General features: G+C 42.7%; 5 protein-coding genes across 23 annotated transcripts; 2 read left to right on the forward strand and 3 right to left on the reverse strand.

Annotated features, from left to right (window-relative positions):
- Positions 1-7,986: 7,986 nt before the first annotated feature.
- Positions 7,987-20,364, reverse strand: LOC118374500 (lymphocyte expansion molecule-like). Of its 2 annotated transcripts, XM_035760934.2 has the most exons (11): positions 20,227-20,364; positions 19,486-19,573; positions 19,071-19,241; positions 18,576-18,695; positions 18,168-18,311; positions 16,207-16,350; positions 15,586-15,759; positions 15,216-15,347; positions 14,934-15,079; positions 13,149-13,243; positions 7,987-11,013 (listed from the first exon to the last, which is right to left on the reverse strand). In XM_035760934.2, the coding sequence occupies exons 3-11, from the start codon at positions 19,164-19,166 to the stop codon at positions 10,967-10,969; spliced, it is 1,098 nt and encodes a 365-aa protein (XP_035616827.1). In that variant the 5' UTR covers positions 19,167-19,241; positions 19,486-19,573; positions 20,227-20,364; the 3' UTR covers positions 7,987-10,966. The 2 variants fall into 2 exon arrangements, with proteins under 2 accessions (XP_035616827.1, XP_035616828.1); XM_035760935.2 differs by lacking the exon at positions 18,576-18,695.
- Positions 20,365-20,688: 324 nt separating this feature from the next.
- On the forward strand, positions 20,689-22,180 carry LOC118374501 (leucine rich adaptor protein 1-like). Its single transcript, XM_035760936.2, has 2 exons — positions 20,689-20,825; positions 21,131-22,180. The coding sequence occupies exons 1-2, from the start codon at positions 20,712-20,714 to the stop codon at positions 21,653-21,655; spliced, it is 639 nt and encodes a 212-aa protein (XP_035616829.2). The 5' UTR covers positions 20,689-20,711; the 3' UTR covers positions 21,656-22,180.
- A 262-nt stretch (positions 22,181-22,442) lies between these two features.
- Positions 22,443-34,407, reverse strand: LOC118374490 (E3 ubiquitin-protein ligase TRIM41-like). Its single transcript, XM_035760911.2, has 6 exons — positions 33,682-34,407; positions 33,423-33,518; positions 26,014-26,247; positions 25,719-25,738; positions 25,342-25,469; positions 22,443-25,139 (listed from the first exon to the last, which is right to left on the reverse strand). Exons 1-6 carry the CDS (start codon positions 34,285-34,287, stop codon positions 24,556-24,558), a joined length of 1,668 nt encoding a protein of 555 aa, XP_035616804.1. The 5' UTR covers positions 34,288-34,407; the 3' UTR covers positions 22,443-24,555.
- A 164-nt stretch (positions 34,408-34,571) lies between these two features.
- LOC118374491 (outer dense fiber protein 2-like) lies at positions 34,572-47,183 on the forward strand. Of its 5 annotated transcripts, none has more exons than XM_035760916.2 (14): positions 34,572-34,817; positions 35,414-35,549; positions 39,070-39,199; positions 39,334-39,465; positions 39,655-39,729; positions 40,133-40,204; positions 40,342-40,458; positions 40,792-40,987; positions 41,117-41,226; positions 41,833-41,966; positions 44,991-45,101; positions 45,229-45,333; positions 46,741-46,841; positions 47,139-47,183. In XM_035760916.2, the coding sequence occupies exons 2-9, from the start codon at positions 35,416-35,418 to the stop codon at positions 41,131-41,133; spliced, it is 873 nt and encodes a 290-aa protein (XP_035616809.1). In that variant the 5' UTR covers positions 34,572-34,817; positions 35,414-35,415; the 3' UTR covers positions 41,134-41,226; positions 41,833-41,966; positions 44,991-45,101; positions 45,229-45,333; positions 46,741-46,841; positions 47,139-47,183. The 5 variants fall into 5 exon arrangements, with proteins under 5 accessions (XP_035616809.1, XP_035616806.1, XP_035616810.1 ...); XM_035760913.2 differs by having other exon boundaries at positions 40,792-40,977; XM_035760917.2 differs by lacking the exon at positions 41,833-41,966.
- A 4,253-nt stretch (positions 47,184-51,436) lies between these two features.
- LOC118374495 (CCN family member 1-like) lies at positions 51,437-58,313 on the reverse strand. 14 transcript variants are annotated; one of them, XM_052476712.1, is made up of 5 exons: positions 57,969-58,313; positions 57,529-57,742; positions 56,762-57,109; positions 56,345-56,553; positions 51,437-55,625 (listed from the first exon to the last, which is right to left on the reverse strand). In XM_052476712.1, exons 1-5 carry the CDS (start codon positions 58,020-58,022, stop codon positions 55,560-55,562), a joined length of 891 nt encoding a protein of 296 aa, XP_052332672.1. In that variant the 5' UTR covers positions 58,023-58,313; the 3' UTR covers positions 51,437-55,559. The 14 variants fall into 14 exon arrangements, with proteins under 14 accessions (XP_052332672.1, XP_052332671.1, XP_052332668.1 ...); XM_052476711.1 differs by having other exon boundaries at positions 51,437-55,663; XM_052476708.1 differs by having other exon boundaries at positions 51,437-55,701; positions 57,969-58,312.
- Between the last annotated feature and the right edge of the window lie 12,266 nt (positions 58,314-70,579).

Genomic DNA, 70,579 nt, shown 5'->3' on the forward strand with positions numbered 1-70,579 from the left:
AAGTGAAATGTTTGACTTAAAGTTGTTTTCTTTGTTTTGACCAAACGTGTTTTATTGTTTCAGTTACGGTCACTAAAAGGCTTTTTTTTCTTATAAACATTTATGTGTTGCAATTATTGGGAATGAAATGTTTGGCTTGAGGCTGTATACACAGTACTTTTTAAAAATATGGCCACAACAGACATGCCATTTCTGGGAATTCTCCTCATGGTTTTCTTTCATTGAGAGAAAGAACCATTTCTTCATCAACAGTCCTAAGCATACTAATAATGGAATCTCTTAGATGTGGTTTTATAACAAAGAGGCTCATTTGTTGTTCGTGTTTTCCCACAGTCATTTAACGCCTATTATGTGCGCGGTCGCATTTTTGTGTTGAGTGTTGCCCTGACAGCATTCTTCACATGCAGTTAGCTCTGTGGAACTGTTGTGGTCACCTCTGAAGTCGCATTTCAAGATTATATTTTTCTTGTTTGGTTATTCAAAAGGGCCCCCCCCCCTTCTGCTCTTGAAATTTGAAACTTGAAGCAAAGCACAAATGTTATCAATTAAAACGACTGAAGCGGTTTACTTCTATCACACAAACAAATTAGGATATTTGCTGAGGGGGCTCTGCTACATTCTCTGAGCTGCATTTTACAATGTGTGAGCTGTTATTTTGATGTGAGGTCTTATAAATGTGGAAAGTGGAACAACATACACCAACCATTAGAAGTTACATGTGATATGAAACTCCACTGATAACGAGCATAACAAATGAGCTAAAGGGACAAGAGAAGAAGAACAACAGCAGCCAGTGTACATTGTTTGAAGAGTGCAGACCTAAGTGAGGAAGATAATTTTCTCCATTCGAGATCTCTCATATGGTCTGTCAGTTGTTGATGTTGCTGAAATCATCCCTCCCTCCATCCCTCCCTCTGACAGATTGGGGGTTGGCGCCCATTGCCTCGACTGATAACTGGCCTCACCCCCCCCCCACACACACACACACGTATGCACACAGATAGGTGACCTCATTACAACGTGGGTCTCTACTCAACATGTTCTGCACGAATCACAGGCCTTCACCCATGAGACACCAACCAGCACCAGAATACGAGAGGGTAGTCAGTGTACGTCATCGCACACAAACACATCCACGAGCATGCACCCACACACACACACACACACACACACACATACACACTTTATACCTCTTTCCATCTCCCAACATAACCTTCCTTTTTAACTAGAGTATTTGTTGCCCATTAATGTTTTATGTGAAAGGTCTGGAATAAACGCTGGGCACTTGGGTGAGAAAAAAAGAGTTAAGTATCAAAGACTTATGTACAAGGAGAGTTAACATCAATAGCATGCATGTCAATCTATCCTGGCTCAAAGTAGAGGAGAGATTGACTGCACCACTCTTTGTCTTTGAGAGAGGTATTGACATGTTGAAAGCACCGAACTGTCTGTTCAAACAACTAGCACACAGCTCGAACACCCATGTATACCCTACAAGTCATGATGTCTTTTCACAGCCCCCCGACACCAGAAAAGACTATGGGAAACGCACAGTACTACATAGAGCCATGACTACATGAAACTCTATTCCACATGAAGTAACTCAAGCAATCAAACATTAAAAAAATATATAAAACGGCACCTTACTGAACAACACGGACTGTAAAGAGACATAAACAGGCACACACACACACACACGCTCACGCACAAGCACACACACACACTATACAGTAGTGGCGTAATAATGTGTTGTATGATGTACTGTTTCATTTAAAAAATGGTGATGTAATTGTCTTAATCTTGTTTGGACCCCAGGAGGAGTAGCTGCTCCCTTGGCAGGAAGTAATGGGGATCTAAAAACGAATACAAATACATGGGCAATGAAGTGAAATATTCTGAATGTGCAGATAGAGATGTAATAAATAGAGTTGACACAATTCCCTATTCTACTTGACAGACAATCACATCTGTTCTACACCATACACAACCGCTCAAAAAGTTGGGGTCAATAAGAAATGTCCTTGTTTTTGAAAGAAAAGCTTATTTTTTTGTCCAATAAAATAACATTAAATTGAGCAGAAATACAGTGTAGACATTGTTAATGTTGTAAATGGAAACGGCTGATTTTGAATGGAATATCTACATAGGCGTACAGAGGCACATTATCAGCAACCGTCATTCCTGTGTTCCAATGTTGTGTTAGCTAATCCAAGTTTATCATTTTAAAAGGCTATTTGATCATTAGAAAACCCTTTTGCAATTATGTTAGCACAGCTGAAAACTGATTAAAGAAGCAATAAATCTGGCCTTCAGACTAGTTGAGTATCTGGAGCATCAGCATTTGTGGGTTAAATTACAGGCTCAAAATGTCCAGAAACAAAGGACTTTCTTCTAAAACTCGTCAGTCTATTCTTGTTCTGAGAAATGAAGGCTATTCCATGCGAGAAATTGCCAAGAAACTGAAGATTTCGTACAACGCTATGTACTACTCCCTTCACAGAACAGAGCAAACTGGCTCTAACCAGAATAGAAGGAGGAGTGGGAGGCTGCGGTGCACAACTGAGTAAGAGGACAAATACATTAGTCTCTAGTTTGAGAAACAGAGGCCTCACAAGTCCTCAAATGGCAGCTTCATTAAATAGTACCCGCAAAACACCAGTCTCAACGTCAACAGTGAAGAGGCGACTTCAGGATGCTGGCATTCTAGGCAGAGCAGAACCTGGACACAGAACCTGGAAAGAATAACTCTGCCTCAAAGGCCAGCATCCTGGAGTCACCACTTCACTGTTGAGACTGGTGTTTTGCGGGTACTATTTAATGAATGTCTTCATGACTGTATACATGTCAGTATAGAAACATTACTATATGTGCTGTACTTTTCCCTTCATTGGATGACACAGTCTAGTCATATACAGTACCAGTCAAAAGTTTGGACAGACCTACTCATTCAAGTGTTTTTTTTTTTTTTTTTACTGTTTTCTACATTGTAGAATAATAGTGAAGACATCAAAACTATGAAATAACACAGATGGAATCATGTGGTAAGCAAAAAAAGGTTTAACAAATAGTTTAAAAATGTTGCCACCCTTTGCCTTGATGACAGTTTTGCACACTCTTGGCATTCTCTCAACCAGCTTCACCTGGAATGCTTTTACAACAGTCTTGAAGGGGTTCCCACATATGCTGAGCACTTGTTGAATACGTTTCCTTCACGCCACGTTCCAACTCATCCCAAACCATCTCAATTGGGTTTAGGTCAAGTGATTGCGGAGGCCAGGTCATCTAATGCAGCACTCCATCACTCTCCTTCTTGGTCAAATAGCCCTTACACAGTCTGGAGATGTGTTGGGTCATTTCCCTTTTGAAAAACAAATGATAGTCCCCCTAAGCCCAAACCAGATGGGATGGTTTATCGCTGCAGAATGCTGTGGTAGCCATACTGCTTAAGTGTGCCTTGAATTCTAAATAAACACGACAGTGTCACTAGCAATGCACCCCCACACCATCACACCTCCTCCTCCATGCTTCACTGTGGGAACCACACATGCGAAGTTCACCTAGTCCGCGTCTCACAAAGACACAGCGGTTGGAACCAAAAATCTCACATTTGGACTCATCAGACCAATGGACAGATTTCCACCGGTCTAATGTCCATTGTTCGTGTTTCTTGGCCCAAGAAAGTCTCTTCTTATTGGTGTCCTTTCATAGTAGTTTCTTTGCAGCAATTCGACCATGAAAGCCTAACGCAGGAGAGGATGGCTGACGTTTTATTGGCTATTAACCAACCGTGCTATTTTGTTTGTTTTTCGCATTGTTTGTAATTTATTTTGTACATAATGTTGCTGCTACCATCTCTTATGACCAAAAATAACTTCTGGACATCATAACAGCGATTACTCACCTTGAATTGGACAAATAATTTTTCTTTAATGAGTCTGATGAGTGGGATTTACTCCAGACACCCAAACAGGCCCTCATCCCCGTCATTAGCTGGAGAAAGAGACAGAGGTTTTGCGAAAGGAGATCGGGGTGCCTTGTGAGGATCAGGCGATGAGTGGCTAATCTGCCTTTGCCATCCGTACTATTGGCAAACGTACAATTGCTGGAAAATAAAATTGAGTAACTAAAAGCATGTGTATCATACCAACAGGACATTAAAATCTGAAATATCTTATGTTTCACAGAGATGTGGCTGAACGACGACATGAATAACATACAGCTGGCGGGTTATACATTGTATCGGCAGGATAGAACAGCAGCCTCTGTAAGCAAAGGTATGGCGGTCTATGTAAATTTGTAAACAAGAGCTGGTGAGCGATATTTAATGAAGTCTCAAGGTTTTGCTCGCCTGAGGTAGAGTATCTCACGATAAGCTGTAGACCACACTATCTACCTAAAGAGTTTTCATCTGTATTTTGTCGTAGCTGTCTACATACCATCACAGACCAATGCTGGCACTAAGACCGCACTCAATGAGCTGTATACAGCCAAAAGCAAACAGGAAAACGCTCATCCAGCTCCTAGTGGCCGTGGACTTTAATGCAAGGAAACTTAAATCAGTTTTACCTCATTTATATCAGCATGTTAAATGTGCAAACAGAGGGGGAAAACAACTCTTGACCACCTTACTCCACACACAGAGACGCGTACAAATTGCATCGATTACTTCGTCCCCACAGTGACTGTACATACCCAAACCAAAAGCCATGGATTACAGGCAACATCTGCTTTCAAGGAACGGGACTCTAACCCAGAAGTGTATAAAAAAATCCCACTATGCCCTCCGACAAACCATCAAACAGGCAAAGCGTCAATACAGGACTAAGATTGAATCATATTACACCGTTTCTTACGCTGGTCGGATGTGGCAGGGCTTGCAAACTATTACAGACTACAAAGGGAAGCACAGCTGAGAGCTGCCCAGTGACACGAGCTTAACAGACAAGCTATATTACTTCTATGCTCGTTTCGAGGCAAGTAACACTGAAACATACATTAGAGCACCAGCTGTTCCAGACGACTGTGTGATCACGCTCTCCGCAGCCGATGTGAGTAAGACCTTTAAACAGGTCAACATTCACAAGGCCATAGGGCCAGACAGATTACAAGGACCTGTACTCAGAGCATGCGCTGACCAACTGGCAAGTGTCTTCACTGACATTTTCAACCTCTCCCTGTCGGAGTCTGTAATACCAACATGTTTCAAGTAGACCACCATAGTCCCTGTTCCCAAGAATACCAAGGTAACTTGTTTAAATGACTACCAACCCGTAGCACGCACACCTGTAGCCATGTAGTGCTTTGAAAGGCTGGTCATGTCTCACATCAGCACCATTCTCCCAGAAACCCTAGACCCACTCCAATTTGCATACCGCCCCAACAGATCCACAGACGATGCAATCTCTATTGCACTCCACACTAACCTTTCACACCTGGACAAAAGGAACACATATGTGAGAATGCTATTCATTGTCTACAGCTCAGCATTCTACACCATAGTGCCCTCAAAGCTCATCGCTAAGCTAAGGACCCTGGGACTAAACACCTCCCTCTGCAACTGGATCCTGGACTTCCTGATGGGCCAACCCCAGATGGTAAGGGTAGGTAACAACACATCCGCCACACTGATCCTCAACATGGGGTGCGTGCTCAGTCCCCTCCTGTACTCCCTGTTCACTCATGTTTGCACACCCAGGCACGACTCCAACACCATCATTAGGTTTATCGATGACACAACTGTGGTAGGCCTGATCACTGACAACGACGATACAGCCTACAAGGAGTAGGTCAGAGACCTGACAGTGTGGTGCAAGGACAACAACCTCTTCCTCAACATGATCAAGACAAAGGAGATGATTGTGGACCACAGTAAAAGGAGGGCTGAGCACGCCCCCATTCTCATTGACGGGGCTGTAGTGAAGAAGGTTGAAAGCTTCAAGTTCCTTGGTGTTCACATCACCAACAAACTAACATTGTCCAAGCACACAAAGACAGTCGTGAATAGGGCACGACAAGACCTATTCCCCCTCAGGAGACTGAAAAGACCTGGCATGGGTCCTCAGATCCTCAAAAGGTTCTACAGCTGCACTATTGAGAGCATCCTGACAGGTTGCATTGCTGCCTGGTATGGCAACTGGTCAGCCTCCGACCGCAAAGGCACTACAGAGGGTAGTGTGTACAGCCCAGTATATCACTGGGGCCAAGCTTCCTGCCATCCAGGACCTCTCTACCAGGCGGTGTCAGAGGAAGCCCCTAAAAATTGTCAAAGACTCCAGCCACCCTAGTCATAGACTGTTCTCTCTGGTACCGCACGGCAAGCAGGTCCACCCAGGTCTTACCTAGTGTGTATAGACAGTAAATACTATGGTTATGTATGCCCACGGGCCTCTTGCCTAAGCACTCCCTAGGTGCCCCCCCCCACACGGGAACAAATTAAACATAATATTACAAACAACTTTACAAAAAAACTACTGAGAAACACAGAACATAAAATAGGCTCTGACTGAACAACAAACAAACATAACCATTAACACTCTCAGCCACAACTAACATAGTACATCCCAATTCTCTCTTAACAACCAACACAGGACACACTAATCATATCTCTCTCAGCAACAACCAACATAGGACATACCAATTCCCCCTTAACAACCAACACAGGACACACTAATCATATCTCTCTCAGCAACAACCAACATAGGACATACCAATTCTCTCTTAACAACCAACACATGATATAACCCTCAGCTCTCTTCTGAGCAACAGAACACTGGCTTATATAGCTAGAAGAAGGAGTCTAATGGGATACAGCTGTATCCTGACGAGGGGGCGGGGTCAGCTCTCCAATCATCGATGTGGCCGACCAATCAGCTGCTTGGGGGGAATTTCAGGAAGCCACCCTGAAACACACACACACAAAACCACAACACAGAAACTGGGAAACGTAACAGTGGGTACTTTGAAGAATCTCAAATATAAAATATATTTTTATTTGTTTAACACTTTTTTGGTTAGTAAATTTTTTGGTTAGTACATGATTCCATATGTGTTATTTCATAGTTTTGATGTCTTCACTATTATTCTACAATGTAGAAAATATTAAAAACAAAGAAAAACCCTTGAATTAGTAGGTGTGTCCAAACTTTTTACTGGTTCTGTACAGTAACAGCTAATTACATTGTGACATTTCGATCTTTGACACTGTTTCACACAGTACCCCCTGTCCCAACCTACTTACCCCACCCCCTCCCTCTTCCAGAGACAGAAATCCTCTCCCAGCCCCTTTAGTCGACTTCCAACCCCGAATCCCAAGGCCCCCCCCCCTTTATTTTTCTTGCCAAAGAATTTGAACAAATTACCTCCATGTGTGTGTGAAGGAGCCCCATGGGAAGGAGCCAAGAAGAATATATTGCTGACTGAACACAAACATTGACTTCATCAAAAAGCAAACTCTGATGTTCTCCATATGGTCACCTGGTACTGGCCCGCCATTCACTGCCACTAACAGCAGGGACTGCTACATACGTATGTCGCTTCACTGGTGGGTTTAACTAACCATCCCAGTCACCCATCCCACATATGTAGCCTACATACAGCATCTGACATAGAAAGACTGGTGTGTGTTGTCAGTGACCCCGGTTACACAACTCACGATATGTCTGTGTGGGTTTCTTTGGAACGTTACGGGGGAGCTTCTTTAACGAAGGAGAAAACTACAGGAGAGTAAAACAATAACAGGTGTATCATTTCATACACAACAATGTTTGAATGTTAGAAAAGTCTGAGCCGTAGGTTGAGAAAATTCTAAACAACATCCTCGACTGAATAATGATGACTGGTAGACGATAAATATTTGGAGACCATGAGCCTTGGTTTGTCCCCTCGTGTTTTGAACCCAAAACCAGAGCAGAGGGAGGGGTGAAGCAAGAGACAAGAGACAAGAGACAGACAAATTGGAAAAGGAAAAAATAGCAAAGAGAAAAAATCCCCAGTGTTTGGTTTACTTTTATTTTCAGGTACCACTCTCATTCTCAACTGAAATATTGGTTTTTCTTGGCGAACGGCCAGAGGTATTTGACCTCATTCACTTTTCACTGCAGGATCATTCAGTGAGCGGTAACCCCGCTCCCTAGGCGATGAACCCTGGGAGTATTATATTATAAATGATTGAAAAACTCCAACACACCAACCAAGGCGTAAGGGGAAAAAACAATCATTTACAGCCATATTTCATCTGATCATCATTCAGCTCTTCTATGAAACACGAGTGGTCCCATGACACTGACCTGCACCACCAGGAATGTGTGATTCACAGGAAGTTGGGTGGATTTGGCTGCTGAAAGAAGAGAGATGTCGCCCTATCTAGATTGGACCAAGCTGGAGAACCAAGCTGGAAAACCAATCTGTACTAGCAGATCTAGAAGAATTCTGCCAACACTCTCCTATGCATGTCAAATGGAACATGGCAGAGTTTTGAGAACTTTTGGCAATAACAACATATCTCCATCAGAAAATGTAGAAACAAAGATCTCGAATTGCAGGGGTTTGCTAATGATATTATCTAACAGTCCAGAGAAAATAGGGATCTTCTTACCCTCTGTGTCCTGCTATATCACGGTGATTAGCTAACAATGTTCATCCAGGGACACAGAGTACAAAATGCAAGAGAGAAAGAACCATCTGGCTGGTCCTGGCTGTGGCATGCAGCGCTGAGAGACCTGGGGCCTGTTCAGGAGAGTGCAATGTTACAGAACATTCAGATGTGTTATGTAGAACGTAGAGTGCATTCAGAAAGTATTCAGACCCTTCAGAAACGTCAGAAGTTTCCTCATCAATCTACACATAATACCCCATAATGACAAAGCAAAAACAGGTTTTTAGAAATGTTTACAAATGTATAAAAAAAAAGAAATATCACATTTACACAAGAATTCAAACCCTTTACTAAATACTTTGTTGAAGGACCTTTGGGAGCGATGACAGCCTCGAGTCTTCTTGGGTATGACGCTACAAGCTTGGAACACCTGTATTTGGGAAGTTTCTCCCATTCTTCTCTGCAGATCCACTCAAGCTCCGTCAGGTTGGATGGGGATTATTGCTGCACAGCTATTTTCAGATCTCTCCAGAGATGTTTGATCGGGTTCAAGTCCGGGCTCTGGCTAGACCATTCAAGGACATTCAGAGACTTATCTCGAAGCCACTCCTGTGGTGTCTTGGATGTGTGCTGGGTTGTTGTCCTGTTGGAAGGTGAACCTTCTGCCCAGTCTGAGGTCCCAAGGCCACTGGAGCAGGTTTTCATCAAGGATCTCTCTGTACTTTGCTCAGTTCAACTTTCCCTCGATCCTGACTAGTGTCCCAGTCCCCACCGCTGAAAAATATCCACAAAACATGATGCTGCCACCACCATGCTTCATCGTAAGGATGGTGCCAGGTTTCCTCCAGATGTGACGCTTGGCATTCAGGTCAAAGAGTTCAATCTTGGTTTCATCAGACCAGAGTATCTTGTTTAAGTACCTTTTGGCAAACTCCAAGTGGGTTGTCGTGTGCCTTTTACTTAGGATTAGCTTCCATATTGGCCTTTCTAGGGAGTTTTTCCTCGCCACCGTGCTTCTACACCTGCATTGCTTGCTGTTTGGGGTTTTAGGCTGGGTTTCCGCCTGATTGGTGGAGTGCTGCAGCAATGGTTGTCCTTCTGGAAGGTTCTCCCATCTCCACAGACGAAGTCTGGACCTCTGTCAGAGTGACCATTGGGTTCTTGGTCACCTCCCTGACCTTGGCCCTTCTCCCCCAGTTTGGCAGGGTGGGCCAGCTATAGGAAGAGTCTTGGGGGTTCCAAACTTCTTCCATTTATGATTGATGGAGGCCACTGTTGTCTTGGGGACCTTCAATGCTGTCTTGGAGCTCTACGTACATTTCCTTCGATCTCAAGGCTTGGTATTTGCTCTGACATGCACCTGTCAACTGTGAGACCTTATATAGACAGGTGTGTACCTTTCCAAATCATGTCCACAATTGAATTTACCACAGATGGACTCCAGTCAAGTTGTAAAAACATCTCAAGGATGATCAATGGAAGCATGATTCAACTGTGCTCAATTTCGAGTCTCATAGCAAAGGGTCTGAATACTTATGTAAATCAGGTATTTCTGTTTTCCCTTGTCATTATGGGTTATTGTGTGTAGATTGATGAGAAAAAAATATATTTTAGACATTTTAGAATAAGGCTGTAATGTAACAAAATGTGGATACTTTCCGAATGCACTGTATATGGTTGTCTGTGAAGAACAATAGGATATCATGAGTTGACTCTATTTGTTACATTTCTATCTGCAGTGTTGCGAACATTTTGCCTCATGGAATTCACCCCTGGTCCTAGCTCCTAATCTGGGGCTATGGACTGGACTGGAGGTATCCCATCCTACTCATTATTCTCTTCTGGGCATTAAAAGGAAAATCCTGCTGAATGTCTCCAGAGTAACATTCCCTGGGGTTATTTATTCAGGAATGTTAATGTGCTTAGAATCTGCATGTATGGCCCTTAATGTGGCCCCTATCAGGCAGCCGATCAGACGTACCGTCTCTCTGGTTGCGGTCCTTCTAGTTAACCAACAACACTGATGTAAAAGGAATCCGTTGACGATGTCATCTATCTGAATGATGGGTGCTTTAGAGGAGCATGGCCATTATAGATGTCTTTATGTCCATCAGATCCTATCAGAAGCTCTAGTGTAGATGGAAGGCAAACATTATAGTTGTAGGAAATAGCTGACCATTTTGGGGTAATTCTTGGCTTAATGTTTTCCCTGTTGCACTTGCTCTCATGTCTTGTTAGAGATTCAGGAGGACTTGAGTACATCCTGGGTATGATCCACTGTAAATATTTACATGTGCATGTCTTCTTCTTATTCCGTCTCCAGTGAAGAGGTCGTAGGGTCCTCATTAGCTGATGTGGCGACTGAGGAGCACCTCAGTGAAGGTCGGTAAATTGTAGGTACCAGGACACAGACCAGAGTCCTGAACACAGAGAAGGAAACGTCAAACACCCATAAGCATCTGTCTGTGTTGTCTCTGTTTGTGTTGCTGCTGGTGAAAAACTAAATGTCCCCCTTATTCCCCAAATAAACTTTGTTCATTCATTCATATATTCCGTTTCCCCTATACAGTTGAAGTCTGAAATGTTTGGTTGGATTCATTAAAACTCGTTTTTCAACCACTCCACAGTTTCTTGTTAACAAACTATAGTTTTGGCAAGTCGGTTAGGACATCTACTTTGTGCACGACACAAGTCATTTTTCCAACAATTGTTTACAGACAGATTATTTCACTTATAATTCACTGTATCACAATGTCTTCTTCTTCAATCTCCATTCTCCTCTCAATGATCTTGTTAGTCTATCAACTGGCTCCACTGCTCTTCATGGCATTATAAAGCATAAATAGCCAAAATGCAACACAATTACAAATCTGAGAGAGGTTCTCTCTACACGTACGATCCATGACGTTTTACAATCACTTCATCTCTCTGTAGGCTCCTAACTGAAACCAGCTGTATGGTCCTGGCCTGGGCCATGTAAATAAATATGCATGAGGCAGAGCTATCTATTAACAATGCTTTTCCTTTTGCTGATTTCCCCCTCTTTTCCCATTCTCCGTCAGTTAAAGCTGTGTACCAAACTTCCCCTGAGGAGAATTGGAGCAATTGTCAAATTCCTTGTGGATAGTGTATTTTCTGACATGGATATGTTGAGACCTCAACACTTGAGTGTTTATATTTTCTTCAAGAAAAGTAAACTGCCTGTTGAGTTCATTGAGTGTTTTCTTGCGTAATTGCGCAATAAAAGTCCATAAAGCTCCCCACCCAACCCAACTGGTTTTTGTTTGCTAGTCGAGGCCCTTCCAAAAATCATGTGACCTAGGAGGATTTCCTTCCTGGCCCAGTGGCCTCGTTTGTAACACCGTGTTTTTCTGACCCCCGACCCGCCGCATGCAAACCCATACGCCACGCTTTGATATCATCATCATCATGGACTCAACAGGACAAGGACTGAAATATATGCTCCTCTATCTATTTAAACAAACATAGATGTGTGTGTGTGTCCTGGTCTGGTCCAGTCAGGTCTAGGACAAACAGATCCTCTCCCTACTGGTGTGAGTCTCTCTGGTTGTGGTTTTATATCCACTTCTCAGCGCCCTTTAATACTTCAAGCCTCAACTGGTTTGGCAGAAAACCAGGGTTACTCCACAAATAACCCACAAACCCATTTTATGATTCATAAATAATAAATCACAGCTAATTTCACTGACAGCTGTAGTAAAACCTAATCTGCTTATAATGGTGGCCTTCAATGACATCCACATCTAGACCCCATTTCTGCTGTTTGTTTCATTTAACGATTTCCCTGAAACTGGAAGACAGAAGCCGGAGTTGTAAAAAATCAACATAACACTTTGAAAGCCAAATTTGAATGGACAGCCTACCTCATGTAACGCTGAACCCTTCGGTCATCAGACTGAAAACATTCACCTGGAGACTAATATTTGAATGGACAGCCTACCTCATGTAACGCTGAAACCCTTCGGTCATCAGACTGAAAACATTCACCTGGAGACTAATATTTGAATGGACAGCCTACCTCATGTAACGCTGAAACCCTTCGGTCATCAGACTGAAAACATTCACCTGGAGACTAATATTTCACTATCCCCTGTGGCATTAGTAATCTAATTTTTATATTCACTAACTTTACTATTGACTAACCTCTCAATCTTTGAGGAAATGTTGTGCCAACAAGTTGCTGTGCAACTGCAAATAGTGATCTAACTTAATTATGTTTTCCTCATATCAAATCAGAGAGACTGCTATAAGCCAACTTTGACAGTGAAGGGCAAAACATGTTTCATATTTCAGGCTTGACATGGAATACAAACATACAAACACTTCTATCTCTGATTGAACTGTGATTTCCTTGGTTTCCCTAGCAGTGAAGGTCATGAAATTATAGTGCCCTCTATAGACCTTCTTCACACATAACAAGTAACTGTGAATCAGGTTACAGAATCTTTCATTTTATTTTCTCAAAAGTGTGTGTGTGTGTGTGTGTGTTGGTGTTGTGTTCAAGATTGAGCTGGTGCTTAAGTCTTTTCTCAACCTGAGGAGTGTAGAGCTGCAACGGCCGAAACCTCATCTGGCGGCCGATAATAGGGCATCCTATGTGGGGGAATGTTGATGGGTTTCAGCCTCTCCCTGGAAAATCAAACTGGGATTTAACATGTTTCAGCATGGGTCTGCTGGTCACAGATGATGTCGAGTGTGGTATGATCCGTGAGCCAAAGGTCAACAAATAAGTATAAAAAGTTATAATACTTTGACGAGAGAGAGCCATAACTATGTTACATAACATTGCCTATTTTGGTGTGTATAACTCTAATAACAGAAGACTGTAGACAGAAAGTAGTCATACCCCCTTATTACACATTTTGTTGTGTTACAGTCTGAATTCAAAGTGTATTACATTTTTAAAAATCTCACCAATCTACACACAATACCCCATCATGACAAAGTGAAAACATGTTTTTAGATTTTTTTAGCAAAGTATTGAAAATGAAATACAGAAATATATAATTTATGTAAGTATTCACACCGCTGAGTCACATTTGGCAGTGATTACAGCTGTGAGTCGTTCTGCGTAAGTCTCTAAGAGCTTTTGCACACCTGGATTGTACAATATTTGCACATTATTTAGTCAATCGAGTTGTTGGTCATTGCTAGACAGCCATTTTCAGGTCTTGCCATAGAATCTCAAGTCAAACTGTAACTAGGCCATTCAGGAACATTGTCGTCTTGGTAAACAACTCCAATGTATATTTGGCCTTGTTTTTTAGGTTATTGTCCTGTTGAAAGGTGCATTTGTCTCCCACTGTATGTTTGAAAGCAGACTCTAGGATTTTGCATACCCATAACATGATGCAGCCACCACCATGCTTGAAAATATGAAGAGTGGTACTCTGTGTTGTGTTGGATTTTCCCCAAACATAACGCATTATATTTAGTACATACAATTCATTTATTTGCCACATTTGCAAAAAGGATGCATGTTTTGGAATAGTTTTATTCTGTCGTGTAGGTTAGTATTGTGGAGTAACTACAATGTTGTTGATCCATCCTCAGTTTTCTCCTATCACAGTCATTAAACTCTAACTGTTTTAAAGTCACCATTGGCCTCATGGTGAAATCCCTGAGCGGTTTCCTTCCTCTCCGACTCCTGAGTTAGGAAGGACGTCTGTATCTTTGTAGTGACTGGTTGTATTTATACACCATCCAAAGTGTAATTAATAACTTCACCATACTCAAAGGGATATATATATTTTTTTACCCATCTACCAATAGGTGCCCTTCTTTGCAAGGCTTTGGAAAACCTACCTGGTCTTTGTGGTTCAACCTGTGTTTGAAATTCACTGATCGACTGAGGAACCGTACAGATAATTGTATGTGTGGGGTACAGAGATGAGGTAGTCATCAAAAATCATATTAAACACTATTATTGCACACAGAGTGAGTCAATACAACGCATGTGACTTGTTAAAGCAATGTTTTACTCTTGAATTTCAGCTTGCCGTAAAAAAGGGCTTAAATATTTATTGACTGTAGACATTTCAGCTTTTCATTGCACTTTGACATTATGGGGTATTGTGTGTGCCAGTGACACATGAATCTTAATTTAAAATGTGGAAAAAGTCAAGGGGTGTGAATACTTTCTGAAGTCACTGTATTACTGTAGCTTTCCCATCACATTGTTACTCAGCAGATGTGAACTTATAAATATAAATGATCCTGTGAATGTATCTGAGTTTCATAAATAATACACATCAGTATTAACTAACCTCTTGCCAGCCACAACGTAAAACTAAGCCCTCAGAAGAAAGGTTGACCTTACTGGTTGAAGTTGTCCTTGTGCAGGTCATGTAGATATCTGGGCATGCGGGACTTGAAGACGTAGCGATAGCCAGCGTTAACGCTTTTCTTTAGAGTTTTCCTCGTTTGCTTCTTAGCCAGGTTGTAACGGCCCACTCCCACTGTGGTCTGGTTGAGGTGAAGAGAAGTGGGTGTCAAGATAAGATTGAAGGTCTTTCCTCAACTTAAAACAGGTCTATTTGGTCAGTATAAGAAAAAGAAAAGTAAAAACAAGATGAAGATTGATGATGTCAACATCACTCACATAGTTCCCCTGCATCAGCCTCTCGGCCCTCAGGGTGATACGAGGAGAGGAGGATAGGAAGGGAGGAGGGTTGCGGTTCTCCACTTTGGGCAGACAAACATCTTCATAGAATCCATGACCAGAGTGTCTCTGCTGTTATTGTTTGATGTGAGTTTGAGGTATAAGACTGGAGGTGAGCCAGCTAACGACATCTGATTACTACATCTATGCTGCTAAAAGAGCAGGAACATATTCTGAATATCACTCTAATTGCATGGATATGATCACTTGTAAACGACTTGATATTTCAACTATGTTAGTCTACAATACAATGTGTTTACATTGTAGAATACTCATTTACATGAGTGGACTATGACAGGGCTGTACTGACCGCTGGCCGTGGGTACTGGGGCAGGGAACCCAGGTAGATGCGTTCTGTAGGGAGGGAAGGGTACTGCTCTAGGGTGCCAAACTTGCCGTGGTGTCTTTTCTCTGGTTGCAGAACGTCCTCACATAAGACCTTTGCTGGCTTGGCGACCGTAGCCAGATTCAGATTGGCTTTTTTCTAGGGCAGGAAGGAGGCAAAATAACCCAATTATTCAGAAATAGCATGTGAAGGTATGTCCTCAAGACAAGCAACATTCAAGCAGGGTTTTAGGTTGAAATACACATCAGACATGAGGTTTCCTTTTCAACTGCTTATCACAATGGAAAGAAAATGATGAAACATAATGTAGTACGAAAAATGATAATTGAATCAGTTCACGATGGAATGGATCAATTATCAATCTTCACAGAGGATCATGATGACATACCATGAGATATCAATTCTCCATTTTGTCTGTCAATTCCTCTACATGCACTTTAACAGCTCTCTTAACACTCAATGGCGCTCCCTTCACCGTTTTGAATATGTAATTCTTATAATTGTTCTTAAATATATATATTTTTATTTAACCTTTTATACAGGTTATTCTAATTGAGATCAAATCTAATTGAAGGGCCTAGTTACCGGGGCAGCAAAATATCCACAGGTGATTGGCTGGTCTCGTCGGCCAGTGAAGAGGTCATAGGGACCTCGTTTGCTGATGTGGCGACTAAGGAGCACCTCAGTGAAGGTCGGTAAGTTGTAGGTACCAGGACACAGACCAGAGTCCTGAACACAGAGAGAAGGAAACATCAAACATCCATAAGCATCTGTCTGTGTTGTCTGTGTTGCTGCTGGTGAAAAACTACATCTCCCCCTTATTCTCCCAATAAACCTTGTTCATTCATTAATATATTCTGTTTCCCCTATACAGTTGAAGTCGGAAGTTTACATACACTTAGGTTGGAGTCATTAAAACTCGTTTTTCAACCACTCCACAAATTTCTTGTTAATAACAAACTAGTTTTATCAAGTCGTTTAGGACATCTACTTTGTGCATGACACAAGTAATTTTTCCAACAATTGTTTACAGACAGATTATTTCACTGTATCACAATTCCAGTGGGTCAGAAGTTTACATACACTAAGTTGACTGTGCCTTCAAACAGTTTGGAAAATTCCAGGAAATGATGTCATGGCTTTAGAAGCTTCTCATAGGCTAACTGACATAATTTGAGTCAATTGAAGGTGTACCTGTGGATGTATCTCAAGGCCTACCTTCAAACTCAGTGCCTCTTTGCTTGACATCATGGGAAAATCTAAATGAATCAGCCAAGACCTCAGAAAAAAAATTGTAGACCACCACAAGTCTGGTTCATCCTTGGGAGCAATTTCCAAACACCAGAATGTACCACGTTCATCTGTACAAACAATAGTTTGCAAGTATAAACACCATGGGACCACGCAGCCGTCATACCGCTCAGGAAGGAGACGTGTTCTGTCTCCTAGAGATGAACGTACTTTGGTGGGAAAAGTGCAAATCAATCCAAGAAAAACAGCAAAGGACATTGTGAAGATGCTGGAGGAAACAGGTACAAAAGTATCTATATCCACAGTAAAACGAGTCATATATCGACAGAACCTGAAAGGCCACTCAGCAAGGAAGAAGGCACTGCTCCAAAACTGCCATAAAAAAGCCAGACTGCGGTTTACAACTGCACAAGGGGACAAAGATTGTACTTTTTGGAGAAATGTCCTCTGGTCTGATGAAACAAAAATAGAACTGTTTGGCCATAATGACCATCATTATATTGGAGGAAAAAGGGGGAGGCTTGCAAGCCGAAGAACACCATCCCAGCCGTGAAGCACGGGGGTGGCAGCATCATGTTGTGGGATAGATGGCATCATGAGGTAGGAAAATGATGTGGATATATTGAAGCAACATCTCAGGACATCAGTCAGGAAGTTAAAGCTTGGTTGCTAATTGGTCTTCCAAATGGACAATGACCCCAAGCATACTTCCAAAGTTGTGGCGAAATGGCTTAGGGACAACAAAGTCAAGGTATTGGAGAGGCCATCACAAAGCCCTGACCACAACCCTATAGAAAATTTGTGGACAGGACTGGAAAAGCGTGTGCGAGCAAGGAGGCCTACAAACCTGACTTAGTTACACCAGCTCTGTCAGGAGGAATGGGACAAAATTCACCCAACTTATTGTGGGAAGCTTGTATAAGGCTACCCGAAATGTTTGACCCAAGTTAAATAATTTAAAGGCAATGCTACCAAATAGTAATTGAGTGTATGTAAACTTCTGACCCACTGGGAATGTGATGAAAGAAATCAAATCTGAAATAAATCATTCTCTCTACTATTATTCTAACATTTCACATTCTTAAAATAAAGTGGTGATCCTAACTGACCTAAGACAGGGACTTTTTTACTAGGATTAAATGTCAAGAATTGTGAAAACTGAGTTTAAATGTATTTGGCTTAGGTATACGTAAACTTCCGACTTCAACTGTTTTGGCATATCTGATACATCTGATCTTTTCTCCAATATATACACAGCAAAAAATCACATTCACATTTAAGGATTACTAACTCACCACTATGAGGTCTGGGAAGCGTTCCACTCCAGCACTGAAGTCCATCATGGGACAGGAGCCAATCGGCTTCCTCCTCCTCTCATCCAGCAGCCCAGATGGGATGCCCCCCTTCCCATAAGTCCCTGGGCCTGGAGTAGTTTGATTCTGTCACATGACAAGGAGAAATTACAATAATACCATTAATCAATTATCTTCTACCCAGTGGAGAAAAAGGAAACCGGTTCCTCTAAAGATTTCTTCCTTCTAGGGATTTTTTCCATGCCACTGTTCTGCTGCTCGTTCCTGAGTGGTCTAGGCTGAGTTACTGTAAAGCACTTGACCAATGTTCTAGTACCACAGTGACATACTTGTATGTGAGTATCGGTATATGAGTATTTGTCTCCCTCTAGTGACGCGTTACTGTATTACCTTCATTAAGTCTTTAAACCTCTCCTCCCTGCTGTCACACACTCCTCTCACACTGTACGGCTTCTTACAGAGCTCTGTGAAGTCCTGGATGTCATACCTCCCTGGGCCTACCCTGCTTCTCTAGGTTGTGGAACAGCTTAGCATTAGTTACACTGGAACCTTCCACCAATATAATTATTATGTTTCATCAGTTTAGATCACATTTTTGATTGTTTGGTGGTAATATTAATTTCACACAGCTACATTTGTGTACAGAATCAAAATATAATTAGCCTTCATACTGGCTTCGACTGGAGCTGAAAAGTCCCTAAACTGTTGCCCTCATTACAGAAGCATCAATGCATCTATATAGGACATGACAGACCAAACAAAAATAACAGGGTCTATTTCAGTGTCGGTTCTGTGATGTTGTGAAGTGATAGATGCTGTATGAAACAGAAATAATTCCCCAACAGATACAATTCATCATCATTATGATGGATGCTGCTCCCTCACCAGGAAGCGGTTGGTCAACCATGTGTCTCTATACAGCAGGTGGGGCATCTGAGCCTGCTGGGCCATCTCCTGCCCCCTCTTCCATCCTGGTCCCATGGCCCTGCTCTGGACTACCTGGGGGCTGAAGTCCCCTGTGTCCACCTCATACCGACCTGGACCCAGATTACGCTTCTGACACAGACAGAGAGATACACAAACAGGAGTGGAATAAAATAGAATTGAATAGAAAATAAAATATCACTTTATTATTTCAGCTGTAGTTTATTAGTTCAGCTCAACACATGCATTGCACACACACACACACACATTTAGGAGGAGAGTAATGCAAAGCCTTGACACATACTGTATCTTCCAAGTAAATTGTTTTGAAAATCACATCAAATCGAATGAGATACTGTAATGTGCTTTTATTTACCAAGGCACTTATCAGTCTCTTGCAGTGGTTGATCTCTGTGAACGTGCCAATCTTCTTTTTGGACGGGTAGACTCCTGAAACATCAAACCTTATTGAGAAAAAGAAGATTGAAAGAGTTTATGATTGTTATTTATTTGGTGCTATAGACCTACAATGCTATAATAGATATTTACAAGAGGTGTTTACAATCATTATTGTCATGTTTCATAGAGGTCATTTCATGGAAATATTAGAAGCAAAGAACCTTGCAGACTGTGTTCCAAATGGAGCCCCTGTGAACTTTTTGTTGCTCATCTTTGATCATAACCTATTCCCAGGCATTTCCAATCAATTACAGCAAATGTCAGATGGCTATTGTTTACCTGTCCCAGAAGTGACGTCAGTGCCAACTCTGACGTCATGTGACATGTAATTAAGTCGTTATCGGGATCCATAATGTAAGCCAGCATAAGCTTGTCAATTGTTTTATTATAGTTGGCTATACTAGACATGTGTTCATAAGTAAATTAAATAAATAAATCTAACAATCGAAAAAAAAAATATTCGTATGAAATTGATTTTTAAGTATCAAAACGTATTTTACACATGCTCGCATATTCTGCAGGTGCCCACTATCTCTCAGTTGAACACGGGTCAACTACTTGCCGACTGCAGTTCATATTCAGGTTCATATTCTCCTAAATTACATTCCTGGTGTTTTTGTGTCGACGAGTGGTTTTGCCTCGGCACATATTAGGTTACCTGTTGTTGGCTGTCCACACATGTCCGTCTCTGACAGTGATTGCGTAACAATATCGACGGCCTTTGAGAATAATTAATTAAGCTATCGACGCATCGAGTTATTTCTCACGGTTTTGCAATGGCAAACGCTGCATTTGAAACCCGTCAGTGGAAAAGTTTGCTCCAATCTCTGAATGGAATCCTAGTTCATTATGGAGCGTTCAGGAACACAATGTGCACGTGAGGTCTTTTTTTCAAGTTGACTATGCCTGCGGGCAAGCTAACATGTTTTGTGTCACAGGTAACTTGTCGGGGCTGATTTCCAATATACTGTTTGCTTGGATCGTTACGCGTCAGCTACCCCTAAAGTTCTCTAACAATTGTATATACAAGTAGGATTTCATAATACTTTATTATGGAAGAAGAGAGTGTGTACGACTCATTTCCAGATTTGAAGGAGCTGGAAAATAAAATTGTGATAAACTCCGGAGAGCCTGTTGAGGTGGATGCAGGGGGATGCTTTGCTCGGTGCTGAGTGGAGTTCTAATCGTCCGGAGGCGAGAGACAACCGCACCAGCGACAGTCTGACCGACAAGATCAGAAACTTGAAACTGGAGATGGTAAGGATTCCTTTGCAGAATGCAATATTGAATAGTTCTGTACGATTTGATTATACAAACTGTGTGTGTGCATTCATTTATTCTGTTCAGTTCTATGATTGAGTTTATTTTTCAAAGCTATACAAATGCTGAAAAGAACTCTCCCACCAGACCATGTTTGGCTGGCATTAGTGACAACCACTTCACTTTTATTAATGACAGGTCTGTCACCACCTCACCCAGCTGAGGCCCTCATTCCATTCAAAACATTTTAAGTCTAAATTCCTCTGCTCACTACTGTCATCTCACATTGCCTCCTTCCACAGGGCTGTCTGCGTGCTACAGACGTGCGGATCCTGCACCAGCTGGTGACGGTGCATGAGGCTATGGAGGCTGTGCGCTGGCTGCTTGAGGAGCGTGGCACTCTGGTCAGCAGCCTGACAAGCAGCCAGTGTAGCCTGGCTGAGGGGCCTGGGTCTGGCTTGTCCCCTTGCAGGGAGGGCCTGAGTCTGGCCCTAACTAGCTGGCAGAGTCCTCTAAATGATGCCAATGAAGAACCAGAAGAGCTGAAAGTACCAGATAGCATCTCTGGGGACAGCTACTTCCATATGCTCACAAATGCCGTTTCTTGTAATGACACAGAGTTGACACTAGAGGGCGTTGTTAGCCCTCCTGAGAGAACAGGAGAAACTGGGACACCGCACTGTGGTCTCCCAGAGGAGAGACAAGGGGCCTCGGAGGGTGAAATTGTGGGGGTGGAGGAACAGACCATTCCCAGTTGTGAGGTTCTGTTGGGGTATGACACTCAGTGGTGCTGGGTGGAGTCTCAAGACGATGTGACGTTTCTCTGACGTTATAAGCACAATTCAAAAGATGCTTTATGACATGAAACCTTCCCTCTTCGCCTACCAAAATTAGATGCAATGGTGCCAGTTGGACATGAGGTGCCGTCCTGGACTAGGAGCGACATTTAAATTGACATTAAAGTGTCCATGGTGGACTGGATGAATGCTAGTAGCATTGTTCTCTAGAGGAGCAAAATCAAGGCGTACTCATATTTTGATTTAGCTACTTTGGTTTGTCAGTTGTTGCCCTTTTGCTTTTCAATGAGTCACCGTTGCCACTTTCAACTAGATGTAAATCATGTTCTCACTATCACATGTTTTGCTAGAGAAAGCTTATGTAGAGGGCTCAGCAGAAAATGCATTGACGTTATGACATATCATAAATGGACGCAGACATTTGACATCTAAAAGGCCATTAAGCCGATCACAACTCCAGTGTGATACTATAATTAATCCTTATTTTCTGGATGCAAATGTGTTACTCAGAATATTATTCTGTTGAATGAAATAAAAAGACAATTTTTTGCCCAACCATAGTCTCCAGCTGCACATTTTCATTTAATAGGCCTAAGAATGCATATCAAGACAGCGTAGACCTTTGTGTGCCCTGTTCCTGTCCGTTGGAAGTTGGTGAACCCGACATTGTCCAGCAGCTTGGTGGGCTGATGACGTGTGAGAATGCCAGCTATGTCAGGAGATAACAGTAACCTACTGCTGTTTAACAATTATAGGACTGTGACCAGAACCAGGACTTAAGTCCCAGATACACACATTTTTAAAACTATCACAACAATACAATCGTAATAGGACAAATTTATTTTAATGCAGTGTTAAGATGAACAATCCAACAGAGGACCACAAGAAATAGAAACTAAACACCTGTCAATAAGCATTTGTAGATTTGGTAGTCTAGTCTGGCAGGAAACATGTAGAAAAAGAGAATACATTGCTGATGCTCAGATGCTATGCACTAGAGGTCGACCGATTATGATTTCTCAACGCCGATACCGATTATTGGCGGACCAAAAAAGCCGCTACCGATTTTTATTTATAATAATGACAACAACAATACTGAATGAACACTTATTTTAACTTAATATAATACATCAATAAAATCTATTTAGCCTCAAATAAATAATGAAACATGTTCAATTTGGTTTAAATAATGGAAAAACAAAGTGTTGAAGTAAAAGTGCAATGTGCCATGTAAGAAAGCTAACGTTTAAGTTCCTTGCTCAGAACATATGAAAGCTGGTGGTTCCTTTTAACACTTCAATAATCCCAGGTAAGAAGTTTTAGGTTGTAGTTATTATAGTACTATTTCCCTCTATACCATTTGTATTTCATTAACCTTTGACTATTAGATGTTCTTATAGGCACTTTAGTATTGCCAGTGTAACAGTACAGCTTCAGTCCCTCTCCTCGCTTCTACCTGGGCTCGAACCAGGAACACAACGACAACAGCTACCCTCGAAGCAGCTATACCCATGCAGAGCAAGGGGGACAACTACTCCATGTCTCAGAGCGAGTGCCGTTTGAAATGCAATTAGTGCGCACCCCGCTAACTAGCTAGCCATTTCACATCACATCGTTACACCAGCCTCATCTCGGGAGTTGATAGGCTTGAAATCAAACAGCACAATGCTTGAAGCATTACGAAGAGCTGCTGGCAAAACTCACGAAAGTGCTGCCTACCATCGCTGAGTCACTCTGCTCTATCAAATCAGACTTAAATATAACATAACACACAGAATAACAGAGCCGTAGGTCATTAATATGGTCGAATCCGGAAACTATCATCTCGAAAACGAGACATTTATACATTCAGTGAAATACGGAACCATTCAGTATTTTATCTAACGGGTGGCATCCAGTCTAAATATTCCTGTTACATTGCACAAAAGTCAATGTTGTCATAATTACGTAAAATTCTGGCAAATTAGTTCGCAATGAGCCAGGCGGCCTAAACTGTTGCATATACCCTGACTCTGCGTGCAATGAACGCAAGAGAAGTGACAATTTCACCTGCTTAATATTGCCTGCTAACCTGGATTTCTTTTAGTTAATATGCAGGTTTAAAAATATAGATTTGTGTATTGATTTTAAGAAAGGCATTGATGTTTATGGTTGGGTACACGGAGCAGTCCTTTTTCGCAAATGCGCACTGCAGCTATTATATGCAACGCAGGACACGCTAGATAAACTAGTAATATCAACCACGTGTGGTTATAACTAGTGATTATGATTGATTAAGTTTAATGCTAGCTAGCAACTTACCTTGGCTTACTGCATTCGCATAACAGGCAGTCTCCTCGTGGAGTGCAATGAGAGGCAGGTGGTTAGAGCGTTGGACTAGTTAACCGTAAGGTTGCAAGATTGAATCCCTGAGCTGACAAGGTAAAAATCTGTCGTTCTGCCCCTGAAAAAGGCAGTTAACCCACCGTTCCTAGGCTGTCATTGAAAATAGGAATGTGTTCTTAACTGACTTGCCTAGTTAAATAAAGATGTAAATATATATATATTTTTTTTTTAAATCGGCAAAATCGGTGTCCAAAATTACAGATTGTTATGAAAACTTGAAAAATCGGCCCTAATTAAATCAGCCATTCCGATTAAATCGGTCAACCTCTACAATGCACACTGCATATATTTATCTAATTAGTTCACTTACAAGACATTCAAAGGCTCCGACAATTTACTAGATCTTGGGATTTTGCCAAACTGTAGGGTCATTTTAAGCTGTGTAACAGTTTGAGTGGATTTACAAAAACAGGTTCTCCATATTTTCTTACATTTCAAACAATTCAATGGTCAGTGTTTCAAACTAAGCATTTGGAACAAAAAGAAAAGCATGCTAGCTGCTAGTGAATGTATTAGTGTGAAGGATACCATGTTGGTTGTAGTGCCTAAAAGTTTGAGACTGGGCGCAGCACCCTCATTGGCTTAGTCGACAGTGGCTGGTCATCCTCCTTCAGCCTAGGGCAGAAGGCTGGTCTGAGGTAAGTTTGGCTGGCTGAATCCTGATCCAGGGTACAGTAGAAAGTGTAGAGACACGCCATCCTCACTGCATCATAGAAGCTCAGGATTCCACTGTCCACATCCAGAAAGACCCCAATCCGTCTGGGTGGGTTGGAGTCCGGTGCATGGAACGCAAATGCCAGCCAGTCATGCTGGGCAGAGAACTGCTGCTTGCTCTTGCTGTAACTCAGACTCCATGATTGGTCATCAGTGCCGAGCTTGCAGGTCACCGCTATCTGGGATGGGCCAAGGAAAGCTACACCGATGGCCCAAGAAGAGAGCCCCTCTACTTCCACCTCCCAATTGTGCACACCCTTGGAGGAGATAATGACTCCCATCACACAGTAAGGCCGATCAAGGTAACATGGTTCCTCATGTCGCTGGTCCTCCTCAGTCACCCACACAGAGCCAGAGTCAGGGTCCAACTTCAGTTTAGGGTGGGCACTTAATTCAGAAAAGAAAATGACATCTCCTACAGAGACATAATATTAGAGATACGAGCAAAAACGTTACTTTAAAATGGCTGACAGGAACAATTGGCTGGCCAAAAACACAATAGGCTTCTAATGTACTATAGTTGTGTGAACGCTTAGATAGACGAATATTGAACTAATCAGTCTAATAATTATATATTTTTTAACTTGTATTAACTGCGCTTCATGGAGACGGAATACCTTGAAATGTTTTCTGGAGAGTCTGGAATAGGGGGGTGATTCTAGATGAAGCCACAAGCTTGGTTCCACTCCAATTACTAAGCTTCTGCATCTGACGGGAACAAATGTCCCTTTGAAGCAGGTCTGCCCTGCAACAGGGAAATTTAAGATCACTAATGTTCAGAATTTAGCGAGATGAACATAATGTGTAGTCTGTTGCACCAATTATTTACATACTTGTAAAGACATTTGTCAATGAAATACTGTGGTGCTGGTCATTAAAAAAGTTTTTTTTAAAGGAATGACATTTAATTATTCTACTTTGAGGGAATTGTTTGTGGGTGGTGTCTTCAGCTATAATTCAGTCAAAAATAAAAAAATTAATCATTTCAACTTACCACTCCTCATTCTTCAAGAGCTGTTTAATGAAATTGAACAGTTAAAATAAATCCTTAGGAAAAGTAGCCATACTCTTAATGAATTGATAATTAGCATAAGTGGCATTGGGTGCGCTGCCTACTGTTTTTTTTGTTTTTGTGGTGCCAAATTTCAACTCTCATTTAGACTTACGTCCCAGTACACTCCTAGCCTGGACAAACTAGACAATGCTGTGCTCACCATTGTTTCAAATCAGCGTTCAGTCTTTCTTTTAAAAAAAACATGCATTATGCCCAAATCATGCTTTTGCTCTACCTGGAGCAGCACCAGGGGGTCACTGATGGTCTGAGTCTTCAGCAGGGTGTCCTGTGCCTGTGTCAGCCTGTCCTGCAGCCTCCTCAGGCCCTCTGTCCGCTGCTTCCCATTCCTGCTCTCCTGCACCATGTCCACAGAGAACCTCTTCTGCCACGCCTGCTCCTCAAACTCCAGGAACAGCTTGATTCTGCGCAGGAAGGCTGTGCACTCACTTTGCTGCCTCTCCAGACTGGCCTGTTAAATAAATGGGTGACCGTCAGGAGTGTAACCTGATTAAACCAGACAGACACTGCATTCACGCTGGGGCCAGACAAACACTGCATTCACGCTGGGGCGGAGTTATTGACTTGGAGGCCCCAGGCAGAAGCCAGTCTTAGTTAAATAGACATGGGCGGGGGCCTATCAAGGCTACTGAACAAAGAGCTGTTCGGAGCCAGCTCTTCTAGGTGAAATAATTAAAATGCCCCTTACTACTAAAAAGGTATTTGCGTTGCCACAGAACAAGGGTGGGCAATAATTTTGACTCGAGGGCTACGTCAGGATTTCAAAGTTCAACGGAGTACCGCACAGATTTAAACATTTTGACTGATTTGTTCACCAAAAGCTATTATTTGCAGGCAAGAAAAGAAAAAAAAGGCAGTATTAAAAAAAATAGCCGCGCCCATGTTTCATGAGGAAATAAAAGATCCCAGAAACGTTCCATATACACAAAAAGCTTATTTCTCAAAGATGGTAAACAAATGGTTCCCTGTTCGTAAGTATTTCTCCTTTGCCAAGGTAATCCATACACCTGACAGGTGTGGAATATGAATCTGATTCAACAGCCTGATCGTTACAGGTGCACCGAGGACAATCAAATGTGCAGGTCTGTCATAACACAATGCCACAGATGTTTCAAGTTGAGGGAGCATGCAATTGTCTTGCTGACTGCAGGAATGTCCACCAGATCCATTGGCAGAGAACTTAATGTTTGTTTCTCTACCAACAACCACATCCAACATGTTTTAGAGAAAGTCAGTACATACAAATGGCCTCAACCACGTGTAACCACACCAGCCACCCACATCCAGCTTCTTAATCTGCGGGATCATCCGAGACCAGCCACCCCGGACAGTTGATGAAACTGAACTGAAGCATTTCTGCACAAACTGTCAGAAACCGTCTCAGGGAAGCGCATCTGCATGCTTGTTGTACTCACCAGGGTCTTGACCTAACTGCAGTTCGGCGTCGTACCCGAATTCAGTGGGGTACACGCTCACCGTCGATGGCCACTGGCATGCTGGAGAAGTGTGCTCTTCACAGATTAATCCAGGTTTCAACTGTACCACGCAGATGGCAGACAGCGTGTATGGCGTTGTGCTGATGTCAGCGTTGTGAACAAAGTGTCCCATGGCGGTAGGGTTATTATGGGCAAGCATAAGCTATGGCCAACGAACACAATTGCATTTTATCGATGACAATTTGAATGCAGAGATTGCGTGAGGAGATCCTGAGGCCCATTGTCGTGCCAGTCATTTGCCGCCATCATTTCACGTTTCAGCATGATAATGCACAGCCCCATGTCGCAAGGATCTGTACAGAATTCCTGGATGCTGAAAGTGTCCATGTTCTTCCATGGCCGACATACTCCCCTGTCATGTAACCCATGGAAAATGAGTGGGACAACATGCCACAATCAACAGCCTGGTCAACTCTATGCAAAAGAGATGTCGCGCTGCACGAGGTAAATGGTGGTCACACCAGATACGGACTGGTTTTCTGATCTACGGCATGACCTTTTATTTAAGGTATCTGTGACCAACAGATGCATATCTATTCCTTCACGTGACATCCATAGATTAGGGCCTAAAACAGGTGAATTGACAGATTCTCATATGAACTGTAACTCAGAAAACTCTTACATTTTTGCATTTATAATTTTGTTCAGTGTACATATTGTCTGTTTTACACTTTCAAGTTAGGGATTCATAAATTGTGGGCCAATACCTATATCTGTTATTTTCCTATTCAATATTGACAATACTGATATATTTTATGGACTTCAACAATTCTAGCACAGATACAAACTGCAACCAAGTTATGTTCATGAGGCTAAAAAGGAAAATATGGCAAATGACTTGAAGATGGGAAAGGAGAAAAACAAATATTTAACCACAACTTGAGTGAAATGCATCAGGGAAGAGCATAGTTAGTAATTGTATGCAAAGGAGATGCGTGTAGAAAAAAAGTTGTCAAAACCACAATTGAAAATAATGCACAGTAACATGCTGACCAGACCGCACGTGTTGATTTTGTACACACACACGATCAAGACACGCAGGTTGAAAAATCAGAACCAACTAAATTAATTTGGGGACAGGTCAAAAAGCAAACAATTATGGCAATTTAGCGAGCTTGCTGTTGCTAGCTAATTTGTCCTGGAATATAAACATTGGGTTGTTATTTTACCTGAACTGCACAAGGTCTACATCGACAATTAATCCACAGATAAAAGGGTAAACCGAGGTGGTTTCTAGTCATTTCTACAGCTTCTTCTTTTTGGACTTTATATGGCAGTTGGCAAAGAACTTTAAGGTGCATTACCACCACCAACTAACTGGACTGGAGTGTGGACTTCAGTTCATCTTTCAAATCACCCACATGGGTATATGCTCCTAAAAACCAATGAGATAGGAGAGGCGGGACTTGCAGTGCATCAAGCATCACAAATAGAACCAAGTTCTATTTTAGAGCCTGGCTATGCAAACGCTCTTGAGCAGTGTAGTGCAATGATTGACGCTCACATGCCGCGCAGAGGGAAGCGGAAGACACATAGGCCTGTGTCTCAAAAACAGTCAGGTTTCAGGCATGGGGTCGTAATAGTGAAGTCGTTCAAAACTGTTCAATATCTAGAGACAAATTTAAAGGAGGAAAACAGATACCAATCCATTTGTCACAAGCACTATAATTTTTTATATCACCTTTATTTAACCAGGTAGGCTAGTTGAGAACAAGTTCTCATTTGCAACTGCGACCTGGCCAAGATAAAGCATAGCAGTGTGAACAGACAACAGAGTTACACATGGAGTAAACAATTAACAACTCAATATCAGTAGGAAGGGGAAAAAAAAGAAAAAAAAGGGGGAGTCTATATACATTGTGTGCAAAAGGCATGAGGTGGTAGGTGAATAATTACAATTTTGCAGATTAACACTGGAGTAATAAATGATCAGATGGTCATGTACAGGTAGAGATATTGGTGTGTTGGTGTGCAAAAGAGCAGAAAAGTAAATAAATAAAAACTGTGGGGATGAGGTAGGTGAAAATGGGTGGGCTATTTACCGATAGACTATGTACAGCTGCAGCGATCGGTTAGCTGCTCAGATAGCAGATGTTTGAAGTTGGTGAGGGAGATTAGTCTCCAACTTCAGCGATTTTTGCAATTCGTTTCAGTCACAGGCAGCAGAGAACTGGAACGAAAGGCGGCCAAATGATGTGTTGGCTTTAGGGATGATCAGTGAGATACACCTGCTGGAGCGCATGCTACGGATGGGTGTTGCCATCGTGACCAGTGAACTGAGATAAGGCGGAGCTTTTACCAAGCATGGACTTGTAGATGACCTGGAGCCAGTGGGTCTGGCGACGAATATGTAGCGAGGGCCAGCCGACTAGAGCATACAAGTCGCAGTGGTGGGTGGTATAAGGTGCTTTAGTGACAAAACGGATAGCACTGTGATAGACTGCATCCAGTTTGCTGAGTAGAGTGTTGGAAGCAATTTTGTAGATGACGTCGCCGAAGTCGAGGATCGGTTGGATAGTCAGTTTTACTAGGGTAAGTTTGGCGGCGTGAGTAAAGGAGGCTTTGTTTGCGGAATAGAAAGCAGACTCTTGATTTGATTTTCGATTGGCGATGTTTGATATGAGTCTGGAAGGAGAGTTTACAGTCTAGCCAGACACCTAGGTACTTATAGATGTCCACATATTCAAGGTTGGAACCATCCAGGGTGGTGATGCTGGTCAGGTGTGCGGGTGCAGGCAGCGAACGGTTGAAAAGCATGCATTTGGTTTTACTAGCGTTTAAGAGCAGTTGGAGGCCACGGAAGGAGTGTTGTATGGCATTGAAGCTCGTTTGGAGGTTAGATAGCAGTGTCCAAGGACGGGCCGGAAGTATATAGAATGGTGTCGTCTGCGTAAAGGTGGATCAGGGAACCGCCCGCAGCAAGAGCAACATCATTGATATATACAGAAAAAAAAAAGAGACGGCCCGAGGATTGAACCCTGTGGCACCCCCATAGAGACGGCCAGAGGACCGGACGCCCTCCGATTTGACACACTGAACTCAGTCTGCAAAGTAATTGGTGAACCAGGCAAGGCAGTCATCCGAAAAACCGAGGCTACTGAGTCTGCCGATAAGAATATGGTGATTGACCGAGTCGAAAGCCTTGGCAAGGTCGATGAAGACGGCTGCACAGTACTGTCTTTTATAGATGGCGGTTATGTTATCGTTTAGTACCTTGAGCGTGGCTGAGGTGCACCTGTGACCGGCTCTGAAACCAGATTGCACAGATGAGAAGGTACGGTGGGATTAGAGTTGGTCAGTGACCCGTTTGTTGACTTGGCTTTCGAAGACCTTAAATAGGCAGGGCAGGATGGATATAGGTCTGTAACAGTTTGGGTCCAGGGTGTCTCCCCCTTTGAAGAGGGGGATGACTGCGGCAGCTTTCCAATCCTTGGGGATCTCAGACGATATGAAAAAAAGGTTGAACAGGCTGGTAATAGGGGTTGCGACAATGGCGGCGGATAGTTTCAGAAATAGAGGGTCCAGATTGTCAAGCCCCGCTGATTTGTACGGGTCCAGGTTTTGCAGCTCTTTCAGAACATCTGCTATCTGGATTTGGGTAAAGGAGAACCTGGAGAGGCTTGGGCGAGTAGCTGCGGGGGGCGGAGCTGTTGGCCAAGGTTGGAGTAGCCAGGCGGAAGGCATGGCCAGCCGTTGAGAAATGCTTGTTGAAGTTTTCGATAGTCATGGATTTATCGGTGGTGACCGTGTTACCTAGCCTCAGTGCAGTGGGCAGCTGGGAAAGGTGCTCTTGTTCTCCATGGACTTCAGTGTCCCAGAACCTTTTGGAGTTGGAGCTACAGGATGCAAACTTCTGCCTGAAGAAGCTAGCCTTAGCTTTCCTGACTGACTGTGTGTATTGGTTCCTGACTTCCCTGAACAGTTGCATATCGCGGGGACTATTCGATGCTATTGCAGTCCGCCACAGGATGTTTTTGTGCTGGTCGAGGGCAGTCAGGTCTGGAATGAACCAAGGGCTATATCTGTTCTTAGTTCTGCATTTTTTGAACGGAGCATGCTTATCTAAAATGGTGAGGAAGTTCCTTTTAAAGAATGACCAGGCATCCTCAACTGACAGGATGAGGTCAATGTCCTTCCAGGATACCCGGGCCAGGTCGATTAGAAAGGCCTGCTCACAGAAGTGTTTTAGGGAGCGTTTGACAGTGATGAGGGGTGGTCGTTTGACTGCAGCGCCGTAGCGGATACAGGCAATGAGGCAGTGATCGCTGAGATCCTGGCTGAAGACAGCGGAGGTGTATTTGGAGGGCCAGTTGGTCAGGATAACGTCTATGAGGGTGCCCTTGTTTACAGATTTAGGGTTGTACCTGGTGGGTTCCTTGATGATTTGTGTGAGATTGAGGGCATCTAGCTTAGATTGTAGGACTGCCGGGGTGTTAAGCATATCCCAGGTTACATCACCTAACAGAACAAACTCTGAAGCTAGATGGGGGAGCGATCAATTCACAAATGGTGTCCAGGGCACAGCTGGGAGCTGAGGGGGGTCGGTAGCAGGTGGCAACAGTGAGAGATTTATTTCTGGAGAGAGTAATTTTCAAAATTAGTAGTTCGAACTGTTTGGGTATGGACCTGGAAAGTATGACATTACTTTGCAGGCTAACTCCTCCCCCTTTGGCAGTTTTATCTTGACAGAAAATGTTATAGTTGGGTATGGAAATCTCAGAATCTTTGGTGGCCTTCCTGAGCCAGGATTCAGACACGGCAAGGACATCAGGGTTAGCAGAGTGTGCTAAAGCAGTGAGTAAAACAAACTTAGGGAGGAGGCTTCTGATGTTGACATGCATGAAACCAAGGCTTTTTCGATCACAGAAGTCAACAAATGAGGGTGCCTGGGGACATGCAGGGCCTGGGTTTACCTCCACATCACCCGCAGAACAGAGAAGGAGTAGTATGAGGGTGCGGCTAAAGGCTATCAAAACTGGTCACCTAGAGCGTTGGGGACAGAGAATAAAAGGAGCAGATTTCTGGGCATGGTAGAATATATTCAGGGCATAATGCGCAGACAGGGGTATGGTGGGGTGCGGGTACAGCGGAGGTAAGCCCAGGCACTGGGTGATGATGAGAGAGGTTGTATCTCTGGACATGCTGGTTGTAATGGGTGAGGTCACTGCATGTGTGGGAGGTGAGACAAAGGAGGTATCAGGGGTATGAAGAGTGGAACTAGGGGCTCTATAATAGCGTACATGGGAGATTATTCACGAGCGAAGTAGGACCTCAAGTGGAGTAGGATGGCAAGATAATTTAGTTTAATACATTAGTTATGCCAAGTTCACGAGGCTGCCTGATCATGTCAGGCCCCAGGCATGAGCCATCGTTCATAAATGCATTTTGTCCCCCTACACCAAACGCAGGTTAAAATATCAAAACAAACTCTGAACCAATTACATTAATTTGGGGACAAGTCAAAAAGCATTAAACATGCATAGCAATTTAGCTAGTTAGCTAATTTGTCCTATTTAGCTAGCTTGCTGTTGCTGGCTAATTTGTCCCATTTAGCTAGCTTGCTGTTGCTAGCTAATTTGTCCTGGGATATAAACATTGAGTTGTTATTTTACCTGAAATGCACAAGGTCTTCTACTCCGACAATTAATCCACACATAAAACGGCCAACCGAATCATTTCTAGTCATCTCTCCTCCTTCCAGGCTTTTTCATCTTTGAACTTATATGGTGATTGGCATCTACACCTTGACCACGACATCCGGTAAAAATGTTGTCTTTCAATCAACGACGTGGATATAACCAATGAGGAGATGGCGTGGGTACCTGCTTCTATAAACCAATGAGGAAATGGGAGAGGCAGGAGCTTGCAGCGCAATCTGCTTCAGAAATAGAAAGAGTTCTATTTTAGCCCTTTGTCAACGCAGGCGAGGAATGTGGGTGCAATAATTGAATAACATGGATTCCTAAATTTATTTTGCGACGCTCGCGCACGCGACGTGTCCGGTCTGCCACTACATGCACTCACTATTCAGACTAGTTTAACAGAAGTGGTGAGAGGAGCCTCAACATTTCATGTGGGGTTTGGGTTAATTTTCTTGCTGACATAGTCAACATGATAGGCTCGGTGTTACCTTGGAACGCGAAGCAGCTTCATCAATTTTTGCCAGGCCATTCTTTACTTCAGTCAGACTCTCTTTAATACCCTGAAGTTTGAGGTGACAGTTCCCCTATCAAAACAATTAAAGACATAACATTGATTAATTGTACAATTAGTGATTTACCAATTAACAAGACACATTCTAATAGATTATGAAAATAGCGCAAACTCAAAGTATCTTCCATGCATGCTTATGCACAAGTGGCCAAAATGAGAATGAGACACCACCTCACCCTTAAAGTATCCAGCGCATCTGCCAGTTTCACGACATTGTGCCCATCCAGGTGCTTGGCCTCGGCAGGTAGCATGCAGTAGGCACACAGGGGGGTCTGGTCTGTCTCGCAGTAAAGTTCCTGTTCCTTCCCGTGCTCTTTGCAGAGTCTGCCAGTGTCGCCCATCGGGCTCACCAGAACGTGTTGGCGCAGTACAGCGTTCTCAAAGTGTGGTATGATGTGGACGGTGCAATATGACTCTTTGCAGCTGACACAACTCTTTTCTGCGAACATCCTCTGATCACCTTTGCAAACAGTGCAGTCGACACCGCTTGCACGTTTACTGTGGTACTTTTCAATTATGTTGTTAAGTACCACGTTGTTTTTCAAGTTTAACGTTGAATCGCACGGTGCAAGGCAAAGAGGACAGGTGTAACACAGTCTCTCGAATCCACCCTCGGCATTGATGTTTTCGGCATTGATGTTTTCGACTTTCACCGCAGATCTTTTCAACTGCTTCACACAGCCTTCACAATAATTATGACCGCAGGGCAAAGTCACAGGCTCGACAAATATGTCACGGCAGACGGCGCAAATAAGCTCCTCGTCAAGAGATATGAACTCCATGCCAAACAAATGTACGGTTCAGAATATAACCAAAACGAGTGCGCTCTCTTCAATAACTAGGTAAATTGGTTGTGATGAAAACGAAAATTGAGAAGAGAAATGTATAAGTGCTTCGTCCAATCAAAACGGTCCGTTTCAAATTTGAATGTCACGTGACTTTACTGTACAGCTTTTGAATCTGGTGCAGTTTCATTTACACATGTTCATTACTTTGTTGTTCCAGTTGAATTACTTTGCTGTTGATTTTTTTCACTTCGGTTTTACTCAAAATATTTTGTTTATGACATAATACTTATTTCATATAGAAAATGTAAGTGGATGGGTTAAACCCCGAACAACCATTGTTTGGTTAATTTAGCTAATAACCACGCTCTAGTAGGGTTTGTTTACCTTAAGTCTTTACGCCCAATGCCTCAGCCTCAACTTATTGCGAGTAAAAAGGCGGGACTCAAATCAACCAATGGATGCAACGAACGTCAAGCATCTTACAGTACAGTAGCACAAGACAAGAGGCACGAAAGTGAATGAAGGTAAAAAATATATTTAATATGAAGTCTAACCTTGCCAATTTAGCTAGATACGTCTTGGTTATAGATGTTTCTTACCTAATGCAAACTCGGTTTGATTTTGCGTTTCATCTTAGTAATTCTAACTAACTGGCCTTTGCTAGCTAACTCAGCTAGCATACTGTATCCAGATACCAAAGATTGTGTAGCGAGCTAACTACTGTTCCTTGGCTCTGAAGGGCAAAATGGATCATCTCAGCTAATAGCTAATGGTGGAAAGAACAAGCACTGGTTGTAGCCTAATAATCAGTGACAGTACAGGGTCGTTTGTAGAGGAGATAGTAATTGATTGAGAAGTAGAACAGGTAAATGTTGCCTTGGACAATTTCCATGTATGACACCTGTAAGTTAGCTACAATTCTAGCTATACTTGCAATACATTGTACACATGTCTGGTATTGTCTGTGTATATCTTCTCATATCATATTTTGTCAGTGCATCCATCATTTTCATAATCTCCTTGTCATTACAGTTGTCTAGTGTCTTTTATTAGAAAATGGAAATGTGATTATGTGAAAACTGTAAGACTAACACCTATAGTCCTCTTTCACCCCCTGCAGAAATGAGAGCCATGTCTCCTGAGGAACCCTTCCAGGACTCTTTAGACGAGGATGTAGATGGCTTCTCAGAGCCTGGGAGAGGGAGCAGGATACGCAGCAGCGTCTACACTAAAACCCCTGAGATGGAGAGCAACTCGTGAGATCTATGGGCCACAGTTTTGTTTAGGGGATAGTTCGCTCTCGAAATCTCTAGGCGGCATTCTGCCTTCTCCCTACAGTTCTCAGCCATTGTTTTCGCCTACCGCTGCCTTATCTGAACTTCAAATCAAACTTTATTTGTCACATGCTTAATCCTGTATTGACGCTTTGCTCGTTTGATGGTTCATCTGAGGGCCTAGTGGGATTTCTTTTAAGCGCCCGGATTCGTGTCCCGCTCCTTGAAAGCAGTAGTTCTAGCCTTTAGCTCGATGCGGATGTTGCCTGTAATCCATGGCTTCTTGTTGGGATATGTACGTATGGTCACTGTCGGGACGGCGTCGTTGATATACTTATTGATGAAGCCGGTGACTGAGGTGGTATACTCCTCAATGCCATTGGATGAATCCCGGAACATATTTCAGTCTGTGCTAGCAAAACAGTCCTGTAGCGTAGCATCCGCGTCATCTGAACACTTTTTTTATTGACCGAGACACTGGTGCTTCCTGCTTTAGTTTTTGCTTGTAAGCAGCAATCAGGAAGATATAATTATGGTCAGGTTTGCCAAATGGAGAGCTTTGTATGCGTCTCTGTGTGTGGAGTAAAGATGGTCTAGAGTTATTTTTCCTCTGGTTGCACACGTGACATGCTGGTGGAAATTAGGTAAAACGGATTTAAGTTTGCCTGCATTAAGGTTCCCGGCCGCTAGGAGCGCCACTTGGTAGATAGTTTGGTCTACAGCTTATCATGAGGTACTCTACCACAGGCGAGCAATACCTCGAGACTTCTTTAATATTAGACATCACGCACCAGCTGTTATTGACAAATACTCACACCCCCACCTAGCGTTGCCAACTTTCTCACTCCCAAATAAGGGACAAAAGGTTGCATGCCAGTGCACGGTGGTATGGGTATGGTGTTGTGTGAACAGCATATATTCTTATTCAATTGGAAAGGCAAAACATTTGTATGGTAATGAAACAGCAGGGAGCAGGTCTCGAACCCTCAACCTTCTAGCCCGAAGTCCAGTGCGCTATCGACTGTGCTGCAAATGCATGCTTGAGTAGCAGAGTTGATAATCACGCTTATAAACCCAGGGTCGTTACACTACTCCCTCCTTTCAAAGAGCGCGTCCTTGCTCTATCTTGCGACTCTACGTCTTATAGGCACGCGCTCACCGGCCAAGCACACACACTGTCGTGGATGCAAGGTCCGATCACTTCTGACACCAGTGTAACGAAACAGCAGGGAGCAGGTCTCGAACCCTCGACCTTCTAGCCCAAAGTCCAGCGCGCTATCGACTGTGCCGCAAATGCATGCTCGAGCAGCAGTCGATATCCATGCTTATAAACCCAGGGTCGTTACACTATATTCAATTTAGTCTATAGCTTTACTAAAACTGTATCATTATGTAAAGTTGTGTGAATAAACCTCAAAATAAATGATCCAAGAAATCACAATTTGGACCTTTACAGCCAAAAAACAACTTTTCAAATGCAAAAGAGGAAAAGAGAGGCCTGAGTCACTCACCAAGTCTACATATTTTTTGCTGCTTTTGACTGATTCAAGCAGTCCTTTCTCCTAGCCAGAGAGAAGTCATTACATGACAAGTCACAGTTCACAGATATTTGAAGTTCATTTTTGATCAGCTCTGTCACAGAGCCTCTGTGCTCCATCTGTTTCTTGAGTCTGACCATTTAATGGTCATCAGACAGAATCCTCTCTACAAAGACATTTGAGTCTGGCACACTTAGGACAAATGAGCCAATCCTGAACATGTTGATTAAGTTGGCTTTCCCGAGGTTTTGGAAAACTGCCACCGACTTCTCACTGGCGGATTTTGTGGTATCCTTGTCTGGCTTTCTGTATTTCCTCCCGGCTAGCACAACACTCTTCATAGAGTTGGTCCATACTGACTGTCTCTGTCATTTTGAGGGCCACCACCACCTGCTCCAGGTCAGTGAAAGAGAGCTCCTCATAGAGTTGGTCCATACTGACTGTCTCTGTCATTTTGAGGGCCACCACCACCTGCTCCAGGTCAGTGAAGGAGAGCTCCTCATAGAGGCTGATCAGTTTCACCATTACAATGTTCTGGTGAGGAATCAAACCACTTGTCAATGTATGTAGTGACAGTGTCATAGAACTTCACAGTCATGTTGCTGCTTGGACCTTTGTGCTTACAATTGTTTGTCCATCAGGTGCTTGGTCTGGTATCCAAAAAAACTGTCCTGTTTTAGCTGAAGCATCTTCATTTTGAACTTTTGGACTTCCTCGTAAACATCTGTGATGCAGAGCGATGTTTCCTCCAGCTTTTTTACGAGTTGGTCAAAAAGACACCCACGTTGTGGAAAAAGCACAGATACATCTCAGCATCTTCTGTTTTTTCTTCAGACTCAAAAATACTCTTCAGTGCCACAGGACAGGTCTCGCCAAGGGACTTGAAGTTTGATGTAAGAGCTGGCCAGCTTCGCAGGAGACTATCGACAGCTGGATGAAGAGAGAGCCATCGTGTGCAAACATGTCGCAGAATTTCACGCCACTGACGGGCTTAACCCACGTCTTTTTTGCTTCACATTGTTTGTTGTAGCTGCACAGTCTTTTCTTTTTTGCAGGATTATCCATATATTTTTGATATGCCAAACTGACCGAACAATAACAGAAATTACTTGCAGGAATTGTCGAGTTTACGCTTTACTGTGATTGGATGAATTTACGGGACAAGGGAGGTCCCGTATGGGACAAACCAAATTAGCCAAATATAAGAGACATCCTGACTAATACGGGACAGTTGGCAACCCTACCCCCACAGCTTGTCTTACCAGATGTAGCTTCTCTGTTCTGCCGGTGCATGGAAAATCCCGCCAGCTCTATATTATCAGTGTCGTCTTTTAGCCATGACTCTGTGAAACATAAGATATTACAGTTTTTAATGTTCCGTTGGTAGGATAATCTCGATCAACTAACAAAAAACTAACAAAATAACACAGTTGGTTAGGAGCCTGTAAAACGGCAGCCATCCTCTCGGGTGCCATTCCTTCCATCCTGATGCTGTGTTTTAACATTTAGAAACGTCAATAATCATTGCTTGTGATACTGCTTTCAAAACATATCAAAACATATTCATCATCAAGAAAGAATCTTTCAAATAAAAGAGATACACTTACTCTAGCAGTTTTGCACAGATCCATACAGCTAGATAACTAATTAGCACAGGTGGTCGCCTCCTGTCTTCCGTCTGTTGTCCCTAAACAAGCGCTGTAACATGGAGATATGGCCAAGTTGTGTATTAATTTAACATTGTTATTTGAAAATTATTTCTAGCTGATATGAAAGATAAGGTCCTTATGCTTCCAAATACCGCAAGTGATGCATGTTAATGTTCAGACCGAGCGTCGGGGATCACAAAAATACACTATACATCTACATTATAAAACGATTTGTGAGAAGCACAGCACAGGCACAGCTCTAAGTGTGGATCCAACTGATTTCTAACCCTCTCTCTGCCTTTTCTTTATATGTAGTTATGGAGACTATGGTGCAACCGTGGACAAAAGTCCCCTGTTGAAGACATTGATGAATGCCGAAGCAGCGGCCAATTCTGCAGCCATACAGCTCATGTCATTCAAGGAGACACTGGAGGACGATTTTGCAGTACGTGAAGTCCTTTGCAGTTGATGTGCAGACAGTGCACCTGTCTTTATTTTGAGAGGCATAACATATCATTAATTTGGTTACTATGTTTAAGGTGTCAAAAGCAGAATTGAATTAATCCTTCTGTTACAAAGGACTCAAGACACTCTGCTTCTGAATACCGGTGGATGTCAAGGCAGAGAGGCCTTCTGCTGGAGAAGTTGGAGGTTTTTAAACGGATAAACAAGTCTGTTCGACAGCAACTCCAAGACCTGAAGGATGCAGAGGTTGGCAGTTCTAATCTGATGGCTAATGATTACTACTTTGAAGGACTGTCAGCTAGCAGCTTATAAGGGGGTCATGCTTATGACAAGTTTTTAGAATGCATTAAACCTGTGCACTAAAGTAAAGTGTTATTGCAACGTTGTCTTCTTAAATTAACATGATTTTACTACCCTTTTTGTCTCCTGTATTAGGCGTCTCGAATGGAGACAGACAAACACATCGATCTCTTAATAAAGAAGTTTACACAGGCTGAGTGTAATAATCTGGTAAATTGCTTCTCCCTTGGTGAAAAAAATAAAACGTCATACAATACTCCAGACCTGTATTGAAACGTTTTGAAATGTTGACATAGCGGTGCCAAGGCTTAAGATTTTATAAGGTCTGCCAGTTTGTTAAGCTCCCCTTGGCAGATAATAGGGTCATTCAATGCAGTATGGCTCAATGGGTTGAAACATGATGCCAGCTATATTAAAGTTGGGGATTTGATTCAATCCCACATGGGCCACATATACTAAACTTGTGTGCTAAATTTGTAAGACACTTTGGATAGAAAAGCATTTGCTACTGTTTACTATACACATTTGTCATTTGAAATTAAAATTGTACTGTGAGAAAGATCAAATATTTGTATTTTTATTATATGTTTTATTGTTATTTTGTTTCCACCAGCATTTGAAAGGAGATTTGAATGATAAAGAAAAAATGTCTGAAGAACTGATGGGTTTGCGGAAGAAAGAAATGGTTAGCATTGGCCTTTAATTTCACATGAAATACACAAGCGATGACCACAATTTGTACATGTTAAAACATTGACAAAGGTACAAATGAAATGAAGGCATTGTCCTCACACCATCTCTTTCTGCTTTGATGCTCCACAGGAGAACACAGAGAATGCGGTCCATGCCACCAAGTCTGTGGAGACCACACGTGCTCACCTGCAGGGCCAGCTACGCATCAGGGAGGCCGACAACAACCGTCTCACCGTGCAGCTCCGGGTAACACACATTTTCAGGCATCAGTCTATGAATATATCAATCACTTTATTGTCCCATTAGAATGGCTTGTCCTTACTATCTGTAGAATAAGACACAGAGCAACATACACCATTTCCAGCCTGTGTCTGGGAGGGTTGGGAAGAAAGTCAGCAAAAAATAGATGCTTTTCTGTTTCACAAAGAATGGTGGACAATATTAATGTACGACCCATCCAAGATGGACGTCGTCTGTAAGTGAAATCTTTTTTTTAATTTTTTTTTTTTAAGGCAAGGAATTAGTGTGTAGATATGTTTATAGCCTAAACACTGTGCGTGTTCCCTCACTTTTTTCCAGGGTTTGGAGACGCAGTTGACGGCACAGAAGCTGGAGATAGATGGTCTGAGGGGGGAGATCTCTGGTGTTTCGGAGAAGGCAGCGCAGGAGAAAGGAGTCCTGAAGAAGGCCACCCGCGCCCAGAAACAGAGGGCCCAGAGGTTCGAAGCTGCTGTGGATAAATGCTACACGAAGCTGAGGGAAAAAGTACGCATGGGTAATGTTGGGAACCAATAAGAACACAGTTTTTACTTTAGCTACGGTGTCCCCTACTTTACACGACTTGGGTATCCAGTTCATTGCCACTGCCAGTAAGGTGCGTTATGTTATGTTCTATGACATGTAGGATGTTCAGCTGGCTGAGGTTCATTCAGAGAGGGACACATGGAGGAGACAACAGGAGCAGAAGACAGATGAGAGAATACAGCTTGATGCACAGATAGGACTGCTAAAAGGGTATGTCATTTCAAGCCTTAGTATTCATTTTTTGTCATGGACACAAAGTCTGGCATATTGTCAATCCAGGTCCTTGAGGCAATAAATAATGTTCTTGAATTTTTTTAACTTTTCAGATCTTCTCCTCACAGAAAGTATTTGGGCAAGCGACAATTGTTTATTTCTTAATTTCTTTATTTTTATTTTGGGGATTTGTGTGTATTGTGGGGCAGCAGGTAGCCTAGTGGTTAGAGTGTTGGACTTGTAACCGAAAGGTTGCAAGATCGAATCCCTGATCTGACAAGGTAAAAATCTGTCGTTCAGTCTCTGAACAAGGCCGTCATTGAAAATAAGAATTTGTTCATTTTTAATTTATTTTTATTTCACCTTTATTCAACCAAGTAGGCTAGTTGAGAACAATTTCTCATTTACAACTGTGACCTTGTCAAGATAAAGCTTCTTAACTGACTTGCCAAGTTAAATAAATAAAACATTGTTAGGTATTACTGCACTGTTGGAGCTAGAAACATCAGCATTTCACTACCCCTGCGATAACATCTGCAAAATATGTGTACATGACCAATAAAATTGGATTTTATTTAGATTTTTATTGTTGTTTCATTACAGCCAAATAGCAGACATTACTGTCAAGCTGCAGAAAGAGGGCAGAATTTGCTGCTGCAAATGAGGTCTTATTGCTAAAAGTGGAAAAACTCAACGCTGAAAACAGAAACATTGGCCTTGAGAACGCAACCCTCAAGGTAGGAAAATAAAACGCCAATATATACCTTGAAGTTGTGTGTGCACCACCTGACAATTATTTATTTTTTTATTTAGTTTGACCAAAATGTTACCTTGAGCCATAGAGTAGCCCCTATATAATCTAAAGTAAACTAACTATCTAAGATAACAAACTTACTGTAGCTCTACTGCTTTCTAATTCGAATACCTTCTCTGTATATTCTAGCATGTCATTTATTCCCACCATAATTCAGGATGATATAATTATATATATACAGTACCAGTCAAAAGTCTGGACACACCTCATTCCAGATAATTTTTTACTATTTTCTACATTGCAGAATAATAGTGAAGGCATCAAAACGATGAAATAACATATATGGAATCATGTATTAACCAAAAAAGTGTTAAACAAATAAATGTTTATATTTGAGATTCTTCAAAGTAGCCACCCTTTGCCTTGATGACAGCTTTGCACACGCTTGGCATTCTCTCAACAAGGTAGTCACCTGGAATGCATTTAAATTAACAGGTGTGCCTTTTTAAAAGTTTATTTCTGTCATTTCTTTCCTTCTTAATGCGTTGAGCCAACCAGTTGTGTTGTGACAAGGTAGGGATGGTATACAGACAATCCCTATTTGGTAAAAGACCAAGTGCATATTATGGCAAGAAAATCTCAAATAAACAAAGATAAACAACAGTCCATCATTACTTGAAGACGTGAAGGTCAGTCAATTTGGAAATTTCAAGAACTTTGAAAGTTTCTTCAAGTGCAGCCGCAAAAACCATCAAGTGCTATGATGAAAATGGCTCTCATGAGGACAGAAATAACTGCACCTCAGATTGCTGCCTGAATAAATGCTTCACAGAGTTCAAGTAACAGACACATCTCAACATCGCATGTTCAGAGGAGACTGCGTGAATCAGGCCTTCATGGTCAAATTTCTGCAAGGAAACCACTACTAAAGGACACCAATAAAAAGAAGAGATTTGCTTGGGCAAGGAAAACAGGAGCAATAGACATTAGACCGGTGGAAATCTGTCCTTTGGTCTGATGAGTCCAAATTTGAGATTTTTGGTTCCAACCGCCTAGTCTTTGTGAGACGCGGAATAGGTGAACGGATGATCTCCGCATTTGTGGTTCCCACCGTGAAGCACAGAGGAGGAGGTGTGATGGTGTGGAGGTGCTTTACTGGTGACACTGTCTGTAATTTATTTAGAATTCAAGGCAAACTTATCCAGCATCGATACCACAGCATTCTGCAGCGATATGCCTTCCCATTTTGGTTTGCGCTTGGCACTATAATTTGTTTTTCAACAGGATAATGACCCATAACATACTTCTAGGCTGTGTAAGGGATATTTGACCAAGGAGATTGATGGAGTGCTGCATCAGATAACTTGGCCTCTACAATCACCCGACCTCAACCCAGTTGAAATGGTTTGGGATGAGTTGGACTGCAGGAAAGGAAAAGCAGCCAACAAGTGCTCAGCATATGTGGGAACTCCTTCAAGACGGTCGGAAATGCATTCCTCATTAAGCTGGTTGAGAGAATGCCAAGAGTGTGCAAAGCTGTCATCAAGGCAATTTAAAAAATGTTGTTAAATACAACCTTTATTTCACTAAGTTAAAAACAAATTCTTATTTACAATGACGGCCTACTGGGGAACAGTGGGTTAACTGCCTTGTTCAGAGGTGGAACGACAGATTTGTACCTTGTCAGCTCTGGGATTTGATCCAGCCACATTTCAGTTACTGGCCCAACGCTCTAACCACTAGGCTACCTGCCGCCCCAAAGGGTGACTACTTTGAAGAATTTGATTGGTTTAAAACCTATTTGGGATAGGGGGCAGTATACTGCCTGCTACTCAGGTCCAGAAGCTAGGATATTCATATTTGATTTGGATAGAAAACACTCTAAAGTTTCTAAAACTGTTAAAATAATGTCTGTGAGTTTAACAAAACTTATTTGGCAGGGGAAACCCAGAGGACAAGCCATCCAGGAAAAAACATTTTTGAGTTCACTGTATTTTCTATTGATTTTCTATGGGGAACTAGATTTATAAGGCACCTGGTTGCAGTTCCTATGGCTTCCACTAGATGTCAACAGTCTTTAGAAATTGGTTGATGTTTTTCCTTTGAGAAATTAAGAAGTACGGCTATTCAGAATGAGTGTCAAGCCAAGTGGACTCTTTTGTTTGGGGCGCGCAACCTGTAGCTCGCTCCATTTTGATTTTATCCGCTATTGAACACAGTATATTCCGTCTTAAATTTTATCGATTATTTACGTTTTAGGATACCTAAGGATGGATTAGGAAAGTTGTTTGAAATGTTTGGACCAAGTTTACAGATAATGTATTAGATCATTTATAGTCATGTTGGGCGAGTTGGAACCGGTGTTTTTCTGAATCAAACGCGCCAAATAAATGAACATTTTGGGGATATAAAGGAGTTTATAGAGCAAAAGGACCATTTGTGATGTTTCTGGGACATTTTGGAATGCCAACAGAAGAAGATCTTCAAAGGTAAGGCATGAATTATATCGTTATTTCTGACTTTCGTGTCGCACCTCCCTGGTTGAAATGTTTGTCATGCATTTTTATGCAGGGTGCTGTCCTCAGATAATCGCATGGTTTGCTTTCGCCGTAAAGCCTTTTTGAAATCTGACATGGTGGCTGGATTAACAAGAAGTTAAGCTTTATTTTTATGAATTACACTTGTGATTTCATGAAAGTTAAATATTTATAGTAGATTAATTTAAATGTGGCTCTCTGCCATTTCACCGGATGTTGTCAAATCCATACCGCTAAAGGGATTTGATTCCTAAGAAGATTTGAACACTTTTTTTGGTTACTACATGATTCCATATGTGTTATTTCATAGTTTTTATGTCTTCACTATTATTCTACAATTTAGAAAATAGTAAAAAATAAAGACCATTGAATGAGTAGGTGTGTCTTAACTTTTAACTGGTACTGTATATTATTATTACGTGATTTGTTCCTGTCGTGTTCAAGATTATATTGGTTTATGTATGTTCCAGGCATCCATCGCTGGGCTGGAACTGCAGCTGGTCCAATCTGAAGCAGCACTGAAAGAGGAGAGCACTATCTTACAGGAGAGGAAAGACCAAGCAGAACAGGATCAGCGTCAGGTAGGGATCCCACATCCCCCCATATCCAAGTTTCAATACTTACTAATCCTATAAAAATGCATTGAGAGATTCATAGGTAAGGTAGAAGTTGTTTGTTTTTATTGACCTGTTATTGCACACCTCTCAGGTAGCAGAGCTTCAAATGGAGGTGGATGATCTGAGAATAAAGTTGGAGAGTGTTCTGAGGGAAACAGAGAACATTAGAGAAGGAAGAGAGGCAGAAGTGGAGAAGGTATACTCTTCTGTTGGCTACATTCAATGTAAAGAGCTTTGTCTTAAATTGGTTTTCATCCTTCAATATTGAAGCAAAAAGATAGCCTACTCAACATGTGTAAGAATAAAATCAAATTGCTTGAAATAGTTTGACACAAACCATATTTGATTAAATTAAATCAAAATGAGTGTGACATCCTGTGTTTTTGATATTTGTTTGCTGAAAGCCTTTAAAAGATTATCTCTGTGTAAATACATATCAGTGGTGAATGGGAGTGTCCAGCTTCCTATGCGTGTATTGTCAGTTGTGGTCCAGTCAGTGAGAGCTACTTAGAGAGGTGTGGCCAATCAGCAATTAACATTTCTCTGTGCCCCTGCCCTGCTGGCCGGCGCGCCCCTCCCTCTATGGACCCCAGGTGAGACTGGAACTGGAGGGGTGTGTAAGGGTGCTGGAAGAGTACCCAGAGTTACTGAGTGCCACAGAGCAGAGTCTTGCGGAGTGCCAGGACAACCTGAAGTGCTCCGAGAAGACATGTGCAGACAAGGCAGAGGCCATTAGACAACTGCAGGTCAAGGTGTGCATTTTAGCAGTAAGACTATGGTAACCTGTAGATGGGCTAGTAAGTGCTGTTGGAGTACAGTACAGTATGTAGAATGTGGCCGTTTACCACTGCCAACCACCAGATGGCAGTCAAACCTTATATGTGGTTTCCTTTTATAGTGTTATAATCATAATGGTGTATCCCAACCCGGTCCTGCTTTGACTTGGTGTTAAGGTCTGTGACTGAATGTGCTCGGATTGCAGTGGGAAGACAAGTAAGGTTGCAACCCTGTGTGCCCCTGTTAGTTGTATATAGAGCCTTGATGGTCACCTTAAACTGATTTAAGATATGTGTCTACTACGGTTTCAGCACTGTTCAATCAATCCTTGCCTTTGAATGTTGCTCATGTTACCTTTGTGCAGTGTTGAGGGTGCTGTGTTGATAAACCAATGTAATTCCAGTCATTGCATGGTACAGATCTACTATCTTAATTTGTTCACTCGGTTGTCGCAGAGAATATTCCTGAGCAGCAGGACATTTACATTTGAGTGTATTCAAAGTTTTAAAAGGCTTCTAAAGTTTGTAATTTCCACTTTAAATTTCTGACTTGATTTCTGCAATCAAAAAATGGATCAACCCCTACAAAAATGTCCATTCATTATAATTTTCATAATAATTCACATGTATTATCCTGCTGTGAGAAGCATTCAAATTAAGTGCATCTGTACAACTCTTTGTGTTGTTGTACTGTATGTGCTTGAACCCCAATTCATGTCCACATGTTCAATACTAATTGAAAATGCATGCAGAATGTAAGATATTCAGTCAAAGAGTACATTTTTTGACCAACCCCAATTCTGAAAATATGATTATTCTCCATCCAGGGGGAGAGCCAAGGGGAGAAGATGAGATCGTCATTGGAAACAAAAGAGTCTATCCACGAGGCTAACTCACAGCTACAGCAGAAAGTGGATGCTCTTCAAAAGTAAGTTTATCTTTCTCTCATTAGACATAATTCATACATACTCCCATTTTATTACAAGTGGTATTTTCAAATGAGATTCTTCTATATTTCTCATGTCAAAGTACATTAGTGACATTGAAGAAATATTGTATTGTTTTTAATTTTAAAAAGTTTCAAGCCTGTCCAGGGTGAATTCTGAAATGTTCTGAAATGTGTATACAATGCTGATGACTGTTTTATGTGTAGGTTATGAATGTGTTATGAAGTCCTTATGTAGTTAAATAGGTGCCCTTCAAGTATCGTTGTGTATTCCTCAAGGCAGATGGAAGAGCTGCAAGGGGAGAATCAGGGGCTGGTCCGTAGGCTGGCAGGTCAGGAGGACGCTTTACACTATAGCAGCAGGCACCTAGAACAGCGCTCAGCAGACTGCCATGCTCTCAACAGAGAACTGGAGGCCGCTCTGGCCGACGTCAGGCAACAGGTACTGTATGTTAGCAGCTGCTGGATTATATAGAGTGTGGACAGTATTTCATGATCATATGCTCAGCATATGGTTTTACTCAAACCTATCATGTGTATAGTAGCAAATGTAAATGCTCAGAATAAATAAATATGTATATAGTACCAGTCAATAGTTTGGACACAACTACTCATTCAAGGGTTTTTCTTTATTTTTACTAACTTCACCTGTAATGCTTTTCCAACAGTCTTGAAGGAGTTCCCAATATCAATCGTCATCTTAATTCAGTCTCATCTGAAAGTTGTAAATTATTGGTTATCTGCACGAACCCTGGCTAAGAATTTGAATCAGCAATGCAAAATTGGGTTTAATTATTTATTTACTAAATACCTAACTAATCACACAGAATTACACATACACATAATTAAATAATAACTTGATTACAAATGACGTTATAAAGGAAAACGTCCCTGGCGGGCGGAACAGATATGACAGCTTGTTGCACAAAGGAAAAGGGGCTGGGTTTGAGTGAAGGAGCAGGAATACTGAGGAACAAAGGGGAAAAGCTGTGCTATCGTAAATACAGTATCTTATGCATTCTAAATTACCGCCCATTTGGGAAAGGAAAATTTCTGAGGCTGGTAACGAATGAACTTATCCTCTGCAGCAGAGGTAACTCTGGGTCTTCCTTTTCTGTGGCTGTCCTCATGAGTGGCAATTTAATCATAGCATTTGATGGTTTTTGCGACTGCCCTTGAATAAACTTTCATAGTTCTTGAAATGTTCCGGATTGACTGACCTTCATGTCTTAAAGTAATGATGGACTGTCATTTCTTTTTGCTTATTTGAGCTTTTCTTGCCATAATGTGGACTTAGTCCTTTGCCAAATAGGGCTATCTTTTGTATACCATCCCTACCTTTTCACAACCCAACTGATTGGCTCAAACGCATTAAAGAAGGAAAGAAATTCCACAAATGAACAAAGCACACCTGTTAATTGAAATGCATTCCAGGTGACTACCTCATGAAGCTGGTTGAGAGAATGCCAACGGTGTCGTCAAGGCAAATGGTGGCTACTTTGAATAATCTTAAATATATATTTTTTAAAAATTGGTTACTACATGATTCCATATGTGTTATTTCATAGTTTTGATGTCTTCACTATTATTCTATAAAAACAAAGAAAAACCCTTGAATGAGTAGGTGTGTCCAAACTTTTGACTGGTTCCCAGAAGGAAATGTAAAGGCACAGAAACCATTTGAAGATAGTGTTTTTTAGGAGTTGAGTTTGTATCAAGAGATCAAGGTTGACTTTTTGATACATCTCATCATCTCTATTTCTTTAATGCCAAGGTGTCCAAAGTGAAAGACAAAGCTGTTTCCAGAGAAAGTTCCTTTCAGACTAAAATCCTGGAACTGGAGGGTGAGAAGAGCAGGAGAGAGAATGAGCTGAAACAGATTAAACAAAGCAATCAGTTGCTGAGTATCAGACACGATCACCTATGATCACCAACTGCATACCATAGGATGTTTCTCATATCCCTTAAAGCTAATGATAATACAGTACAGTACTTTTTGATGCCATAGCCAATCAGACCATTTTTTATTTTAAGGAATAAAAATACATACATTTTTCCGTTCAATGGATTGATTCCTTTATGTAGGCTGAGAAGAAGTTTGAGGTGCGTCTGAAGGACCTGCAGCTCAGCCTGAACCAATCAGAGAGCCACAAGCAGAGCATTCAGAACTGCGTAGACTTCCTCAAGAACTCTTACTCCACCATGTTTGATGAAGGACTACCACCGGCAACATCTAGCTTTGGATCATCCTACTTTTTAAAATGATAATTACTCAGATATGTGTGTTTGTGGTGTGTTATGTGTAACTTGTGTTGTTGTGGAAGTCAAATGAGCCTTACTTACAATGTATGAACCTTACTTACGAATGTTTTTAATGATGTACGTGTTTTGGAAAACAAATGAATTTGCACGTTGATTCATGTTCGATGAAGAAGTCCATGTTTGTTTTTATATCGATCAGTAACTACTTTTTCCCATTATAACTAGAATTTCAATAAAGTTGATAATGGATATTGTACACAGACAGAGTTTTTACTCAGCGTACTGATCCAAATTGTTTTTCTTAAGTCTTAAAGGGATAGGTCGAGGTTTTGGCATAGACTTCCGCTAGTTAGCAATCGCATCACAAACAACCTTTAACTTCCTTCAAACTGCATGCGGAGACAAAAATGGTATCCTTGAGTTCATCTGACTCTTGGTAAGTAGAAGAAAATTGCTTAATTGACAAAATCTCGAACTATCCCTTTATTTAAGGAAGGTAAGTCTTAAGCCTGTATATCACTCAGCGGTGCTGTGCAGGATATGCGAACCTCGGAGAGCCAGTTTCATGACCTGTTTGGGATCTCACTGTCTCCAGGGTGTTCTTCAGGAGTAGTCAGTCAACACTTTGCATAACATTTGGAGGGAAACAATCTGATTGAATGCCAAAATCTGAAAACAAGGTACAGTTGCTTTAGCTGTCAGGCCTGGTTTCATCACAGGATCTCCAGATATCCAATGCAGAGCTAACACAGTCTCAGTTATGTAAAAGACAAAAACAATTCAACTGATAGGTTGTGAACAAACAGGATGAACTCAGAAGGACAACTAGAAAAAACTAACCAAGTTTATTCAACCCACTGGATGCTTTAGCTGCAAACACACTTGTACAGTGATCAAACAGGCATATATACTGTATGTCAAGATGAGATGTGTGTGACTTCTCAGAACTGTCCATCTGTTTTCCAAACTGCCCAGATGTTGCGGGGTTAAGCGGTCTGGTAGCGGTTCCCCTTCATCAGGTCACTTCTCCGTGATGTTTACAAGGGACCTTCTGTTCAACTTACTCAACATACTTTGCTGTTCCCCTTTTCTGTCACAGTAACTTTCCATATAAAAAGTTAATCTTCTCCATTCATTGACATACCATATACATTTATTAATCAGGTAACATAAGGTCAAATATAGTGACAGGAGTAAGTATATTTCAAGTTGGAACACAACAAAGAGCAGCAACGTGAACCACATGTCCACTGATACTTCCTTACTTCCCCTCTTGGCCTCTTTGTGTTTCGCTGTTGATGTGTTTATGTAAACTGGGATATTGAGTTTTAGAGGTTGTTTGGGTATACAGGCCTCCAGTCGAACTAAGGTACACTCCATAGCCTGGCCTACCAACAGGAACCGTGGCATCTCTCACAATGCTTTCTTACATAAGTTTGTCTTGACACATCTGATGACATCCAGGAACAGTTGTTACTCCCTGTGACAGCCAGAGATGGACAGTGTTGTTTCCATTGGACCTAATCAACACAAATTACTGTTGTACTGTGTTTCCCCTTCACTGACCATAAGACAACCATACATTCTATGTGAGGGTATATTAGCTGGCTGCCACGAGTTGGACCAAAGAGTGTGACAATGTGATGATGACTTCATTCTGATTTCATTCTGTTTTCTTTGCCTCTAAATTACAGCCAAAGACTGAAGAGGCTGTAATTTAGACGTTTCAAACCTCTGTTACAGCGTTCACAGAAGGGAAGGTTTGACCTCAAATTATTAGTTGTCCAGAATACCCAGTGTACTGGACCACCATTGATTATGGTATGATTATGGGGCTATTGGTTGAGTCAAAATCCTGCCTGCATTTGTCTGGTGGTGAGCTGCTATTATGTAAACTCATCAAACCCTAGGGTCCTCAAACTCAACTCTGGACCTCGAAGTGAGTTCCACTGCGTTTTTTTAAATTGTTCCCCTCTCATCAGGGACTGACTTAGACCTGAGACACCAGCTGTGTGCAATGAATGATTAGGTAGGACAGAAAACCAGCAGGCTCCGGCCTCGTAGAGTAAGGGTTGAATACCCCTGCCCTGGGGTATAGGCCATAGCCTAATAATGTCAGTCAAGTTCTCTGCCTCCCATGGTTAGCGACAGGGTCAGTTCCATTTAAATTCAGGAAGTAAACTGAAGGAGGAATCTAGGATTTTTAAAGCTCATATATGGACTTGTTCAACTCCTCTCAAGTGTTCAAAGACAAAACTCCTTGGTTGTCGGATGTGTGTGTACTGGTAGCGAAGTCAGGTGCAGGAGAGCAGAGATTTGTGAACAGGCGCACACTTTATTTAGGCAAAAGTGCAAAACAGTCACAAGAATTATGTTTAACAATAAACATCTTCGTGAAAAATAACATGGGAAAAACAAGCCGGTCTGGTGCATCAACAATACACACGTAACACAAACAATCTTACACAAAGACAGAGGAATAAATACATGTAGATTGATGGGGGAATGAAAACCAGGTGTGCAGGGAACAAGACAAAACAAATCGATACATGAAAAATGGAGCGGCGATGGCTAGAAAGCCGGTGATGTCGACCGCCGAACGCCGCCCGAACAGGGAGAGGAGCCGACTTCGGCGGAAGTCGTGACATTGGTACTCCTCAGAAACACGATGGACACATTTTACTTCTGTGTGCGTCAATGCCCTCATTTCCCCCCCTGTCCAAGTCTGCTTACATAATACTGTCAGGGATGCATCTCTGTCTCTCTCTCTTTCTCTTTCATTCTTCTTTCATGCTGATGCCTGACATGTTAAGCAAATGAGAAGGTATAACACACCTTTTTTTTATTACAGACACAAATACACACACGTGCATGAGGGCCACTGCTGACCCAGGGGACTGGGTAATCTCACTCTCCAAGGCCGACGTGAGTAATGTTTTTAATCCGGTTGACACTCGTAAGGCCGCGGGGACGGTATTCCAGGGCGTGTTCTCAGAGCATGTGCAGAACAGCTGGCAGGCATATTCATTTTCAACCTTATACCAGTCTGTAATCCCCACATCTCTCAAGCTGACCTCCATCATTCCTGTTCCCAAGACCTCTAAGGCTACCTGCAACAATGACTAGCAATCTATAGCACTCACATCTGTAGTCTGGTTATGGCACACATCAACTCTATCATTCCAGATGCCCTAGAGTCCCACTCCAATTTGCATACCGTCCCAACAGATCCATAGACGATGCAATTTCACGCCATACTGCGCTCACCCACCTACAGTACCAGTCAAAAGTTTGGACACACCTACTCATTCAAGGGTTTTTCTTTACTTGAACTATTTTCTACATTGTAGAATAATAGTGAAGACATCAAAACTATGTAATAACACATATGGAACCATGTAGTAACCAAAAATGTGTTAAACATTTCAAAATAGATTCTTCAAAGTAGCCACCTTCGCCTTAATGACAGCTTTGCACACTTGGCATTCTCTCAACCAGCATCACCTGGAATGCTTTTCCAACAGACTTGAGGGAGTACCCACATATGCTGAGCACTTGTTGAGTTGTGTTGGGTCATTGTCCTGTTGAAAAACAATGGATAGTCCCACTAAGCGCAAACCAGATGGAATGGCGTATCGCCACAGAATACTGTGGTAGCCATGCTGGTTAAATGTGCCTTAAATTCTAAATAAATCACTGATAGTGTCACTAGAAAATGACCCCCACACCATCACACCACCACACCACCTCCTCCATGCTTCACGGTGGGAACCACACATGCGGAGAGCATCTCACAAAGACACGGCGGTTGGAACCAAAAATTTGATCAAAGGACAGATTTCCACCGGGCTAATGTCTATGCTCGTGTGTTTTGGCCCAAGCAAGTCTCTTCTTATTATTGTTGTCCTTTAGTAGTGGTTTATTTTCAGCAATTCAACCATAAAGACTTGATTCACGCAGTCTCCTCTGAAAAGTTGATGATGAGATGTGTCTGTTACTTGAACTCTGTGAAGCATTTATTTGGCCTGCAATCTGAGGTGCAGTTAACTTTATCCTCTACAGCAGAGGTAACGCTGGGTCTTCCTTTCCTGTGGCGGTCCTCATGAGAGCCAGTTTCATCATAGCACTTGATGGTTTTTGCGACTGCACTTGAAGAAACTTTAAAAGATCTTGAAATTTCCGAATTGACTGACCTTCATGTCTTCAAGTAATGATGGACTGTCATTTATCTTTGCTTATTCTCTTCGCTTATTGGCTCCCGAGTGGTGCAGCGGTCTAAGGCATTGCATTGCTAGAGGCATCACTACAGACCCTGGTTTGATACCGGGCTGTATCACAACTGCCCGTGATCGGGAGTCCCATAGGGCGGCGCACAAATGGCGGCGCACAATTGGCCCAGCGTCGTCAGGGTTAGGGAAGGGCTTGGCCAGGGTAGGCCGTCATTGTAAATACGAATTTGTTCTTTACTGACTTGCCTAGTTAAATATGGACTTGGTCTTTTACCAAATGGGGCTATCTTCTGTATATCACCCCTACATTGTCACAACACAACTGATTGTTTCAAATGTATTAAGAAGGAAATAAATTCCATAAATGAACTTTTAACAAGATAAACCTGTTATGAAGCTAGTTGAGGGAATGCCAAGAGAGTGCAAAGCTGTCAAGGCAAAGGGTGGCTGCTTTGAAGAATCTCAAATATAAAATATATGTTGATTTGTTTAACACTTTTTTGGTTACATGATTCTATACGTGTTATGTCATAGTTTTGACATCTCCACTATTATTCTACAATGTAAAAAATAGAACAAATAAAGAAAAACCCTTGAATGAGTAGGTGTTCTTAAACTTTTGACTGGTACTGTAGGTAAGAGTACCTATGTGAGAAGGCTGTTCATTGACTACAGCTCAGCGTTCAACACCATAGGCCACTCCAAGCTCGTCACCAAGCTCAAGACCCTGGGACTGAACACCTCCCTTTGCAACTGGATCCTGGACTTCCTGATGGGCCGACCCCAGGTGGTGAGGGTAGGCAACATGCTTTGTATGGCAAATGCACCGCCCTCAATCGCATGGCGCTACAGAGGGTAGTGAGGACAGCCAAATACGTCACTGGGGCTGAGCTCCCTGCCATCCAGGACCTCTATATCAGGTGACAGGTGCAGAGATGCATCTTTTAAATGCAAACATTAGATAGCCAAAACAGACAAGCCAACCCACCAACTGTCCTGCAACTAAGTGGGTAAAAACAACCAGGCATATCCAATCAACAACTCAATGATTTATCAAAAACCACATAAAAACCTCTATTATATGTACAACATTAACAGAGATCTCCACTACCGTTGCAGATCATGGCCCACAGATCAGGTTAAAGACACTTACTGTATGAAAATAGACTTGGATGTATTTAGAGGTTTTATGATGAGTTGATGTTTGTGCATACTGAATGAAATGTAGGAGCTGGATTAGATGACCCACAAACACAATGAACTACTAGATTTTATATATATATATATATATATTTGAGCCATCCATTCAACTCTAGATCCCCTCAGAAGTGGGTCAGCCAGAAACACAGCAGGTATCCCATACTCTAAAATAACTATGGGCGGAGGATAGATTAAACTAGAGAAAGCAATGCCAATAAAACTAGGTTAAATATCAACTGTCCATACTGTGATATCTAGTCATTCACAACAGAGCATCAGGTTCCATAAATTCATACATTTAATAAATAACATTAAAAAACAAATGGTCAAAAACATGATTTTCCAATATGGCCTATCATATCTTTAGAAAACGTCAAGATTTTAGAATAAATACAAATAATATTGTGGTATTAAAAACAATGGCACTTGTTTGACAAATCTACTCGTGATTAAATCATTCTAGTAGCTGCCACGAAGCAGATGTTTTCATATTTACAAATAAACACAAAAATATAGCCATGCATACAAAACAAGTTGTCATTGAACAGAAATATTACAACATAAAACGCTCCATATCGAAGCAGCCAATAACTCCAATATTACGAAGCAATTCATTTTTTAAAATCCTCAAAATAAATGTCTCCAGCATAGCAGTGCACATATGGAGTTATCCTTACTCCCCGTCATCTCACCCCTTTGTAATCCTAGTTTACACACAGGGTGTGGAACCCTAAACCTTCCCCTCAGACTCTGGATTCGCGGATATCATTGGAGAGCCCAGAGAGCTTCTCGTTGTTATGGGAACAGCTAAAGTCACATGAACAGGACTCTATGACCATGACGTCTTTGTTGAAAGTGTCTCCATCCTCACAGCGGAAGCGAACGGCCACAGTCTGGGTCTGCTGAGGGGTGCAGCAGCGCCCGTCCAGGCAAGAACCACAGTACCTGGAGTGGAACTTCTTCACGCTGCTGCAGCCTGTATAGGTCAGTGTCACTGGACGGCTGGCCTTCACAATGAGACTACACTTCTTACCCTTCTGTTGGTGAGAGCAATGTGACTACACTTCTTACCCTTCTGTTGGTGAGAGCAATGTGACTACACTTCTTACCCTTCTGTTGGTGAGAGCAATGTGACTACACTTCTTACCCTTCTGTTGGTGAGAGCAATGTGACTACACTTCTTACCCTTCTGTTGGTGAGAGCAATGTGACTACACTTCTTACCCTTCTGTTGGTGAGAGCAATGTGACTACACTTCTTACCCTTCTGTTGGTGAGAGCAATGTGACTACACTTCTTACCCTTCTGTTGGTGAGAGCAATGTGACTACACTTCTTACGCTTCTGTTGGTGAGAGCAATGTGACTACACTTCTTACCCTTCTGTTGGTGAGAGCAATGTGACTACACTTCTTACCCTTCTGTTGGTGAGAGCAATGTGACTACACTTCTTACCCTTCTGTTGGTGAGAGCAATGTGACTACACTTCTTACCCTTCTGTTGGTGAGAGCAATGTGACTACACTTCTTACCCTTCTGTTGGTGAGAGCAATGTGACTACACTTCTTACCCTTCTGTTGGTGAGAGCAATGTGACTACACTTCTTACCCTTCTGTTGGTGAGAGCAGAACAAGAACAATATGAAACAAAATATTGATCTACTGGACATGCATGCGTTTTATCAAGTGATATCAGCATTGCTCCTGCCGGCTCGATTCCCACATATACTCAATATATCTGGAGAAGTAATTTAGGATAAAAGCATCTGAAAAATGACCGCATAATGTATAGATGCATACCTTCAGGAATGAGTAGGATGACTGGGAGCATGGGCGGACCTCACAGAGACGAGTCACCTTCACCAGCTTGCACTGACTGTTGTTGTTGGAGACCCTGGAAGAAACTCCTGTACCACAGGACTTAGAGCAGGGGGACCAGGCTGTGGTCTGAGCCACACACCTCCTGTTCCCCTTGGACATCAAGCGACTCTCAGTTTTACTCCTGAAAGCTGTGGGGAAAGATGGCAAGACGATTAGTCAATGTGCATTGGATGTGTCTCACAAAACTTGGACATGAGTTGAAATCTACATACAGATGGGGCTAATAAATCGCTTTTCCATTTAAACTCTCTGTCTGGATGTATACCAAAGTTTTTTATCAATAGGAGCTCAATAATTTCACAAACTGAACCATTGGAATAAACAGAGTTGACTCACCAGCTAAAGACTTGAGTCCTCCTCTGCTGAAAGACACCAGCTCGTTTCTCTTTGTGAAGTCATCATCAGAATGCTTATCCTTGCGGCCATCTTTGCTGACCTTCTTGTCCACTGAGGCTTTCCCCCTCTCCTCAGGGCAGACCAGCTCCTCAAAGCAGTGACCGGGCACTTTGACCAGCTTGGATATGGCACAGCCCAGTTTGGGCAGGGAGAGCTGCTGGGGGCACAGGGACACACACCCCAAGGCACCATCCATGCATGTACACTGGTGCTTGCAGTTGGCAGTGAAGCTCTCTCCATTCTGGTAGATCTTGCTGTTGTACTCACAGGGTCTTCCATCTGATTTGGCTGTTTGGAGAAGCAGACAGGGAGACTGTTACAATGTGAGTCAAGTGTAATATTCTAATTATATAGAATGAACTGTAAATAAACCAAAAGCATAATTCCTCATTTGTAATTAACAAGTTCATAACCGTAAATTCCTACAGGCAAACCCATTGGAGTCTGTACTAATTTGTAGAAGTTAGTGACCACAGCAGGGTATCAGTATTTCCAAAACACTTGTATCATTTTTTAAAATTTAACCAGGCAAGTCAGTTAAGAACACATTTTTATTTTCAATGAAGGCCTACCCTGGAACAGTGGGTTAAGTGCCTGGTTCAGAATGACAGATTTTTACTTTGTCACCTCTGGGATTCGATCTAGCAACACTTTCCATTACTGGCCCAACACTCTAACCACTAGGCTACCTGCCGCCCTAATCATACCTCGACAGATGCCTTTAGCTGTGCCATAACCAGCCCCAAAGTTGCACTCCAGTCCCTTGATGTGGTCGCATGGCTCTGTCTTGCTGCAGTCCTCATTGAGCTGCCTTGTGCAAGCTTTGCAGCATCCACAGCCGTCTGGCACGAGGCTGATTCCTGGAGCGCACCTGGCTAACTCAGGAGGACACAAACATTCGGAGGGACAAGATGCAGATACCTAAAATAACAAAAACATGTTATAAGATAAATTAATGTTCACTTCATTCATGTTATTACTTCTACAAATATTCACTTCATTTATGTTATTTATTCTACAAATACTGTACTGTAAAACGGAGTGAGGACTATCTGAATTAATCACCATCACCCACCCTCGGCATTGACAATCATGCACGGATTTTAATTGTAGGTTACGATTAATTAATTAATATATATTTTCTTACCGAAGTAAAACTCCCATAAAGGAAAAAAACAAAGGAAAGCATCAACATATTCATGTCTATTGAAATAGTCTTCTTATCTTCCTTAGTAAAGAAAAGCCTCCTTAAGATTGATTAGTCCAGACACGGAGCCCCCAATGTAGGCTTAACTACAGCGTGAATTACAAGGTATATATATTCTTCTGTTTCGCTGGTGTAGCCTCTCATGTTTTATATCCGAAAGAGATCTGACGTAGCCTATGGGGTGAATTGTTCCAAAACTATGCGAGGAATGTCTCCCAATGTTCCATTCAAGCCAAGTACCACCCTGTCGACATTATCTTTTACAGGGATTATTTTTATTTTCTATTCCTTTCTTTTTTTAGGCTATTTAATGTTGGAAACTGAAGTCAAACACGTATTTAAAGTATTTATTTTAAGATATTTTTATATGTTGGCTGTTATGTTCTGTCCTAGAGTGCAGCTGAGAAAATCTGGAAGAAGTTTATTATATTAAGTTATATTCTCTTCTATTGTAGTTACCCTTTTTAATATCTATACCTGTATGATAATTGTTCTATTATGTGCTACTTGGGGTGGCAGGCAGCCTAGTGGTTATGCAGGCCTGGGCAATTCCAGTCCTCAGGGCCTGATTGGTGTCAGGCTTATCCCCCATCCCTAGCAAACACACCGGATTTAAACTAATTGCATTTTTAACTGAAGATTATGATTAGTTGATTATTGGAGATGGGTGTGTTAGCAGGGGCTGAGGCAAAAGTGGGACACCAATCAGGACCCAAAGACTGGAGTTGCCCAGGCCTGGGTTAGAGCGTTGGGCCAGTAATCTGAAAGGTATCTGGATTGAATCCCAGAGCTGACAAGGTAAAAAGCTGTTGTTCTGACCCTGAACAAGGCAGTTAACCCACTGTTCCCTGGTAGACTGTCTTTGTAAATAAGAATTTGTTCTTAACTGATTTGCCTAGTTAAATAAAGGTTTTTTTAAATAATTTTGTTACTTTTTCACAATGACACTATGTGACTATTTTTCCCAGCCATATGATGGACTGGTCTAAATGTGATGGCTCAGCACTAGGGTGGCAAAGGGTCGGAAACTTTCCGGAAATTTTCCATAGGAAGTTAAGCCCAGGAATTTGGGGAATGTTGCTTAAATTCACCAAAAAAGTTAGCTTACAACAGTGAGCCTTTTTTGTGTGATACACAAGGCAGTTCTAGGTCTTGTGGCATATTTTGGTTGAACTATCCCCAAGTCAATGGAATTGCAACCCTCTGCATGCACAGTGCACTCTTCCATCCATGGGGCGGCAGGGTAGCCGAGTGGTTAGAGCGTTGGACTAGTAACCGGAAGGTTGCAAGTTCAAATCCCCGAGCTGACAAGTTACTGTAATGTCTTGCTCGAGCAGTGTATGCAACTGGTTCACCTCTGATGCTCACAGGCAATGTGTATTTGAAGAGATTTATGAATGTTCTTTGCCCAACATACTTTATCTACTCATTTGCTAGATGCAGAGTTCAACAGAGTTCAAGTGAAGGTCAAACAAATCATAGAGAAAGCAGACTGAATTGCAATAATCTCTGATGGGTGGTCAATTGTTTGTGGGCAAAGGAATAATTAACTACATAATTTTCACCCCTCAACTAGTATTCTACAAGAGCACAGACACAAGGGACAACAGACACACTGGTCTCTATATTGCAGATGAGCTGAAGGAAGTCATCAATGACCTTGGACCACAGAAGGTATTTGCACTAGTGACAGACAATGCTGCGAACATGAAGGCTGCTTGGTCTAAAGTGGAGGAGTCCTACCCTCACATCACACCAATTGGCTGTGTTGTTCATGCATTGAATCTGCTGCTCAAGGACGTCATGGCACTGAAAACAATGAATACACTCGACAAGTGAGCCAAGGAAATGGTTAGCTATGTGAAGGGTCCTCAAGTTATAGCAGCAATCTACCTCACCAAGCAAAGTGAGAAGAATAAGAGCACCACATTGAAGCTGCCCAGCAACACCTGTTGAGGTGGTGTTGTTATGTTTGACTGTCTCCTGGAGGTGAAGGAGTCTCTCCAAGAAATGGTCATATCACAGTCTGCAGATATGGACAGCACCATCAAGAGGATCCTCCTGAAACTCCTGAAACCTATAGCAGTAGCCATTGCACGGATTGAGGGAGACAATACCATCCCTGTCTGATGTTCAGACTCTGCTGCAGATGTAAGAGAAATCCGTAATGCCCTGCCCACTTCACTGTTCCTCCAAGCAGAGGAAACTGCAGTTCTGAAATACATCAAAAAGTGTGAAGATTTCTGCTTGAAGCCCATACCCACTGCATCGTACATGTTGGACACCAAGTACGCTGGAAAGAGCATCTTGTCTGGTGCAGAGATCAACAAGGCCTATGGTGTTATCACTACCATGTCTTGCCACCTTGGCCTGGATGAGGGCAAGGTTCTTGACAGTCTGGCGAAGTACACTTCCAAGCAAGGGCTTTGGGATGTCGATGCAATAGGGCAGTCGTATCAACATATCTCATCAGCCACCTGGTGGAAGGGACTTTGTGGATCTGAGTCTGTTTCCCCTGTTGCCTCCATCCTCCAAATCCCACCAACATCAGCCGCCTCAGAGCGCAACTGGTCCTTGTTTGGGAACACACACCAAAGCACGCATCACATATCTAACCATTTCCTTGGCTCTCTTGTCGAGTGTATCCAATACAAGGGTCGAAAAATTGATGGCCATCCGGGCAAATTTTAGGCTTCTTGAGACTGACAACGAGCAATCCTCAACAAGGTTGGAAAGTGACAGTGAAGAATGAGGCCTCAGTCTGATGTTCAAGAGGTGGACATTGAGGAGGTCCAGGGAGAAGACATGGAAGCCTGAGAGGAAGACAACCAAAGCTTTAGTTTCTAGACTATCGTTTTACAGTTGTATGTGTAAAACATTTTAAAACATTCTATTGGATTGATTTTATCATTTGCAATTATGTCTACTTATGATAAGGTAAAATGTTTGTTTGTTTCCATATGATATGGTAAATATATCCAATGTAAAAAACATCTACATATAAATGGTATTAATATTAATTTGCACATATTCCCGTTAATTCCCATATTCCTGTTAATTCCCATATATTGCCGTTAATTCCCATGGAAATTTTCCACCTCTGAATATTCACCAAAATGCACAACCTTACTGTCACGATCGTCATATGAAGGAGACCAAGGTGCAGCGTGGTATGCGTACATTCTCTTTATTAAAAGAATGAACACCGAACAAAATAACAAACAAAACGTGAAGCTATACAATAGAGTGCTGACAGGCAACTACACATAGTCAAGATCCCACACCAGAAAGTGTGGGGGGGGGGGAGAAAATAAAAAAATTGCCGTTCCGCTTTTGTTGCTTCTATCTCCTCCTTAGGTCGGCGATACTCTCTGGCCTGTGTCCAGGGTCCTTTCCCATCCAGAATCTCCTCCCAGGTCCATTCCTCCTGAACACGCTGCTTGGTCCTTTTGTGGTGGGATCTTCTGTCACGTCCGTCTTATGAAGGAGACCAAGGCGCAGCATGGTATGCGTACATTCTCTTTATTAAAAGAATGAACACCGAACAAACTAACAAAATAACAAATGAAACATGAAGCTATACAATAGAGTGCTGACAGGCAACTACACATAGTCAAGATCCCACACCAGATAGTGGGGGGGAAAAATCCTGCCTAAATATGATCCCCAATCAGAGACAACGATAAACAGCTGTCTCTGATTGGGAACCATATCAGGCCAACATAGACATACAAAAACCCTAGACATACAAAAATACTAGACATACAAAAACCTAGAGTACCCACCCTAGTCACACCCTGACCTAACCAAAATATATAGAAAACAGAGATATCTAAGGTCAGGGCGTGACACTTACTCAGCACAAATGTATTATAGCCGAAATATTAAAAGATGAGCTACATATTTATATCGATAAATGTGTCTCCTTCGGATGCAGGCCAGCCCAAGTGTTTAGAATAACCCATAATCTATGGTCAGTGTTTGTATTGAATTTTTTTTTCCTGTGCTCTGTAGTTTCTTCAATTCCATATTTTGTCATATTTGAAATGCCTGTCAGTCACCCATCTGGATGTGAGTGGATTAGTGTTTGTCTAACCCAAATATCTTTAAAAAGACAAGTAGAGAGAGCTTGGAATGTTTGACCCCTCCTGGAATTCTTTGTTCAGCCAGAATAAGTGAGTGAGGATTGAGAGAAGACAAAGAGATTCCAGAATGTGCTTGAGGAATGCCTGAAGGAACATCCATTCAAGATGAAACAGGAGGGTGCTTTTGGAAAATATCATTTTATAACCACATCAAAGAACAACAATTATGAAATAACAAAAAGACTTTCCACCCTTCATCCCTGTTCTTTACTTCAGGATGACTTGTGTGAATAGGAAACCTAGCCAACCAGATTGGCATATCTTTTCATTTTGTCCTTGTTTAACTTGAGTGTGCACATATCCCAGACAGTTGCGTTAAATCCAGGCAAATTTACACAGCTGAACAGCAGACCTCATATTTGAGGAGCATGCGTCACAATGCTCTGTCCTGGAAAATTGCTGACTTAGTTTTTTTTTTTTTTTTTTTTACTTTTTCCTTCATAGCCCCAAGGCCCACACATTGTTGAGCAATTTTACTAAAAGTACATATACTCTGGGTTCTAAACTGTGGATTCAACAGGTGGTCAGTTATGAATTAAGGTTGGACTTGTATGATAGAAGAACATTATTACATTACACTGGAATTGTGATACAGTGAATTTTAAGTGAAATAATCTGTAAACAATTGTTGGAAAATGCACAAAGTAGATGTCTGAACCTACTTGCCAAAACTATAGTTTGTTAAAACTTCTTATGGTTCCGCTAACTGAACCCCCCCATTCTGTCATGTATTGTCATGTATTGTCATGTATTGTCATGTCTTGTCCCTGTGCTTTCTCTTCTCTTCGTTTCCCCCTGCTGGTCGTATTAGGTTACTTTCTCTCTCTCTATCTCTCTCGTTCCGTTCCTGCTCCCAGCTGTTCCTCATTCTCCTAACGACCTCGTTTACTCTCTCACACCTGTCCCCTATTTTGCCCTCTGATTAAGTCTCTATTTCTCTCTCTGTTTCTGCTTCTGTCCTTGTCGGATTATTGTTTGCTTTGCCCTTGTTCCGTCCTGTCGTAATCTGCCTCTTCATCAGATACTGCGTGTGAGCAGGTGTCTCTATCCTCTACGGCCCGCGCCTACCCGAAGGGACCTGCAGTCTGTTGCCGCTAGCCCTGCAATTCTCCTCTACAACTAGAAGGGGAACTCTCCTGTAAAGATAGAGGATTTATGTTTTCCCGGTTTGGACATTAAAAGACTCTGTTTCTGTTAAATCGCTTTTGGGTCCTCACTCACCTGCATAACAGAAGAATCCGACCAAGAATGGACCCAGCGACTTCGGATCCTCGCTACTCAGCCGTCGAGATCCAGGGAGCGATGCTAGGCAGACACGAGCAGGAATTGTCTGCTGCTCGACATGCCGTTGAGACCCTGGCCGCCCAAGTCTCCGACCTCTCAAAACATATTCACAATCTCCGCCTCGATCCACCAGCTACTTCCAGGGCTTTTCGAGTCTCCGGAGCCCAGAATTAATAACCCACCGTGTTACTCTGGGCAGCCCACTGAATGCCGCTCTTTCCTCACCCAGTGTGATATTGTGTTCCCTCTCCAGCCCAACACGTACTCCAGGGGTACAGCTCGTATCGCCTACGTCATATCTCTCCTTACTGGACGGGCTCGTGAGTGGGGCACGGCAATCTGGGAGGCAAGGGCTGAGTGTACTAACCAGTATCAGAACTTTAAGGAGGAGATGATACGGGTTTTTGATCGTTCAGTTTTTGGGAAAGAAGCTTCCAGGGCCCTGTCTTTCCTATGTCAAGGTAATCGATCCATAACGGATTACTCTATAGAGTTTCGCACTCTTGCTGCCTCCAGTGACTGGAACGAGCCGGCGTTGCTCGCTCGTTTTCAGGAGGGTCTCCACGCGGAGGTAAAGGATGAGATTCTCTCCCGGGAGGTTCCTTCCAGCGTGGATTCTTTGATTGAACTCGCTATTCGCATAGAACGACGGGTAGATCTTCGTCACCAAGCTCGTGGAAGAGAGCTCGCGTTATCCGTTTCCCCCTCTCCCGCATCACTACCATCTTCCTCCACTGGCTCAGGTGCTGAGCCCATGCAGCTGGGGGGTATTCGCATCTCGACTAAGGAGAGGGAACGGAGAGTCACCAACCGCCTCTGTCTCTATTGCGGTTCCGCTGGTCATTTTGTCATTTCATGTCCAGTAAAAGCCAGAGCTCATCAGTAAGCGGAGGGCTACTGGTGAGCGCTACTACTCAGGTCTCTCCGTCAAGATCCTGTACTACCTTGTCGGTCCATCTACGCTGGACCGGTTCGTCTGCTTCCTGCAGTGCCTTGATAGACTCTGGGGCGGAGGGCTGTTTTATGGACGAAGCCTGGGCCCGGGAACATGACATTCCTCTCAGACAGTTAGGGGAGCCCACGGCCATGTTCGCCTTGGATGGTAGTCCTCTCCCCAGGATTCAGTGTGAAACGCTACCTTTAACCCTCACTGTCTCTGGTAATCATAGCGAAACCATTTCTTTTTTGATTTTTCGTTCACCTTTTACACCTGTTGTTTTGGGTCATCCCTGGCTAGTGTGTCATACTCCTTCTATTAATTTGTCTAGTAATTCTATCCTCTCCTGGAACGTTTCTTGTCATGTGAAATGTTTAATGTCTGCTATCCCTCCTGTTTCTTCTGCCCCCTCTTCACAGGAGGAGCCTGGTGATTTGACAGGGGTGCCGGAGGAATATCATGATCTGCGCATGGTCTTCAGTCGGTCCAGGGCCACCTCCCTTCCTCCTCACCGGTCGTATGATTGTAGTATTGATCTCCTTCCGGGTACCACTCCCCCCCGGGGTAGACTATACGCTCTGTCGGCTCCCGAACGTAAGGCTCTCGAAGATTATTTGTCTGTTGCTCTCGACGCCGGTACCGTAGTTCCTTCCTCCTCTCCCGCCGGAGCGGGGTTTTTTTTTGTTAAGAAAAAGGACGGGACCCTGCGCCCCTGCGTGGATTATCGAGGGCTGAATGACATAACGGTTAAGAATCGTTATCCGCTTCCCCTTATGTCATCAGCCTTCGAGATCCTGCAGGGAGCCAGGTTTTTCACTAAGTTGGACCTTCGTAACGCTTACCATCTCGTGCGCATCAGGGAGGGGGACGAGTGGAAAACGGAGTTTAACACTCCGTTAGGGCACTTTGAATACCGGGTTCTGCCGTTCGGTCTCGCTAACGCTCCAGCTGTCTTTCAGGCATTAGTGAATGATGTACTGAGAGACATGCTGAACATCTTTGTTTTCATTTACCTTGACGATATCCTGATTTTTTTCACCGTCACTCCAGATTCATGTTCAGCACGTTCGACGTGTTCTCCAGCGCCTTTTAGAGAATTGTCTTTATGTGAAGGCTGAGAAGTGCGCTTTTCATGTCTCCTCCGTCACATTTCTCGGTTCTGTTATTTCCGCTGAAGGCATTCAGATGGATCCCGCTAAGGTCCAAGCTGTCAGCGATTGGCCCGTCCCTAAGTCACGTGTCGAGCTGCAGCGCTTTCTCGGTTTCGCGAATTTCTATCGTCGTTTCATTCGTAATTTCGGTCAGGTGGCAGCTCCTCTCACAGCCCTTACTTCTGTCAAGACGTGCTTTAAGTGGTTTGTTTCCGCCCAGGGAGCTTTTGATCTCCTCAAGAAGCGTTTTACATCCGCTCCTATCCTTGTTACACCTGACGTCACTAGACAGTTCATTGTCGAGGTTGACGCGTCAGAGGTGGGCGTGGGAGCCATTCTGTCCCAGCGCTCCCATTCTGACGATAAGGTCCACCCTTGCGCATATTTTTCTCATCGCCTGTCGCCGTCGGAACGTAACTATGATGTGGGAAACCGCAAACTGCTCGCCACCCGCTTAGCCCTAGGCGAATGGTGACAGTGGTTGGAGGGGGCGACCGTTCCTTTTGTCGTTTGGACTGACCATAAGAACCTTGAGTACATCCGTTCTGCCAAACGACTCAATGCGCGTCAGGCTCGTTGGGCGCTGTTTTTCGCTCGTTTCGAGTTCGTTATTTCTTATCGTCCGGGTTCTAAGAACACCAAGCCTGATGCTTTATCCCGTCTCTTCAGTTCTTCAGTAGCCTCCACCGACCCCGAGGGGATTCTCCCTGAGGGGCGTGTTGTCGGGTTGACTGTCTGGGGAATTGAGAGGCAGGTAAAGCAAGCACTCACTCACACTCCGTCGCCGCGCGCTTGTCCTAGGAACCTTCTTTCCGTTCCCGTTTCTACTCAGGGTCCTTCTGTAGCTCAGTTGGTAGAGCATGGCGCTTGTAACGCCAGGGTAGTGGGTTCGATTCCCTGGACCACCCATACGTAGAATGTATGCACACATGACTGTAAGTCGCTTTGGATAAAAGCTTCTACTAAATGGCATATATTATTATTATAATTACTCGTCTGGCCGTTCTTCAGTGGGCTCACTCTGCCAAGTTAGCCGGCCACCCCGGCGTTCGGGGTACGCTTGCTTCTATTCGCCAGCGTTTTTGGTGGCCCACTCAGGAGCGTGACACGCGTCGTTTCGTGGCTGCTTGTTCGGACTGCGCACAGACTAAGTCCGGGAACTCTCCTCCTGCCGGCCGTCTCAGACCGCTTTCCATTCCCTCTCGACCGTGGTCTCACATCGCCTTAGACTTTATTACCGGTCTGCCTTCGTCAGCGGGGAAGACTGTTATTCTAACGGTTGTCGATAGGTTCTCTAAGGCGGCTCATTTTATTCCCCTCGCTAAGCTTCCTTCTGCTAAAGAGACGGCACAAATCATCGTTGAGAATGTTTTCAGAATTCATGGCCTTCCGTCAGACGCCGTTTCGGACAGGTGTCCGCAATTCACGTCTCAATTTTGGAGGGAGTTTTGCCGTTTGATTGGGGCTTCCGTCAGTCTCTCTTCCGGTTTTCACCCCCAGTCTAACGGTCAAGCAGAACGGGCCAATCAGACTATTGGTCGCATCTTACGCAGTCTTTCCTTTCGAAACCCTGCGTCTTGGGCAGAACAGCTCCCCTGGGCAGAATACGCTCACAACTCGCTTCCTTCGTCTGCGACCGGGCTATCTCCTTTTCAGAGTAGCCTCGGGTACCAGCCTCCTCTGTTCTCGTCCCAGCTCGCTGAGTCCAGCGTCCCCTCCGCTCAGGCTTTTGTCCAACGTTGTGAGCGCACCTGGAAGAGGGTCAGGTCTGCACTTTGCCGTTATAGGGCGCAGACTGTGAGAGCCGCTAATAAGCGTAGGACTAAGAGTCCTAGGTATTGTCGCGGTCAGAGAGTATGGCTCTCCACTCGTAACCTTCCCCTTATGACAGCTTCTCGCAAATTGACCCCGCAGTTCATTGGTCCGTTCCGTATTTCTCAGGTCGTTAATCCTGTCGCAGTGCGACTTCTTCTTCCGCGACATCTTCGTCGCGTCCACCTGGTCTTCCATGTCTCCTGTGTCAAGCCTTTTCTTCGCGCCCCCGTTCGTCTCCCCCCGTCCTTGTCGAGGGCGCACCTATCTACAGGGTCCGGAAGATTATGGACATGCGCCCTCGGGGCCGTGGTCATCAGTACCTAGTCGATTGGGAGGGGTACGGTCCTGAGGAAAGGAGTTGGGTTCCATCTCGGGACGTGCTGGACCGTTCGCTGATCGATGATTTCCTCCGTTGCCGCCAGGTTTCCTCCTCGAGTGCGCCAGGAGGCGCTCGGTGAGTGGGGGGGTACTGTCATGTATTGTCATGTCTTGTCCCTGTGCTTTCTCTTCTCTTCGTTTCCCCCTGCTGGTCGTATTAGGTTACTTTCTCTCTCTATCTCTCTCTCTCTCTATCGTTCCGTTCCTGCTCCCAGCTGTTCCTCATTCTCTTAACGACCTCGTTTACTCTCTCACACCTGTCCGCTATTTTGCCCTCTGATTAAGTCTCTTTCTCTCTCTGTTTCTGCTTCTGTCCTTGTCGGATTCTTGTTTGCTTTGCCCTTGTCGCGTCCTGTCGTAATCTGCCTCTTCATCAGATACTGCGTGTGAGCAGGTGTCTCTATCCTCTACGGCCCGCGCCTACCCGAAGGGACCTGCAGTCTGTTGCCGCTAGCCCTGCAATTCTCCTCTACAACTAGAAGGAGGACTCTCCTGTAAAGATAGAGGATTTATGTTTTCCCTGTTTGGACATCTCCTGTAAAGATTGAGGATTTATGTTTTCCCTGTTTGGACATCTCCTGTAAAGATTGAGGATTTATGTTTTCCCTGTTTGGACATTAAAAGACTCTGTTTCTGTTAAATCACTTTTGGGTCCTCACTCACCTGTATAACACATTCAGCATTCAGAAATTCAAAAAAAATGTTTGAAATATTTAACTTTCACACATTAACAAGTCCAATACAGCAAATGAAAGATAAACATCTTTTTAATCTACCCATCATGTCCGATTTTTTTTTAAATGTTTTACAGCGAAAACACAACATATATTTGTTAGATCACCACCAAATCCAAAAACACACACAGCCATTTTCCCCAGCCAAAGATAGTCACAAACGCAGAATTAGAGAGAAAATGAATCACTAACCTTTGATAATCTCCATCAGATGACACTCATATGACATCATGTTACACAATACATTTGTTTTGTTTCGATAATATGCATATTTATATCCACAAATATCGGTTTACATTGACGGCATATTCAGAAATGCCTCCAAATTATCTGGAGTAATTACAGGGAGATACATCAGATAACAGAAATACTCAAACTTTGACGAAAGATACATGTTTTACATATAATTAAAGATACACTGGTTCTTAATGCAACCGCTGTGTCAGATTTTTTTATAAACGTTACGAAAAAAGCATACCATGCAATAATCTAAAACGGCGCTAAGACGTAAATATATTTCTCCGCCATGTTGGAGTCAACAGAAATACGAAATGACATAAATATTCCCTGACATTTGATGATCTTTCATCAGAATGCAGTGCAAGGAGTCCTAGTTCCACAATAAATTGTTGTTTTGTTCCATTACGTCCATTACTAGTGTCCAATTAGCTGCATTTGCTACCATTTTCAGCTCACGTGCCCAAAAGCTGACACTGGTCTAGGCGAACTCAGACGAAAACTTCAAAAATATATATTCCAGGTCGAATAAACTGGTCAAACTAAGTAGAGAATCAATCTTCAGGATGTTATTTTCATATATATCCAATAACGTTCCAACTGGAGCATTCGTTTTCGTCTGCAGTCAAATGCAGGTGATATCAACAGACAATTGCACAACCAGGAAATGGCATTCTGCCAGGACAGTGACTCATTCCCCTCCCATTCGGGCGAAATTCACACTAGGATATTTATTCCACGTTCTACTGAATGCTGACATCTAGTGGAAGGTGTAGGAAGTGCTAACAGATCCATATATTGTTTGGAAGTGAATATGTGATGACTTAAAATTAGACCCGCCTTCAGAATTTCCACTTCCTGTTTGGAAGATTGCTTGCCCTATGAGTTCTGTTATACTCACAGACATAATTCAAACAGTTTTAGAAACGTCAGTGTTTTCTATCCAATAGTAATAATAATATGCATATATTAGCAATCTAGAACAGAGTAGGATGCAGTTCACTATGGGCACGCAATTCATCCAAAGTGAAAATGCTGCCCCCTATCCCTAACAGGTTTTAACAAGAAATTTGTGGAGTGGTTGAAAAATGAGTTTTAATGACTCCAACCTAAGTGTATGTGAACTTCCAACTTCAACTGTATATATACAGTACCAGGCAAAAGTTTGGACACATCTACTCATTCAAGGGTTTTTCTATATTTGTACTATTTTCTACATTGTAGAATAATCCCAAGAGTGTTCAAAGCTGTCATCAAAGCAAGGGTGGCTATTTTGAAGAACCTCAAATATAAAATATATTTTGATTTGTTTAACATTTTTTGGTTACTACATGACTCCATATATGTTATAGTAAAAATAAAGAAAAACCCTGTAATAAGTAGGTGTCCAAACTTTTGACTGGTACTGTATATTTGTTTTCACTTTCACTTACTTAGCTTGCAAATGCAGCTAACTAGTTTAGCTTGCTCAAACAGAGAGGGATGCTATGTTACCTAGCTGGCTATGGCTATCCAACATTTTAGTTTTATTCATTTATTGGCACCGGGGCCCACCAGTGTAGCTGCTAAACTGCTTGCCAACTGTACACTGTACTGCATGATTGTAGCAGGTTTACTAACGTGCTAGTTCTAATAGCGATGCTGACATAACGTGACTTAATGTGGTGACAACGATGTAGGCTGTGTGTAGTGGTTATGATATGAAGGTTTGGCTTGGAAAGGTGTTGCCGCCAGGTCACAGTCAGCTGACGTGTTGTGCACTGAAGTCCACAAGTGAAGGGAGGAGAGCGCATTGATGTGAGAAGGAATTATCCAGCAATTAAAGGGATTAAGCTGTTTGTATGTGGCTGCTATAAAAGTGAGCTGTATT

The sequence above is a fragment of the Oncorhynchus keta genome, chromosome 23, assembly GCF_023373465.1.
Source record: "Oncorhynchus keta strain PuntledgeMale-10-30-2019 chromosome 23, Oket_V2, whole genome shotgun sequence".
Classification (NCBI taxonomy): Eukaryota; Metazoa; Chordata; class Actinopteri; order Salmoniformes; family Salmonidae; genus Oncorhynchus; species Oncorhynchus keta.

Coding starts and splice junctions, on each gene's coding strand:
- LOC118374500 (XM_035760934.2), bottom strand. CDS start 19,166: ATGGGACCAGGATGGAAGAGGGGGCAGGAGATGGCCCAGCAGGCTCAG. Junction 16,351..18,167: donor GCTTCCCAGACCTCATAGTG/GTGAGTTAGTAA, acceptor CTCTGTGTTCAG/GACTCTGGTCTGTGTCCTGG. Junction 15,348..15,585: donor CCCAGTACCCACGGCCAGCG/GTCAGTACAGCC, acceptor AAACAATAACAG/CAGAGACACTCTGGTCATGG.
- LOC118374501 (XM_035760936.2), top strand. CDS start 20,712: ATGCAGGGGGATGCTTTGCTCGGTGCTGAGTGGAGTTCTAATCGTCCG. Junction 20,826..21,130: donor GAAACTTGAAACTGGAGATG/GTAAGGATTCCT, acceptor CTCCTTCCACAG/GGCTGTCTGCGTGCTACAGA.
- LOC118374490 (XM_035760911.2), bottom strand. CDS start 34,287: ATGGAGTTCATATCTCTTGACGAGGAGCTTATTTGCGCCGTCTGCCGT. Junction 33,519..33,681: donor ATGCGCTGGATACTTTAAGG/GTGAGGTGGTGT, acceptor TTGTTTTGATAG/GGGAACTGTCACCTCAAACT. Junction 25,739..26,013: donor ACCCCCTGGTGCTGCTCCAG/GTAGAGCAAAAG, acceptor TTCATTAAACAG/CTCTTGAAGAATGAGGAGTG.
- LOC118374491 (XM_035760913.2), top strand. CDS start 35,416: ATGAGAGCCATGTCTCCTGAGGAACCCTTCCAGGACTCTTTAGACGAG. Junction 40,459..40,791: donor GTCTCACCGTGCAGCTCCGG/GTAACACACATT, acceptor ACTTTTTTCCAG/GGTTTGGAGACGCAGTTGAC. Junction 40,978..41,116: donor ACACGAAGCTGAGGGAAAAA/GTACGCATGGGT, acceptor TATGACATGTAG/GATGTTCAGCTGGCTGAGGT.
- LOC118374495 (XM_052476711.1), bottom strand. CDS start 58,022: ATGAATATGTTGATGCTTTCCTTTGTTTTTTTCCTTTATGGGAGTTTT. Junction 57,110..57,528: donor AGCTAAAGGCATCTGTCGAG/GTATGATTAGGG, acceptor TTCTCCAAACAG/CCAAATCAGATGGAAGACCC. Junction 56,554..56,761: donor AGGACTCAAGTCTTTAGCTG/GTGAGTCAACTC, acceptor CTTTCCCCACAG/CTTTCAGGAGTAAAACTGAG.